Source organism: Condylura cristata, unplaced genomic scaffold, assembly GCF_000260355.1.
Source record: "Condylura cristata isolate star-nosed mole 26May11 unplaced genomic scaffold, ConCri1.0 scaffold00022, whole genome shotgun sequence".
Classification (NCBI taxonomy): Eukaryota; Metazoa; Chordata; class Mammalia; order Eulipotyphla; family Talpidae; genus Condylura; species Condylura cristata.
In genome coordinates this window covers 10,706,543-10,759,444 of record NW_004567123.1, presented here as the reverse complement: position 1 = coordinate 10,759,444, position 52,902 = coordinate 10,706,543, and the positions used below count along the sequence as shown (strand labels likewise).

Sequence of the window (52,902 nt, the reverse complement as noted above, 5' to 3'; positions counted from 1 at the left end):
GCGCCACCAGGAAGGGCCCAGTGAGGGTCTTTTCAAAGGGGAAGTGCAGCTGCTAGGTGGGTGCTCTGGGCACTCTTGCCTGCAGCCTCCTGGGATGGGAATCTGCAGGGTTTGCCCTGTGATCCCGCTCCTCTTGTTGCTAGGACTGAACGACTTCACTTCCAATCAAAGGGTTCTTTAGATAGGGGAAGACTTCAATTAGGACACCCAATATGTCATTTAAAAAATGATTTTGGGGGCTCTCCCTTGTGGCGCAACAGGTTAAAGCACCACACTATGAAGCTATCCTGTGCCACTGCAGCATGAGTTCAATCCGCAGGCAGCGAGCTGACCCACCTGGCACAGCAGACCTCTCCTGACCTGCCCGCTGCTCCCCTCAGCAGTGTGTTTCAGTAGATCTGCCTGTTCTGTCCCCTACTCTGTCTCTGGTGGGTCTTCTCACCTGCCATACCTCTGGCCTGTACCCCAGTTCTGTAAGCATAAATAAATAAACCTTTTTAAAAAATGATTTGGAGACCTCTGGTGCAGGGGTTAAGTCTGGGCCCTATGAGGTGATCACAAGCCACGTGCTGCAAGATCTGGATCCATTTCAGGTCAGGGAGCTAACCCACATGTGGCTCAGCAGACCTCTCCTATCTGTTCTGCTCCCAACTCTGTCTCTGGAGAATCCTCTCACCCTCCCCCGCCCCAACTTCTCCCCATTAACTCTGGCCTACAATTCTCATATGCATAAATAAAAAATAAATATATTGAAAATGATAGTATCACTGCTCTGAGTCTTAGTTTCAAAGTTTAACTTTTAAGAGCCAATGCTGTTTCTCTTACTTCAAGCTCGCTTTTGCACAGAGCAGTTCTCCGTGATCCTTTCAGAGTGCACACTGACACTTTTTGTGATTCAGACTTTCTGTCCCTCACTTAAAACAAACCTATGGGCTACAAATTATCACCCCCATTTTTCACATGAAAAACCGAGACTAGAGAAGTTGAAATGGTTTATGTCCCCTAAAATGATGATACTGACACAAAACACCCCAAATGTGAGCTTGTCTGGAAATAGGGTCTTTGAAGATAGAAATAAAGTAAGATAAGGTCATTAGGTTAAACCCTTATCTAGTATGTCACTTCCTTATAAGAAAAGGAAGATCTCATTTGAAGTCGGGGTTGAGGAGGGATAGGGGCAGATCTGGAGAGATTCAGCTGCCGTCAGGAAGCTAAGGACTGGTGACCACAGCCAGGAGCAGGAGGAGCCAAGGAAGGACCTACCAGAGGCCCAGAGGCACAGGGCCCTGCTGACACCTTGGTTTGAACCTCTGACCTCATAACTAGGAGAGAATAAATTTCTGTTGTTTTAAACCATTTGGTTCATGGAGCTTTGTTAGGGCAGCCCTGGGATGCTAACACAGAGGGAGTTGTCTTTTCCTAATTGTATGGGAAGTGACCCAGGTTAATGGTGGAGGCAGACGCTGGGGGCCCTCCTGATCCCTCTCAGCCCTCATTATTTCCTCATGTGATGTCAGTCTGTTTCTCTCCAGCTTAGTGCCTTTTTGTGGACATCAAGCCCACACATTGGAGGCCTCTGAGGAGGTGTCATCTCCTGGTGCTTCCTTCAGATGGATGGATGGCATGTGGAGATGAAGGCACAGCTTTGGCTCCAAGTGGAACCTCACCACTGTGCCCCATACTGCCCTCCAGACTCAACAGTTGACCTGAGTGGGCTTCCTCCCTTTGCTAGTTTCTGCCATTCCAGATGGCACTTACTCGGGCTACCTGCCAGTAAACACCTAGTTCTTGCTCAGGGAACTTTCCAGGGGAACCTGAAACAGACCAAAAACCAACTCCTTCCTAAGTCAGTCTTCTTTCCACTCTAGAACATTTAGGGGCCAGGGAGTATCATTTCCTTCTTCAGTTTTTCCTCAATTTGAGCATATAATTTGCAACATAAGATCTAAGAATACATTAGTGTGTATTTTCTTAGATTTTCTTATAAATCCTGAAAAAGGTGAGAGAAGTGAATTTGGAGATGCTGTGAATTAAGGGTGGTGTCCTATTGTGATGTCTTGACATACTGGGTGTCCCCTGAGCCTCCTGTGATTCAGTCTCCTATAAGGCTTTGCGTCAAGGTTATTCTTGCCCAGGTTGGTCTTTGACTCAGAGCAAAACTGCTTTGAGGTGAAGCATCATGTTCATGCACTCAGAAAGACTGACAACTCCCCATTTACATGGTACATTTCAGGGAAGTCATGAGGCAGGTGGTGGTAGCATCTCTAAGAAGCTCTCCATTTCCCTTGAGTTTCTGCACTCTTGGTGAATATGTATTTATAGTATTGAATGAATAGCACATGGAAAAGTCCTTTTTATTTTTTTTAAGATTTATTTATTTATGCATACTGAACTGGGATACAAGCCAGAGGTGCAGGGGTGGTGAGAGGATTCACCAAAGACAGAGTGGGGAGCAGAACAGACAGACCAAAGGCATACAGTGCTGAGGGGAGCAGCAGGTGGGTCAGGAGAGGTCTGCTGTGCCGTGTGGGTCACGTCTGGGACTAGGGATCAAACTCCACTGAAGTGGCTGCAGCTAGCTTGCAGTGCTGTGTCCTTACCTGTTGTTCCACCAAAGAGGGCCTGGAAAAGTCCATTCTGATAGTGTCTGAAAATGATGAATTTGTGAGACCCTTTTGTAAATTGTAAAATATACCAGTTTTAACCATTTTATTTTTGTTAATGATTTATTTATGTACACATACTAGAACTGGGGTACAGGCCAGATGTGCAGGAGGTGAGAGAGTTTATCATAGGCAGATGGAGAGGTCTGCTGTGCCATGTGGGTCACCTCTTTGACTGGGGACGGAAGTTGTGCTACAGTGGCTGCACAGAGTTTCAGAGTGTTATGCTTTAACACATTGCACCACCAGGGAGGACCCCAACCATTTTTGGTTTTGAAGCCTTTTTTTTTTTTTGACGTGTCATAATAACATAAATTTCAGGTGTGACTATTAAAAATTGATCTTTAACTATTTGTAAGATACATTGGATTGAATATATTCCCAATATTGTGTGAATAGGACTTTCTGTCATGGCTTATTTTATGTGTCAGCTTGACTGGCCTAAGGGATGTCCAGATAGGTGGCAAAACATTAGGCAGGATGGATCTGTAGTGTTGCTTCTGAAAAAGGTCATCATTTGATTGAGTAGACTGACCAATGAGACTCTCCCTCTCCACTGTAGGAGCCATTGTTCAATCCATTTGGAAACTGAATGGAACAAAAGGAACATAGGTCTCCTGCCTTTGAATGTCAGAATTCGTGACCTTGATGCTCTGGCATGTACGTGAGAGAAGTGGCCCCTGATGCCCAGACCTTTGCTTTCAACCGGGAGTTACTCTATCTGCTCCCCATGTTCGCAGACCTTTGGAGTAAAACTAAAATATCCCATCAGCTTTGCTGATTCCTGTGGGACTTCTTGGCCTTCTTAGCTACACGAACCAATTTTGTAATAACTCTCCTTTTCATATTTCTATATATATATCGTATCGGTTTTATTTCTCTGGAGAACTCTGACTAATGTGCTGTCTATTTCCAGAACTCTTTATCATCCCAAACAAAGTTTCTGTAATCATTAAGCAAGAAATCCTGCTTCCTCCCACTCCCAACCATTGGTAGTCTCTATTCTAATTTCTGCCTCTATGAATTTGCCTATTCTAGGTACCTCACAGAATTATAATCACATGTTTGTCCTTTTGTGTTTTACTTACTTAATATTAAGTTTCAGAATTTACCCATATCATATCAAGAACCAGGATTTCATTCTTTTTAAAGGCAGAATAAATTCCATTGTATGTATATACCACGTTTTGTTTATTCACTTGTCTGTCAACAGATGCTGGAGATGCTCTGCCTTTTTGCTGTTGTGAATAATGCTGTTTTGAAAAATGTGCAATCATCTATTTGAGCTCTATTCTCAACTTTCTTGGGTAAATATCTAAGAGTGGAGTTGTTGGATTACTTAGTAATGCTATGTTCAAACTCTGGGAACCTTTTTAAAAGTAAGAATGAAAAAGAAATATTAACTTATAACTTATCATAGGAGAAATGTTTTGTCATTTTCAGTTTGTGCTGATGTTGTTCTCATTCACAACGTGGTGGCATCGGTATCCTGAGAACATCTTATGCTAAGTTTTCCTCAGAACCTGCATAAATGAGAGACTCTAGAGCAGAAGTTTCCTTAACTTCATGATCAATCTTTCACTTGGGATTTACATCTAATGGCAATTTGTTATTTACTGAAAGTTGGCCAAGTTCTGATTTAACAAATAAAGTGGACTGAAAAATGGCAGGGTAATTTTCAGAGTTTCTGGAAATAAAGCATACTGACTGGGCCTTTGCATCTTCGTCCATGTCCCTGTGATGTCTGGGTCAACATCACCATGAATAGATTCTTCTTTAGTACTAGCTTAGAACCAGTTGGGAAGGGCCCCTGTTTTGAGCTACATGCTTTAGAGAGTCCACATTTGTTATCTTCTGAAGACTAAGGTTATTGAAGTACCCAGGGACCTAAAACTTCTTTCCAAATGGTCACAGCTTGCTTTCAGGATCCACATGGTATGCTTTTTAGGGTGCTTTTCTTGAGCTCTACTCTTCCAAAGATGTGCATACTCTAAGTAGAAGGGTGGCCAAGGTGACTATTTGGAATATGGGTGAATGTAAATAAAACTTGAAGTTGCAGATTATGTGAGACTTTCTCCTAAGATATGTTACAGGCAGGACAGAGCTGGGGTATGGGAAGAAAGGAGAGTCAGCCTTCTTCCGGGTCCAATGTAGGCTTTCCCTGTACCACCAACAGTATTCCTTGATACTCCACAGGAGTATCAAATTTCAAATGATTTTTTCAGACCACTATGATGGTGCCATATTTTCCAAAGCATGTGGACAGAACATGCTGTATTTAGCAGTTTGAGGCTTGATTTTTAACATTTAAGTTTTTAGGCATTTAGTATATGGGCTATTGTTACTACCCTGCCCTGAGTTTCACAGAATTAGTAATGGTCCTGTTCTCCCTTCTCTCACCCAGTTTGCCAAAAACAGCCACATTAATCCAAATACATGAATAAATATGGATTAAATTCATAAGGAAGAAAGCTTTCTTAATAAGAACCCTGTATCAGGTACTGTCAGTGTCGCGTAAATGGAGTTAGCATCAAGGGCCCAGACACTTGATTTCCTCCTTTAAAAAAAAAAAAAAAATATTTATTTATGCATAAAATAATGGGGTACAGGCCAGAAGTGCAGAGGGTAAAAGGATTCTCCAGAGACAGAGTGAGGAGCAGAACAAGTGGACTAACTGAAATGCATTGCTGAGGGGAGCAGCAGGTGAGACAGGAGAGGTCTGCTGGGCCATGTGGGTCAGCTCCCTGGGCAGGGACCAAACTCATACTGCCATGGCTATGGACAGCTTTATAGTGCTGTGCTTTAACCCCTTGTGCCACCAGGGAGGCCCACTTGGCCTTGCTCCTGTGTGTCATCTTCATGATGAGGGATGACTGTCCTTATGCTCGCAAGATGGCTGCCTCAGCTTCCAGTACCACTCTGTTCCATGAAGTACCCTGAGTACAAAGCAAAGGGCTCCATAGAGCTTTCTTTTCCTATTATTTACTGTTCAGAGCGGGAAATTTTACCCAAATGCTCCAGCTGAATATTCTGACCATCTTGGACAGAAATTGTTACATTATCTACTTCTAGGCCAATTACAGGTGAAATGGAAAAGGTTCTTTGATTGGCTTAGGCCAATTAGACTTTGTCCTCTGGGAGTTTGAGCATACTCTGTCTGAAAAAAAAAAGGAAAAAGAAAAAAAAAATCAGGTTTCTCTCAGCTAAAAGAAAGGGAGAACTTGCTTTAGGCTGGGAAGCCATAGCAACAGATAGTACAGTTACTTTCCTTAGAATTGTAAAGGAGGATTAGTAATTAGGAAGTAAAGAAGGAAAGGGGATTTGTCACAGGGTGGAAAAGACCGTCAAAGCTGAGCTTGTAATAAGCACATTGTGAAAAGAGAATGTTTCAATGAAGTTCTGTGGGCCTTCATTATAAAAGGCATATGATTAATGACACTGCATTTCATTAAATTTGTGACTTGTATTTGTTGCATAACACATCACTAATAAATAACATCTGACGGATTAATATTGCTGTTCTCCATCAATATTTTCATGATGTCGTTTCACCAGAATTAACTGTTGCCAGGAGAAAAATCAACCTTAAACCCTTCATTGCTCATGAAGTAAAATGGCTTAATCAGCTCATCCTGGAACAGATAAAAAAGAATCTGGAATCACCATTTAAAATCCTGACGAAGCATTCGACTTCTGACATTCTGAAAAGGAGAAGCAGCTGGGTTCGACTTCTCTTTGTCTTATTCCAGGGATGGGTGTAGATGTATTGTACCAGATGCCAAGCAGGTGCCCCCATATGGAGTCTGCTCAAATGCTTCTCTGACCTCAAGACATTTCTTACCTGACCTGTCTCTTTCCTGCCATTCAAAGTTTACATCCCAGTAGTTTCAGGGTTATATGCTGCAAAGTATAATACACAAATACATAAATATTTATGGGCCATAAATATTTCGCCCTATAGTTCCATATATATATTAAATGGCCTGGAGGCAATAATTGCATCTCAGTAGCTACATTGCTGTTCTGTCCTAGTGAATGTCATTTTGGCTAGGAAAGGGTTAGGGTCCACTGATAGAAATGATCTTTATTTTTGGAAGTGACATGTGGCAGAAGAGCAGAGTGGGAACTGACCTCTATCAAGTCAAATACCGTGGGCTTCTTGGAATTTCACACAGCTTGGTGGCCAATTTCCAAGAACAAGCTTCCCCCCAGAGCAAGGAAATGGAAGCTGCCAGTTTTTTAAGGCCTAGAACTAGGCATTAGCAAGATGTCACTTCTGTTTATCTTGTTAAACAATCAGAGAGCATACATTCAAAGGGCAAGGGACTGGGACATAGATTCTACTTCTTGATGTGAGGAATAGCAAAGAATTTGGAGGTCACATTTTAAAACCATCATGTCATCCTGAATGTCATTTCCACAGAGAGGCTTTGTCTGGCTGTATCCTCTTAAAAAGCCCTGTCTGCTCTCCAGTATCATCATCTAGTTCAGTGTCTGTTTGACTATCTTCATAACGCCATTACCTGTACTTTCTCTGTGAATGCATATATCGAATCACATAATTTTAATTTTACTGCCTGTCCAATATGACATTTCTAGGAGAGCAGGAATGTTAGGGATCCAGTTCACAGCTCTGTCCCAGCATAGCTTGGGCGGGACTCAATGAACACTGTTTGGTCCACAATGTACATCTGTTGAATAGATGAAATTTTTGTTTGAAACTCCTCCAACCTCTCAAAACAGATGTATCTAGTACTCACCCCACACTTGTCCCTCAGCCTTATTTTAAAGTCTGGGATTCCCATTAATAGGGCCACTCCCAGATCTGAGAATCCAGCTTATTATCACAGCCATGCCCGGTAAAGCTGCTATTTTAAACTACCTAGAATTAAGAAAAATGTGGCTGATCTTTATGGAAAGGCACCCAATACTCAGTCACACAGATTCCCAGCTCTGACATGAAAAAATTAGATCAGGAAATAGCTAAGGAAGGCAAGCATCCTGAGGTGCAGAAAAGAAAATGTCTCCGTGTATTTGTTACTTCCCATGGTTATAGAGGTATTGGGAAGCAAACAGCAGTGCAATGGTAATTTTGAGAAAATGGGCTGAGTGACTTATTGCCTGTTGGTTCCGAGCTTGCAAATCTGTTTTCCAAAGTGTAGCTGGGATAAAGCAACAGAATAATGTACAGCTTTTTACCTGCTCCCAAGTCTTTTATCGGGTCCCAGGAGGGGCCAGCTGAATGAGGAGAGGAGGAAGGAAGCACACACACTAGCTTCTGTCTAGGTTGCAGGCAAGGAAGCTGAGGTAGATATTTATTAGTCTTCAATTTGCATCTTAAATTAGTGATGCCTCGCCATTAATGAGGGCAGACCTCACTATGATTGTGCATCTCTATTTCTTTTTGGAGGAAAATAAAGTCAATTAAAATCAGTGCATTTAGGAGGGGAAGCAATTCACACAATCTTTTATTAGCAACACAATGGTGTTGTTTTCCTTTGTTACCAAGACAGCAATTAACAGGTTTCTAATGGCACAAAGGTGGGTGACAAGTAAAACAGGCTATTAGGAAGGGGGCTGCTTTCAGGCTTCTAAGCAGAGTAGGAGACTTGAAGGATTTAAAAATAAAGTAAAATATATGCTCTATGCCAGGGGTCTTCTCACAGGAAATTGTAGACCTGCTCTTAGGCACCAGTCTTACATTGAAATATTTAAAGAATATTGTTTTCCTAGTAAATCTGAAGTATTGAAATAAACTCTCAAGTCATTTCTAGAAAATAAGGAGTGGATGTAGAAGACAGGATTGCTGTCAGATTTCAACTGGGAGTTTTCGTGGTTATTTTTATGTGTTGCATATTTAAATATTTAGAATTAATTCTATTTATGTATTATACAATTGTTTTGTGCTTGGTTTGCAAAAGTAATACTTTTGGGTTCAGGAGAGAATTAAAAGACATGCTCGGTGACATTTTCTTCAAGAAGTTTCTGTGAAACTGAAGAAAGGGGAAAAATCAAAGAAATAAACGTGATCAAGATCAGTGAGAAAAACAGAATAAGACCCCAGGTCTTCCAATAAACAGTAGTTGAGCAGGGAAAATGCCCAGTACAGACACCTAATATATCAAAACAGAACTCTTCATCTTTCCTTTCACCCTAAAATTGTTTTTTTCTTAACTCCCCTAATCCTCTCCAAAAAAATGTCACTGTCTTCTGGTTTACCAGACTGGAATATGCTACTGCAGATTCTATTTCCTTGTCTTTGTTTTTCCTGTCTTCTCCTAAGGTTAGACTTTTAAATGTATCATTTATTTCTGTTTTTATTTCTTACATTCATCCTTTTTTATTGTTGCTCTTAATTTTTTGCATTTCCAGTTTGTAGTTCATTCTTGGTTTAGTTCTGGGTTACTGAATTCATATAGAAATCCAGAATGGAATGTACACCAGTCTGGGAGTAATGGGTTGAAATTCAGGAGAAAGGTCAAGGTTTTCCGGAAATCCAAATTTGAAACCCACTTGTAGAAATTCACAGTGATTTAATGACTGAACTGGATGGAGGTGGTCAGAGGTTCAAGGACCCATTTTTGAAGATAACTGGAGCAGGAAAAAGAGCCAGAGGAGGCTTGTTCTGAAAGGGAGGGAAATAGCACAGTAAATGCTGCAACTGGAAAGCAAGGAAAACCTGCCTTCGAGGTCTTGCAATGATCATGATGAAGTCTTCACGTCAAATACCATTAAGAGGTTCAAGAAGGATAGAAAATGACAGCATCTGATTGAATTTGACCTCAAAGAGAGGACTTTTCAGATTTAGTAGAGTCTTCAGAAACTGACTGGAATAGGCACAAGCATGAAGTATGGGGCAGAAGTTGGAAATTAAACAATGGGAGTTAATGTCTTTAAAGTGAACCCAAAAGCTGCTCAAGTTAGAGTATTTTTTTAAGATTAATTTTTATTTATTTATTTATTTATGCATGCAAAACTGGGGTACAGGCCAGAGGTGCAGGGGTGAGTAGATTCACCAGAGATAGAGTAGGGAGCAGAACAGGCAGATTTACTGAAATATACTGTTGAGGGGAGCAACAGAGAATGGTTCTATGTGCCCTATGGGTAAGCTCCCTGGCCGGGGATCTAATTCAGGCCTTCAAGGTGATAGCTCTGAGACTTAACACGTGTGCCACCAGGGAGACCCCCAGATCATATGTACTTCTGCTGTTGTCTTGGTCTGGGTTTCTCCCCTCCCCTGCCAACACAGAGGAAAGGGCTTGAGTGCATGTAGTTTATTGTGGACAGTGGCCCCAAGGAATAGGAATAGGATCCAGGAAAAGTGAAATAGAGAAGATGAGAAAGCAATAAGAGAATGTATTATAGAGTCCATGAGGCTGAAGCTGTTTATGCTTCAGGGCCTGGAGGTGAAGTAAATGTTAAGCTAGTTCCCCACTGTTTCTAGGGAGAAACAGAGTTTCTCCACAGAGTTTCATCCAGTTTTTCTGAAACTCTTGCATCAGTGCTGTTGTGTCAATGCTGTTGTGTCAGTGCTCTTGGCTGGAATACTGTCCTTACCCTGATAAGCTTAACTCCTCAATACTCCTAGAGCCGCCTATTTCCCCATCTCCTCCCCCCTCAAAATTCAAGGGGTATTTTTCATTGTGCTCAACTGGAAAGGGAGTGCCTCTGCTTCTACAGATCACGCTGTTATTTCTTCTAATCCCATCCCTGTCATTGCATTTAGGTCTTTGGAGAACAAAACCACGATGTCATTCAGGCCACATCTTCTTACTTCTCATCTAAGCCAACCATCCACCCCCCACACGCAAATACACACACATACAAAGTCAATGAGGTTGGACAAATACTCCCCTCTTTCTTTCTCCTAGGCTAATCGGAGATGCTAGTGCCTTGTTCTTCATGAAGTGGTGTCAGGATGGAGCCTGCCAACCTGATAACATGCAATAGACTTCCCTCTCTTTCCATCTTACTCTGGGGATACTTGAATGAGAGATGGCATAGAGGTAAGTAAATGGTCATAAATGAGTATGATTATACTCATGAGTTGATTATATTCAACTCTTAATGTCTTCAAGTGAATGCTTGAATAGGAAAAAGGAGAGAAAACCACAATATTTTCAAATGCCAACTGGCCCCCAATTTTTATTTTCCTCCTTAGCTAGATTCTAATAAATTATGCATTTCCTGAGATAAGGCACTAGATTCTCCGAATAGGTGATCTTCCTACATTGCCTCATATGATGCTGGGCATCTGGTGACCACCGCAATACTTGTGCTGCCCATGTTACTGACTGAACTATTGAGCACTCAGAGGGATAGAGATTTAACAGTCTCAGTTTTAAATATTTACTGTAGTCATCAATCACCTTAATGTCGCATATGTAAGGGTTTGTTAGATAATATCTAGCCACAAAAATGAATAGCAGATTGCCTGTGTGTGAGAAAATTGTCTGCTCTGCCACTGGGCTTAAACACTCTTTTCGTTCAGAACTCAGAGGAGGAAGTAAGAGTCACACATTAGTGTTGTGTTGTGAACTTTCTTAACTTTTCCAGTCCCTCAAAGGGATGTACCTACTTTAATAACTCCAGCTTCTCAGCTCACCCCAATCGACCTACTGTACACTCACTAATGGAAGCCCTTGAACTTGGCTTCTTCACAGGCATACCTTGGGAGGTTCTATTGTATGATCAGTTTAGCTGTTTATGCATTCAGTGCTTTCCCACTGTCTTCATCAAAAACTCCTGATCATTTAATATGTTCTTACAGATTAAGATGCTAGGACACACATGCACACACGCACACGCACACACACACACACCATTCTGGGTGACTTCTTTTTATTCTCCCAAGGTTAAGATTGCTTGGAATATCTCTCTAATTTAAACTGTGTTATCCATCATTTCATACATTTGTGTGAACAATTTTGGTACATTATAACTGGACCAGACTGACTGTTGTTGGTTATTTCTACTTTGTCTTTATTTCTAGAGATCAGTGTCACTGGAATGGACATTGAGTAATGATTTAGTCCACCTCTGTTTCCATTTGGACAGCAAGGAAATCACTCACATAACTGTGCATTTTTAGTAACAAGGAAATTGTTACTAAAAAATATTTCCAAGAAATCTAAACTCTAGATAGACATTGAGAAAGAATTCTATATGAAAAGGGTCTTTCATACCATTTTTTTTTTTCCAACAGACCCTACTAATAGTCTTAGGTAAAGGTTCTATGGGCTGTTATAGGGAACAGGATGGGGAGAAAAGAAGCAGTCTATTTCCTTCTGTATCTGCTGAAGAGATAGAAAACAAATAGGAGCAAAAATTAGTTATTTTATTTTCTAAGGGCACTTCTAGTTCCCAATACATTATCTAGGGGCTTTGTATTAGGTTGTGATAATAAAGTTGTTGACCTAATGTTTTTCTCCATTCTTCTTTTATACATCCCCTGGGGCAAGGAGGTATACCTACCTTTTTTGTGTTTTTACCAAAGGCAGGAGGGTCTTATTCTGGCTTCACTTCTAGGTATCCTACTGGGAGAGAGTTTCTAGTAAAGTGATATTCAGACTCTTTGAGGGGATGGGAATGGAATAGGCAAAAAATACCTTCCCTTTGGAAATCTCTAACATTATCATGTTACATATAACACATAGTATCTTCTAATATAACTTTGGATGTAGTCCCCAGCTAGTACCCTCAATTCTGTATTCATGCTTGGTTTATTTGGGTTTAGCTTTGTCAGGTATTTATTCTGTTTCTCTGTATTACACTTATGAGTGTAATTATCTGGTGTGTGTCTTTCTCCTGACTTATTTTACTTAGCATAATCCCTCAAGTTCTATACTGTTGTCACAAATAGCGGGAGTTCATCTTTTCTGAAAAATAACTGAATAACATGCTATTGTGTGTCTATATACCCTATTTTCATCCACTTTTGATACCTCTTTTTTCAAGTAATTTTTATTTCTCATATCTCTCAATTCTCTGGAAGAATGGAATACCTATATTCAAAGTAGTTCAGTTATAAGATATGTCAATACATAAAGTACTATTTAATTTGGTTTTGTTCCCCATGGTGTTCCTAAGAGAGGCATCAAGACTACAGCAGCAAAAAGGAACCTTTCTCCACTGTGGGTGGGAATGTAGACATCATGCCCTGCTATTTTTATTGTTTCCCTCGGTCTAGGGTGCTCTCACTGGACCCAGTAGACTTGACTTTATGTAGGGAGAAGATCCTTAAATCCTGGTATAGCAGGACTTAAATATCCAACAATAAAGGAGGAGCTTTGGGAGAATGAGGGTCAGCAGCTTGACCTTGGTGATGACATTTCTCATCGAGGGACTCAGCCGTGCACCATTATCAGTTACAGGTCCTCAAGCATAGGAGAATGAATGCTTTGCTCCTGCTGGTTTTCTGTGATGCACTTGGCACCTATTAAAACCCATGTTGCTGCAGACACCAAGTGCTCTTCCCTGACCCCCTTCCATAAGAAATCTACCCAAACAGTGTATGTGGTGAATACATTGAATAATTCAAGTAGGTTTTGGAGGTGGGAGAGGTCTAATTCCGTTCCTTTTTTCTGCACTTGCCCAGTTCTGTTCTTTTCTCCCAATATCAGAATCTTGCTTCCTTATTTCTGTTTTGAAAAGCAGAATCTGGCTGTTTATCACCCAGAAGCCAAACACTAGGCCTGAAAAGGGGTAGAGTTTGAGAGTTTGTCCTTTGTCTAGCAATCCTGTCCAGCCAGTCCCTCCAACACTGGGCTTTCCTTTTTTTCACTGTCCAACACAACTGCTCTTTCAGGTAATTGAAGTAGGCTCTTCCTTTGGACCTAGCACATAGATCACTGCAACAGATTTTCCCCAGCATACCTCTAGCCATGCATCCCTCAGGACAAGGAGTCTGTAGGCCAACGGAGGCATGACCCAGAGCCCCCAAACCCTTTGCATTTGAATGTTTGTGAGTTCCCAATGCTCCTGTGACAAGTTACCGAAAACATAGGGGCTTATAGGACTCACATTTTTATCTTACAGCTGCAGAGGTCTGAAATGCTCTCTCCAGACTAAACCAAGATGTCAGGGCTGTGTTCCTTTCTCAAGGCTCTAGGGGAAGATTTGTTCTCTTGCTTTCCAGCTTGGAGAGAGTACAGCATGGGAACACTCCCTGGCTCTTTATTTAGTTATTTATTTTTAATTTAAAGTTATTTATTTATTGCATCAGTCTTTATTTTATACATTTTTTTTTTTATCTCAGTTGTAATCTCCGTGGACGTCCCACCACCATCACCATAGTCTGGTGCACTCGCCCCACCCCAGTTTTGATCTCTTCCCCTCCTACCCTCTAGAATGTTTCTGGTTCACATTGTCCTCCCCACTCTTCCACATTTAAAAGACCCTTGTGCTTACATTGGACCAATTTGGATAATCCAGACTAATCCCTTTAGCTTAAGGTCAGTTGATTAGCGACCTTCATTTCATCTTCAACCTTAATTCCCTTTTTGTCAAATACCATAACCTATTCACAGGGGTGGGGATTAGGGGCTGTCATCCTTGAAAAGCCTTTCTTCTACCTGCTACACCAGGACTTAAGGATCTTCTCCCTAAGTAGAGCCAAGTCTTTGGTCCAGTGAGAGCACTCTAGGCCCAAGTTGGGAGGAGGGGAGTGGGGGAGAGGGGCAGAGGCAAAGGACAGGTGTTGGGGGTATCTTTACACACATAAGATAGAGTGTAAGCATGCTTGCACCAAAGACTCCAGATAGTGTGGGATGGAAAACATTGACAGGAAATGAGCAAGCCACCAGTCCCAGCTGGGAAGCCACTATCTGTGCTGCTGCTCTGGTCCTCATGTTAGGGACTGGTCTATACCCTAAAAGGAAAAAGGGGATATTGTGTCTTAATTTTCTGGCTAAAGAATGTTAATTGATATTTAAATCCAAATTCTACTAGTTTGTTGATGTTTGAGGGAAATTAGATCTTTCTGATATTTGTGCATTTTATATTTTTTATAAGGTTGACTTTATTAGGACAAAATCAGGAATAAATAAAATGAATAAACAATTCACTTTACTGGACCTTATCTTTATACATACAAGCTTACTATCAAATAGAGTATTAATTTATAATTTTATTGCATACAGGATGACCTACATTCTGGAAAAAAGAGAGAGGTACACTGTGACTATCTAGTTATCCTGAAAATTTGAGTTCTAATGAAAAACAAAACCTGCCAAACTCTGATTGATGCTGCTAGAATATTTCCAATAAACACATGTCCATAGCAAGCCAGTGTGTTTATTCTTTTTAGCTACAAACCCTGGTAACCGACATCAGTGATTTTCCATCTTGCCAGCCTGAAAAGCCATAAAATGAATTTCTCAAAAGTAACAAGTATCCCAGTAGCCAAAGCGTATGAACTAAAGGGATTTGGTACTTAATGACCAGAAGAATAGGGGACACCAGGTTTAAGCTTCTGTATCTTATGTCTCCAAGAAGTAGATGTCTATATTATTCTGAAAGTTACAGGTTTGTTTCTCGGCTCTGTGAGGTTTTTGTTTGTTTGTTTGTTTTAATCCCGGAGACTGTATTGCTTTGTTCTTTGTAACTGTGCAGAATCAGATGAGGGCAGTCGACAAGCTTGAATGTTCACCTTTCTAATCTTTGCTTCATTTCATTAGTTTTTTTTTTTTTTCCTCCTTATTGTTTTTGAGGAGGTCAAACATTCTCAGAGTAAAATCTTAACCTTTGGACTCTCATTCCTAATTTATGAACTGTTGAGGAAGTGCTTGTTCCTTCAGTTTTCTTGGGACACTTAAAATAAAACACTTCTGGCAACTGATATCGTATGACAAATTGAGCTGTAGTCTTGGAGCATTTTCCTGGGAGTGGCCTTGAAGCAGGTCTCAGGCAATATCCAAGAGGCTAGCAGCTGGCTGATTAATTGAAAAAAAAAAAAATCATTAAAGCAGGGGGTCATAAAAAATGATTCATACACACCTTAAACATTTTTATTTTAACTTAAAACATATAAATTGACATTCATTTGCCAATCTGTGATGTAAAACTAAAGTCTTTTCTCTTAATTGGTATTATGTGTTGTCTCTCTTCATAACTCATACTCTTAATGATTCCCCTAAGATTTTCAGCTTCAGATTCTTTACATTCGAGCAGGAATTAAATTGACTTTGTAAAGCAGTCTGATTGAATATCTTCCCCGACTGTCATGTACAATTTCTCCCCAAGCCCTTTACAGTTTTCTTAACCACACCTAATTCAACAGTTGGTATACATTTTTATTGACTTGCTTTTATCAAGCCATTCAGGAGAATTCAACTTAATTTTCCATGCAGTCCTCATTGAGTGTTCATTTTTCATCAGTTGCATACATTGAATTTACATAAGATTATTTTGCTCCCACAAATACTCTAACAATGATAACTTTAATATATGTGGTAATCAGTTCACGGTAAGCATTGGTAAGTTATCCAGTCAGAGTAGACATGCATTAGTTTATTAGAGAGAAGCCTTTGAATGAAAGACATGGATGTTTGAGACACTTTGGCACATGTTTCCTGTACCCCATCTTGGGTTCCTTGGCTCATTCGACAGCCCCCATATCTTTGACCTCTTCCTCCCTCGAGTGCCATGTCTCTCGAGTCATGAGGTACGTCTGGAAGGAAATGTCAGGGAGCTGGCCTCCCAGGAGCTACCCTCAGTGAATGAGATTCCTAAGTGAGAGGAGCCAGTGGATGAACAATTGTTATTTTTTGTGCCCCAGTGAGAGGAATTGGCTCTGTCCCCCAGGTGCTGTCTGTTAATAGCCCCTTCATTGTCTCTCTTTTTCTGGCTTCCCTTCTCAGTTCCTTCCAGGGCCTTTCTATTATCTCTTTCCTAATCAACACTGTGCACCCAAATTCTTGACGTTTGGTCCTCTTTTGAGGGAATCTAAAAACAAGGCAAGTGCCAATCAATATGTGAAGTGAGGAAATTGATCTCGTGAGTGGATTAAATGGAAACTACATAAGAATCTTCTACTGTTTGGGGGGAAATCTAATTTGGTCTCTCCCTCCTTAAACTATTAAGCAATTTCTACCCTTATTCATTGATTTACTTATTGCCCACATGGTGCTTCATTTCAACTAACATGCACCTCCCTTGTTGTAAATTCCAGAAAGATAAAACTTTGGGAATTTATCACAAGCTTCTGGGTGGGACAGGAGTTTAATTGGCATTTTCTTTCTGTTCTCCTAGTTCGTCTGTTTAATTCTCCATTTGCCTCGAACTGTATGCCTGATGGCATCCTGGGATTCTGGCATCATCTGCACCCCAGTTTCTGTTTCCCATGGTGAGTCCTACTTCTCCTTTAATCTATCTGTGTTTTTTTTTTTTTTTTTCCTCTGATAGATCCCCTCTTAGCTGAAATACTGCTTGAACTTACAACAGGGAACTTTGGTCCCACTTCCAGCTCCTCTTTTTCCTGGGCCTTGGCTGCCTCTTCACTACCCCAGGGCCATGGCCTCAGCCCTTCTCCCAACTCTGGTGTTTCTACTGTACGCGTTCATGGCCGCTTTTCTGTAACACTTACCTTCCTACCACTTAAACCCATTTAAATGTTTTTCTTCAAAGATGCACAATATTGAATTAATGCTGTTTCAGAAACGGAACAAAACTATTGTGCTCTCTCTCCTCTGTTCTTAAGAACAAGTGTTTGGATTGTAAAGTGATTGAACCACACTCTATTCTCTCTTATTAATGGAAAATTGGCCATAAATTGCCGAGGCGTGACTAGCTCATTTCCCAACACAGCTGCAAATGCTTTATGCTGGGATCATTTTCTATTTCTCAGAAAGAAAGGAGAGAACTCTATGGAACTGACACCCCTTGGAATAGTCCTGGGTGTCACATACTCCCTATAGAGAAAGACTGTTCTGAAGAGACAACTGATTGAAGGTAGCGCTGCCTTCCGTCAGGCTGTTCCCTTGCAGTGCTTGTCTTTATTTTCTTATGAATATGGTGAATCAACTTCAAACTTTGGGAAGGCAGGCATTAAAGATTTTTTTTGCCCTTTTTAAAAACCAATCTAAAATACATATATACCTAGGAAATGTTTTGTGTTTAATACAGAAAATTCACAGTAACAGCTTATTTTAATTTTGAAAATACATTCAATTTTACCAGTCATCTTCAACCCATAAATTATCTATTTTAATGTTCAAGTAATCTGATAAAATATTTATCATATGCCCACTTTGTAGATGAAGTTAAATCTGTTCCAAAAGATATAGTATTGTGTGTCCACTGTATTGAGAGGAAACTTGAGCTCTGTCTTCTCACATCACATCTGGTATCCCAAGAGGTCACCATTTTTTCTCCTGGGACCAGCTCTGCTTTTGGGAAACTATGTCTTCCCTGATTTCAAGTGAGTATCACAAAGTGACTACTAAATTATGTGCTTTGTTGACATTTCTGTCACGGGATTAGCAATCCCTGCTACAGAGGAGAGGCTAGTCAGTTCTCAGGTGATAAAATTCATAGCTCTCAGTATCAGATCCCCAGTTTCACAAGAAAGCCAGTCCTGTCCATGGACTGAAGTTGATTTTGGAAGGGAAGAAGTTGATTTTGAAAGTGTCAGATTTGCAAGTGGTCAGCATGTGACCAGGCTTCTGTGCCCACACAGATTTCTTGTGGTGTTACTACAGTCACTCCTCTAAGCCTGTGAACGTGACTCTGTCACTTTTACTCAAGACACAGATTTTCCCAGTATGTTAGCTTATGGGAGCCTCACAAAAACCCATGGGTTAGGCACCACAGTTATGACCACATCCATGTTGGCGCCGAATGAATTAAGATTCTGTTCCTTGCTGCAGAAATACAAATTAGTAGGCTACCAAGCTTAGATTAGAATTCCCCTCACTTTTTTATACAATCCCATACTTTTCTTACCATATTGTGTATCTACTGCCCAAGGGCAGAGAAGATTAAAAAGCAAGTTCTAACACTTGGTTAGGTTAATTTTCTATTTCTCTTGAAATTAAAAAAAAAGTTCAGATGTCCCCACTAAGATTAATAACTACTTCTTCTTTCAGTTTACTTTATCCCCCCAAAAATGCTTTATACTTTACTCATTGATTATCTATTACTGAGTATCAGTTTGACCTAAGGACTAATGCATGTTGGAGATTCTAATCATGCGTCAGATTGATACCCTGAAGGAGTCTGTAGCTTTCAAAAAAGTCTGTAATGTTGCATTTCATTTCAGTAGCAGATTGGTGCCCATCATTTATCTGGGGGTGACCCCTTTTCTCTGGCAGCTTTGAGTGCTGCCCCCTTTCCTGAGAGATTTGCCTTCAGCTTTTAAAAATGCACCATCCAGAAGTGTCAGTAGGTTGTGCTCTTCCCTTAAAGCAACCCTCAGCCAGGGACAGAATGATCCTGGTGTCATTCACATGTTAGAACTTCCCGTGAGGTCAAGCTGAAACTAGACCCTGCATGAAACTATGTATTTACTTATCATCTTTCCCTGTCCTGTCCTGCATTTCTCACTTGCTGACAGGCTCCTCCCGAGAACACTCCGTCACTTGCTGAGAATCCACCTCATGCTCTCCTAGGGAGCCCCACTCAAGACATTATGTTCCTGGCATTTTACTCCCTTATTTTCATTCCACATCCACTTCAGGTTTTTCCTTTTAGCTTGCTCTTGCACCCACCTACTCATGTATTTGCTCACTCTGTTGCTAAACTGGTAGAGTAAGAACAGTATGGAGGTTTCTGGACTTCGTGTCAAATCTATCTGCTCCATATACCATGGACTGACTCAACTGGCTAAGTAATAGGTCTGAAGAGTGAGGATGTCCAGCACTTCCCAGAGTAGCATCACAGCAACTGTACAAATTTTAAAGTAGAACAAAAAATTTTGAGGATGAAAAGTTTAGTTTTTTCCTTTACACAATCAAATTATATGGAAGAGCAGCTTTTAGGATCTGTAGAATAAGGTCAAAATTCATGATTTTCATTTGACATGAAGTGAAGGCAGAGCCTGGAGATTTGTCTGTGGCCCTCTCTCTTGCCTATGGGGCATGAGACTCATGGGGTCCTGCGCTAAGCAGTGGCAGTGTGGGGTGGCTCACATCCATGGCCACCATGTGTCGAGTTAGAAGCGCATCCCAGAATCTTTATTCTGTGGAAAAATACAGAGGAAGCTGGAAAGCTGTGTCAAAAGTGGTAGCTTATCTAAAAGGTGAGGGTCACCAAGTGAGAAGTGAGCCAGCCACAGGTTAAGAAGAGAGAAGGCATTAGGGTCCAGGGGAGAGCTCAGTAAGTCCAAAATGGGGTGCTGAATGACATCTTCTTTTATGTATTCCAGAAAGAGTTCGGTTGGCAAATGTGACTGAAGGGGACTGTTATCTATTGAGAGCATATTGTATTATGAGACGAGCACAAGTGACTAACATCCAACACTCCTGTAGAGTATGTACCAGTATTGTCTCCTTTTATAGCTGAGGAAAACAGAATCACTCAGGTGGCTTGTCTGAGTTCACACAGCTAGCAGAGGAAGAGAGTTAGCACTTAGACCCATTTGTCTGATTCGGAATCATTCATTATGTGCCTCCTATGCCGGCACTTTTCCTGCTCTAAAACCTCACTGTCCTCTGACAAAGAGGTGCTTTCTCCACTTAACTGAAATGGAAACCTAAGACTCACTAACGTCACTGATATAACCCAGCTAACTTTAGAGCTATTTTTTTCCCTCCAAATATGATTGTTAAGTTAATATCATAAGGTCTGAACACCTGTTATATAAAGAGTGTAAAAAGTTATTTCCTTTGCAAAGTGCCAAGCTGAGCTTCTTTTTGCAGATTCTCCATTTTCCCCTTTTCTAGGTTTTGAAAGCTGCTTTCTAGTGATTGTGTAGCAGGAACCAGTAATCGTGCCCAGGTCCAAGGCTTGATGGCAATCCTGACTTGGCAATATTTGTCATGGTTTCTTTTGGATATTACTTTTCCCACTCAGAGGACAGACATTCTTATATATGTTCTTCATGGGCTCCTGTTTCTTCATTGATTGATTGCCATCTTTTGATCTTATTCATAGTTAAAGTAAAACTACCACATCCCTTCTGATTCCCAGAAAACCTCCCATGACCAGTGTCCTTGAAGATATTTTCTTCATTACTACTCACAGCAGAAGGTCAAGTAAAGATCACTTACTGGAAAAACCACTCTCCAATCCCACCATATTTCAGTGGGTTTAATACCCTAACTTTCTATGCATGCTGTGTATGCCAATGTACGTCAATATATTATCCACCTATACATACATGTAGTATATTATTTTATACTAGAAAAATTTCCTTGGTAATCTCCATGGGTTCAGTCTTCTTATGTTATAGATTAGGAAGTCACAGCAAAGAATTGTGACTTTGTCAACTGTCACCCAAATACATGGTAGAAAAATAGGACCCAGAGCCCATTATCATCATGAATAGTTCTTCTCACCATGCTGCTGTCACTCAGAAATGCCAGGGTAAATCATAATAGTTACGATGACATATTTTCAGTCATGTAGGTTGGTGTGGAGGATGTGTTAGGGCTGCTTTCCTGGAGGTGATTCTACAATAAGGTTTGAGTGAAGGTGATTCCTTTAAAATGATCTCATGAGAGAAAACAGTGAGGGTATAAAAGGAGCAGGTCAAGGAAGAAGGAACCAAGCAAAGATGTGATTCCAAAAGTTTCCAGCCTAAGGCTGATCGCCTGGAGACCTCAGGAGAGAAAATTGCACTGCTGAGACTACTCCTCTTGTCCCTCACCTCCCTGGGCTTTAGTGATCCTGTGTTAGCCACTAGCTTTGGTTTTCCTCAGGAAATAAACTTCTTATTTTGTGCCTAAGGTCTCTCCCATATCCCAAGAGAAGACCTCTGAAGGAAGCTTCAAGTACCAGATGTTAGAAGTAAAGAATGCACGAGGCTGGGGTTAGGCATTTGGCTGATCACCGCTCAGTGCACACAACAGAGAATAAGTTCATGGAAACAGAAGGGATTCTGGGTCTTCTGGCTCTTGTGCAGCACTTCTCCCCCATGCTCCACTGGTGCCCCCTTCCACCTTCACCTATTAGTAGCACTTCCCATCTCCACCCATCATTCTCTACTCCATCACCCTATTTTATTTTCTTAGGTGTGCTCATTACTTCCTGAATTTATTTGTTTAGAAGTTTAAGATCTCTGCTCATCAGAAACTCCACAAAGCCTATCTTTCTTTTTGCCATTTTATCTTCAGTCGTAGAAGAGAGGCAGAGAGTGGGTATTTAGTGTCTATTTGTTGAATAGTAATGAATGGATAAATAAAAATAAATAACCATGAAGCATCTGTACAGAAATGGGGCACCATTATACAGTTCTGGCAGTGTGTACTATGGAACACAAAATTTGTTGTCAGTCTTGTCTTATCAGTATGCAAGAGGAAATAGATGGCAGATTGAATTAAAGTTCAATCTATAGTCTCCCAAATTATTGTAGATAATATTAGTCTAAATGGGTATATTTTACAGTGGTGAAATGCTTCCAGAAAATTTTTGAAGAAAATTATGGTGCTGAAAAGAACCTTTTAGTTCTTTGATACATTATGTCTCTCAATGGAATATAATAGCTTCGTTTTTTTCCCCCCAGAAGACGTGTGCATTTCATTATATGTCATTATCTGATATATGTTTGGCATAAAAGGCACTTTTCCCTTTTTATTATTTTTTTCATGGGACACATATAGTAGAAAATCTCCGCGAGTTGATGGCATATTCTCCTCTACAATATATCTTGTTGGGATGTATTAGTCCCAGTCCCGTTTGTTTTCTCTCAAGGTATGGGGAATAGATTGATTCATTCCATAGTTTATATTTTACTCTTCAGGTCAGAAATTGACCTAGGCACTCTGATTGAACAAATCTCTCCCTCTGCACCAATATTTTTTCCCCTTTAGCCAAATACCATTTCCCTGTGTAGCAATTTAGTCATTATCCCATGATATAAAAGAAATGTGAAATCTGTCACAAGGAAGATGATGTTGTGACACAGAGAGGGATCCTCTGGGAGACTTAACCAGGATTTTCACAAGATTGAAATGAATGTGACACTATGTTCAGATTCCTAATTAAATTTATTCTTTTTTTATGTATGTGTTCTTTACTATGGAGAGAATGAGAATGAGAAAATGTGTCTCTGGCTACAGATGAAGAATGGGGATCAACTGTAAGAACAGCAGCTTAAATAGATGTATTTTAAGTTCTAATGTCTTCAGTGTAAAGCATCAAGACCCATTTGTGATCAGGCTTGGTCTAATAGATGGCTAATCCCCAGGAGAATCTTAATTACCCTTTAAATGTCCTTCTGTGTCAGGCAAGAGAGCAGCAGGCTTAGATGTTCTCTTCACTGCAGGTTGGCATTTGTAGACACCTGGTAAATATTTGTTAAATTTGATAATAGAAATATATATGCATTGAGAGGAGAGAAGGAGTGAAGGCTAAGGGGAGAGAGGTGGGAGAAGAGAGGAAGATGAGACATGTGAAATATGCTTCAAGACTCAGTGCTATGAGGACAACCCTATATTTAGTACCTAATGAGCAGGTGGGGTAAACAACGTAAACTGAAGAGGCAAAAGTCTAAAGATGCTGAGTAATCAGGAAGAAAGCAAATGCACTGGAATGTGGAGATGTGGAAGATTGCAATAACCTTATCCATTTTCATCCTTCCCTATCTATGTTCATCCCCTTTGTCATACCACGACTTTTTGGTGTTGTGAAGATCTTGATGAGTGGTGTGTGCCACCCCTGGACCTAGGCTCAAGGGTGTGTTTTTCTTTAGCTAATGAAGTCATGGTTCTGAGTTTTGTGCAGCGTGCAGGGAGACCTTGGCCATGTAGTCAATTTTGTTCTAAATTGTATTACAAAATTCATGAGTCGATGTGATATGCGTATAATGACATATTGTGAAAGCGAAAAAGGTAGAAATGTTTTTACTCAGGGTGTTATGGTTCTTTGGAATCTGTATAATAACATTTGAAAACAATATAGACCTTTCTTGACCCTGCAGTTCTTTAATACCACTTATTTTGCAGCCGTTACTTCATTACTTATGATATTTCATCATCAGTTGTGTCATCTTAAATACAGTCTTCCAATAATTCTGTCAGAGGTTGTTGCCATGCTTCATTTACGACAACCACAATTGTAAGTCTGACCCAGAGTATGCAGGGAAATACACATGATTGTTTTCTAGTCAAGTTAAATCTATGATTTGGAATTTTATATACTAAAACAAGAACAACATGTCTTTGCAAACATTTTTCCTTGCGAACTCCTTTGGCTCTTATCACTGTTTTCCTAGAATATGGGCTTCTACTTTCCACTCACCAATATTGGCAGGAAGGGAGTGATGAGCTCCTCAGTGGAGCAAATAGAGCTGCTGCATAAGAGTAAGGGGTGTCTGTGCCCTTGCTTGTGGCACAACAGGTTAAAGTGCAGCACTGCAAACCTAGCCCCAGTCACTTCGGTAGGAGTTCGATCCCCTGCTAGGGAGGTGGCCCACATGGCACATAAGACTTATCCTGTCTCACTTGCTGCTCCCCTCAGCAGTGTACTTCATCGATCTGCCTGTTCTGCTCCTCATTCTGTCTCTGGTGAATTCTGTCACCACCCCTGCATCTCTGGCCTATACCCCAGTTCTGTATGCATAAATGTAAGGAGTGTCTATCTAATGTGAGGTTGGGCTTAGCATTTACTCTTGAAAACATTGTATCTACCGACCAACTTGAGAGCTAGCTTACATGGAGGGGTTAGGAGTCTGAGGACAACAGTAGTATAATTATCCTCAGGACTAGCTGCAAGGAATTCATGGGGTGAAAGTTGGCTCTGCCAAACCCATTGACTTCAAATGCTGTAAATCAACTCAGGCTCCATGATCAGAATGCAAATGGGGTAGCATACACAGTGTCCAAGAGTAGACTGTTGATTGTTGGTCTCCAGGAGCTCTGATCTTATGCTATATCTGATGTGAATGAACTCCAGCCAAATACAGCAAGCTAATGGTCTGGTGACCCAATTTTAGATATTCTCCCTAAAGAATTGTTGTGCCTTGCAGTCAAAGTAACTAACTCTCCAGGACACCCTCCTGGAACCTCTTGGGCCCCATGGCAACTCTCAGAGACAAGAGTCATAGTTATCTGAGGGGCATGTGACTGGGCCCACATAGATCCTGCTTGGGGCCTTCCATCTCTAGCCTAACTGGCACAGCCAGGTCCATCTGTTCCTAGTCACCTGGGAGGGGGTAAGAAAAGTTAAGGTAAATGCTTTGATAGCTCAGGACTGGCAGAAATGTCTGGCACTACTGACCCTAGTTGGTACCAGATAATGAAGAGGTCTTAAAAAAAAAATTGATGATGGTATGTCAAAGCATGGGCACATGATACCCTGGGCGCAATTGACCACAGGGTCAATTGACCAAGTCTATGAACATACATTGTGATTATGTGCCAGTTCTGAGTGTTGACCTCAAGGAATTCAATGTCTCTACTTGTTTTACTACTTTCTGCCATCATTTTTCTTTTTTCTAAAAGGCAGATTTATGAAGTACACTGCTGAGGGGAGCAGTGGGCAAGATAGGAGAAGTCTGCTGTGCCATGTGGATCACCTCCGGGGCGGGGGATCGAACTTGCTCTGCAGCAGCCACAGCTTGGCTTAGCTTCTCAGTGCAGTGCTCCAACCAGCTATGCCACCAGGAAGGGCTTACTTCTGCCATCTTTGTAATAATGTGTTGGTCTAGCCTGTTGTTGAAGGAGACCCATAAAGCAAGCCTGTCAGCTCAGTAGTCCTTGTTGACAACTAGCCATCCTCCAGGCAGGTAAAGATCTGCAGCCATTTGATTTCACATAGGAAGGCACTGAATTTATTCCTATATGCCATTAAGGTTTTGTTTTATTTACAAGAAAGTGTATTGTGACAGAAGACTAGCTGAGGGTTTAGTACCTAAGTAGAGAACCCTGACTAGCTGAGGGTTTAATAGCTAAGTACAAAATCACTTCTTCACAGCATAATTCAGAAGTCCTAGATAGGCTTTTGCATTTTCAAATACAGCTGAAATATATATTTATATGTGGACACATATATTTGATTATTCAGATAAAGAAATGACCAAGAACATGGATATGCTGCTGATTGAAGAACTTTTCTGTTTGAATATCATGGTAATTTATTTTCTCAGTGATGTTTTAGGTATAGTCTCTGAGTAGACAGATTGTTGCTGTATTCAAGGAATGATACCAGAGCAATGCAGAATGGTATGCATCAGAGAGTAAGTTCTGTTACTATCCAGCATGGGAAAAGAATCCTCTCAATAAATAATGGAATCCTTAGGTATCTGTAAGGGCATAAAAAGATCTGAGGTGGATAGGATTTGTGTATACTGGAAAAATAAGAGTTGAGGTGGCAAAATTATATTTGGCATAGAAAGAGTGCCTACTTAAAAAAAATGCAATGGCAATTGCTGCCAAATCTTCTGAATTCTAGAAAAGCTCCTAGTTTAATCTAGAAATGAACATCCAGATTACTGATAGACTTATAAGGTAGATTCTCTGTACCTAAAATAATGGCTCTTTTTTTTTTAAAGGTTGATTTATTTATGTGTATAAGAGCTGGGGTGTAGGCCACAGGTATGAGAATTCACCAGAGATATAGTGGAGAGCAGAACAGGCAGATTGACTGAAATAAACTGCTGAAGGGAGTAGAGGACCAGATTGGAGAGGTCTACTGCACTGTCTGGGTTAGCTCCTTGGCTGGGGATCGAATTCATGCTCAGTGGCTATAGATAGCTTCATAGTGCTGAGACTTAACCCCTTTGACCCCCAAGGAGGCCCAAATAATGATTAATTTATTAAAGATCAAGAGGGATGATGGCAAATCTTAAGTGATTTTAGAGTTGGTTTTAGTCCTTGCTTGTTTCCATCTTTATCATAATTAAATTATTACTTCCACAGCATACATTATTGATTATTTATCTGCGTGTTTGATATGAGTAGTGCTGACCACAAGGGGCTCACATATATGTAAAGGGAACAAAGATGTCTGTGTGATTGTTGTATCATGTGACAACTAGTATGATAGAGCTGAGCACAGTTCTGAGTTGTGGAGAGAAGACATGTTCAGTTGGACCTTACTGATCGAAGAGCTTATGCAAAGACCCACATAAGAAAGGCTGTTGATCCTGGTCTTTAGGGATAATTTGGGGGTCACCAGGTAGAGGGAGTAGCTATTATTTCTCCTGCTGGTTCTAACATAAGGTTTTAAGGCTTAACCCAATCCTCATTAGTTTATTTCATGCTCTTTCTGATGACTTCAGCGTTTTCTTACTCTTACTGTCTGATTAGTTCAGTTAGTCTCAGGGTGGCACTCTGCAACTTTTATTATTGCTGTTATAATACTTGACTCACTGAATTTGATGCTCTTGCTTTGGATCATTAAGTGTTCATCTATTTGAAAGTTTATATGCACTCCTATGTTCATTGCAGCAATATTTACAATAGCCAAGCTACAGAAACAATTTAAGTTTCCAATGATAGATGATTGGATAAAAAAGATGCGCTATACATATACAATGAAACACTATTTGGTTATAAAATATAATGAAATCTTGTCTTTTGCTACATGTATTTAACTGGAGGGTATTTTACCACGTGAAATAAATCAGAAGGAGAAAGACAAATACTGAAGCTGTTAGAATTGGGGTAAGAATTGGGGGCTATAGGCCTCACTGGACTATGGTAGAGGATTGTTGATGCTTTAGTGGTAGATGTGTATGATAACATACATTTGTAAAGGAATGACTCTATATATTTAAAATATACACAGTACTATAAATCAATGTTACCATAGTAAACTTAATTTTAATAAAAATTATTCATCTAATTCTTGGGGTGAGAGATATGAATGTAGGTAACACATTCTGATGTCTTGGCTTAAGGTGAGATGGCTTAAGTTAGAGCTAAAGAAAGTGAGCCCAAGGGACTTTGGACATAAGTTAAAGGAGTAAAATGAAAAGTTAATATAAGTGATGATGCAGGTAAATACTGAACAGAGAAAAGGTCAAAGTAAAGTCCTTAGAAACAGAGAATGAGCCTGGCATTTGTATGCAAAACTTTAAGGAAATGCTCTCAGGAGAAGGGGACTGACAGAAACAAGATGCATAGAGGAGGGTGTCAAGCAAAGTTCTAGTTTCACCAGAACTCCAGCCTCAGTCTCATCCCACGGATAGCTCTGAAGCATAAAAAGTACCACGCACCAGTCACATGACAGGTGTCTGGACTCCTCTTTCAGTCCGTCCTACACACTCTCGTTAAAGCATGCTTATGTAAAGAAAACCTCACAATGCAAATGGATGGGAGACCCCAAAATCATGAAAACATGCTCATATTCACTAGTAACGATAGGGAAAATTAGAATTCCAGTTAAGTTATGGTTTCACAACCATCTTAAGAAAGTCATTTAAGTCCAAGTCCGTCAATATCAAGTGTTATGATGATGTGGGAAACCATTGCGGTGGGAATGTAAACTGGTTAAACTACTTTGGGAAAATACTTAGCAGTTTCAAGTGTATCAGTAATGTTTTGCTACAATCATTCTGTATAACAAACCACTCAGAACTTAATGTCTTAAAACAAGGACCTTCTATTACTGCTGTTGAGTTTGCTTATGCATTGGTGGTCAGTGCTGGGTCAGCTAGATGGGCCTAACATGACTAATCAAGTCATCTGGTTAATTTTGGACTGGGTGAAGGCTGGTCTACAATGGCCGCAGAGATGCCAAGGATGTCCTTGTATCTGCTATATGTGTCTGTTATACCCTCAGTAGGCATATACTGCTGACAATCTCAGAAAAGCAAGGGTGAGCAAGTTTATTGTGCTAGGGAGTAAGCAGAAGCCTTTCAAGTCTTCGTATTTCATTTGTTACCAGGCATTTGGCCAAAACAAGTCACATAACCAAAGCTCAGAATCAGAGTGGGGGTGTTACACTTTTATAGGAAACTATGTGAAAAAAAAAGAGGCCATTAATTGGGGCATTCATTCAATCTATGACTCATCAAGAAGCATGGAAGATTCACATGTCCTATAACCTACCAAATCTACCCATACATCTCTAATTCATTTGTACATAGAGACATAAATTTGTGTATTGATTGTGATGTTATTTGCAATTATGGAAAGAAAAGTAGAAAGTCCTCAAATATCTAAAAAGAGTTAAAATTTTGATAGTATGAAAAGAAGTAAATTAAGAATTTAAGCTACCATAAAATATGAATCTTTAAAATCAGACGTTAAGAAAGCAAGTTGAGGAAAGTATATGAAGAATGGCATTATTATGAAAACTAAAGAAAACACATATAAAAAAGTGTTATATGGTGATATGCAGTAAAATGTCCCCTACCAACTTATGTGGTTAGCTATGGAAAGGTGGGAGACATAAAAGGGGTTAGGAAAAAGGAGGGAAAAGGGAATGAAGGAGGGTTGGAATCAGTTCTGTCTACATTACGACATGAGGATTTATTAGTAGAAACACAGTTCTGATAGAATTTGCTCTATTTTTAAATAATCCCCAATATTAACAATTTTTAAAGAGAAGTGTTCTGTACATATAAAACACCCAAAAAGTTCTACTTGGAAAGTTTGGAGAAAGAACTCTTTCAAGCATCTGAGAAAGAAGTGTGCATGTGTGAGTTAGTAAGTTAACTAATGCAAATAAACTGACTTTTTCTTGGAATGACACCAGAGAAGAGTTGGTAATATAAACAAGTTTCCTAATGAATTGACCTGTTCAGCATTCAAACAAATTGTCAAAATAGACCAGTGTCTATTAATCAAAACCCAGAAAGGCACACTTACAGTGAACATAAGAATATATCCCAGGCCCTCCCAGGTGGCACAACAGGTTAAAGCGCAGTATTATGAAGCCGGCTGCAACTGCTTCAGCAGAGTTCAATCTCCCCACCAGGGAGGTGACCAAATGGCGCGGCAGGCCTCGTGTACTTCGTCGATCTGCCTGTTCTAATCCCCACTCTGTCGCTGGTGAATCCTCTCACCTCCCCTGAACCTCTGGCCTGTACCCCAGTTCTGTATGCATAAATAAATAAACCTTTAAAAAAAAAAAGACTTATTAAACCTTAAAAAAAAAATTATTGCAGTACAGGCCAGAGGTGCAGGGGCGGTGAGAGGATTCACCAGCGAGAGTGGGGAACAGAACCGGCATATGGACGAAGTACACTGCTGAGGGGAGCAGGGGGCTGGTCAGGAGAGGTCTGCAAGGTTCGAACTCATGCTGAAGTGGCTTTAGCTTCTTAGTGCTGTGCTTTAACCCTCTGCAGCACCAGGGAGGGCCCTAAATAAATACATCTTTAAAAATAAAAAAAAGAATGTATCCCTATGGAAGTGTTATCACCCACAACGATGATAGACCACACTGTTCCATACAGTTATGCCCATCCTTCACTCAGTCTGATTCAGTGGCTCCACTTTGTGGGGTGGTTCTGAAATGGCTGGGGCCAGGGGTTAGGGGGTGTAGAAGAAAGAAATGGCACTCTGAGAGTCCAACTGCCCAACTGACCAGTGTTCCTCCAAGGACGGTCTGTGAACCAGGAGCAGTGGCATCACCTGGATCTTGAGAGGCATGTCAATCTGTAGCCTCTGCCTGGGACATGCTGAATCAAGAGACCTGAGTGTGGAGTGCAGCAGTCTAATTAGCCAGTCCTCTAACAGATTCCGATGCACACCTAACTTTGAGAAATGCTGCCATGACCTCTTTTCAGATACTTAACTGTGAACTGTATCTAAGCAATCCCCACCTCCACAGAACAGCAGTATCTTGTGATTACGCTGTTCTCACTGAGAAATGTTTATAGGAGGCTTCCTTGGGGATCAGGGACAGGACATCTAAAGCAGAGGGCCTCCAAAGAACTGCAGTTCTTAATATAATGTCAAAGTTGGGAAGCGATGAAGTGAAAATAGAACTGAAAACGGTATTTATTCACACTTTTTGTTTTCTCCATTTGAACTGTTTATGTCTTATGGACTGCTTTTTAAATTTTTTTTTAAATATGTTTTTTTTGATGTATAACATACACATCACTATTTCAGAGACTTTTTTTTTCTTTTTTTTTTTTTTAAGATTTATTTATGCATATAGAACTGGGGTACAGGCCAGAGGTGCTGGAGTGGTGAGAGGATTCAGAGTGGGGAGCAGAACAGGCAGATCAACGAAGTGCACTGCTGAGGGGAGCAGCGGCCGAGACTGGCGAGGCCTGTTGCACTATGTGTGTCACCTCTGGGGCGAGAACAAACTGGCACTGAAGCGGCTGTGGCTAGCTTGCAGTGCTGAGTCCTAACCTGTTGCGCCACCAGGGAGGGCCCTTCAGAGACATTTTTAACAGAAGGTGAGGAATTGTTTAACTTCAAAACATTTTTAACTTGTCTTAATTAATAAAATGTTTGTGGAATTTAATGGAATATTACATAAGGCTAATTTAACTTTTATTCCAATAGCCACATTTATAAAAGAGCAATTTTTTAATGGAGTTTGACATTCTGCATATTTTGATCACTCTGCAGAACGATCTATGTTACATGAAAACATGGTTTTCATTCTTGTGTCCATTTGTATCTCAGGACTTTAACTTTTTCAGATGTGTGTATTATTTGTTAAAACACTTTTTGGTTCCTTTAGTGATTCTTGATAGTCACCTTTTTGTTTTAAATATTGAGCTATAAGTGTGTGCAGTCATACTCTAGGTCTTAAGGATAAATTAGCAACCAAATCAGATATATCTGTTATCTCATTTTGCTTACAATCTGGGTTGGGGCTGGGGATGCAGGCAAAAATAATGAAACACTTTTATAATAAGTCACAGGGTAACAAATGCTATAAATAAAGTTGAAACAAGATAAGAATATAATAAATTGGGAGGATTTTTAAAAAATGATTTTGTTTTAGTTGCATAGAAGAACTGGTATAGGCCAGAGGTGTGGAAGAGGGGAAGGAGAAAGGATTCACTAGACAGAGTGGGAAGCAGAACAGATGGATTTACTGAAATACACTGCTGAGGGGAGCAGCAGCGAGACAGGAGAGATCTGCTGGCCATATATGGGTCAGCTCCCTGACCGGGATCCAGGTGTAGCAGAGATAGTACTGAGACTTAACCCCTAGGCCACCAGGGAAACCCCTGAGATTTAGGAGTATTTTTAAAATTTTTAAAAAATGATTTATTTATTTATGCATATAGAATTGGGGTACAGGCCAGAGGTGCAGGGGCAGTAAGAGGATTCACCAGAGACATGGTGGGGAGCAGAACAGGCCGACTGATGAAGTACACTACTGAGGGGAGCAATGGGCTGGTCAGGGGAGTTAGGAGTATTTTTAAATAAATAGTCAGGGAGACTCTAATGAGGTGACTCTGAAGGAAGTGAGGACGTGAACATGGGGAAATAGGAAAAAATGGTGAGAATTGAATGTGCAAATGTCCTGTGGCAGGAAGGATGCTGGCATTTAGAGAAATGGAAATTAGACCAGTTTGCAGCAGCTGAGTAAAAGAGGAGAGTAGCTGAAATAGGCTACATGGATCTACATAATTTGCTAATTAGAGAACAATCAGCACTTTTCACGCAAAAGAGATTTTAGAGCATTCTGACAAGTCAGTATCTTTTACTATGCTTTCCATAACTTATTCTATTGATACCAAAATGCCATTGAGGGGACAATTTACACTTCTGTCAGTATCAGTAAACTCTCTATAATGTCGGGAGTGTAATGGAGACTACACAGTTGGCAAGTCAAAAAAGAAAAGAAAATACAAACATGGTTAAATGGTGCCATCTTCTTTTTTAGAAGAGCTCTCTTGCCTCTATCCGATCATGAAGTTGGAATTTAGAAACATGCTTCTGTCTGGACCAAAGCTCAGGTCAGGGCAGGGAGCGGGTTATGAAAGTGTGTTATAGGTCCCTTTATTTTTAGCCTTGGATGATCTTTTGAAATTTGGTGAAATCTCTCTTACTTTATGCATTGAATTCCCAGAGAGCACTTTCCAACACAAGGCAAAGTGTTTAGAAATACTTTGGATAATAATGTCTCACAGAAGGCAAGCAGTTGTGACAACATATTGGTAATGTGTAGCTATTGAAAATCTGAAGAGGGTCATGACTCCTTTCTGTTCAGCCACATTTTTTTCAGTTCCTAGACTTTGTCAAGTCCCCTCCCACCCCTAGACCTTTGCTTATGCTATTTTTCTACATAGACATAATGTGAAGACTGGGAGATGCCCACCCACATCATACACCAGAAACGTTAATTAGGCATATAGGTTCCAGGCCTGAATACTCTCAAAAGCCCCCCAATGGGTTCAAATTTACAGCCAAGCCTGTTTAAGAAGCATCTGTTTCTCAGTCCACCTCCCAGTCTCTCTTCATGCCTCTTTGGTTTCCTTGCTGAATGGTATTTCCTCAGAGACACATTCCCTGACCCGCCCCAAACCAGTCAGATCTTTCTGTACCATGCACACTCCCCAAGACTACTCACAGTAGGCAGTTGTTTTGCTTTTTCTTTGTGACACTATTTGTTTAATATTTATCCTTTTCAAACTCATTTTAAAGGGATCTTTAAAAACCTTATTTACTGTGACACCCAACACTTACAATCTCCGTGCCAAGACTAATGACTGAGTGTGTGCTAAATTCTTATCCTTCTTTTTTTTGTTTGTTTTCTGAATTAGTGGGGTGACCTCTGTAAGCATACCAAAATAGTGTTGATTAGGGTCATTTTAGGCAAATTTATCTTCCCCAAACAGGGCTTTGTAGTTCAAATGAAAGTAATTGATAGGGCACCCTGAAATATGTGATGGAGTGTAAGGCTTTAAATATTGTAAAAGTCTTTTTTCTGCCAGATAATTTTTGTGAAATTGAACCTTGCCTTTTGTGTAGAAAACATATGGTGCTTAAAAAAAATGTGTTGTCTCCTTGTCTTGACTATCAGTTCCATGATGGGAATAACTATGTCTGATTTTGTTTAGTGTTAAATAAACCCCTAGGGCCTCACATCCAGTAAACCTTCAATAACTATTTGTTGAATGGGTGAAATGGAAAGAAGAAAACTGCTGTTCCAGGAGTTTATTTTATTTTTCAGCTGCTTAAAATTCGGTTAAGGAGAAAACACAGTGATTCTCATTTCTGACTGAAAATTAACATCACCTGGGTGGTATTGACACCTACCAATGCTTGAACACCAACCTATATTAACCAAAAAAAAAAAAAAAATCCAGAATCTTGGAGATTGGAGCTTTGATGTATTCACTTTCTGTGGCTTAATAAATGACCCGCTTAATTAGAGATTAGTTTAGCAGCTTAAAACAACACAGATTTATTATCCCACAGTTTCTGTGGGTCAGAAATTTGGCCTGTAGTAACTAGAGTCTCTGCTCACATTGAGAACTGCTGGATTAAATGTATTAAATACTTTAAAGGGCAACAAATTAAGTGACTTTTAAACAATAATTTAAAAAACAAGTACATCATGTAGTCATCAAAAAATATCATCAGGGAACATCAATGATGTTTGTAAACATGGAGTGGCAGAGATTTAGAAACCCCATGTGAGAAAGGGCTGCCAGTGGAATGAAACTGCATCATTTCTGAAGTACGGTGATCTACCTGGGTTCCAACAGAAACAGCTCACCCACATAGTCTGACAGAAGAGACCCTGGTGGAAAGACTAATTAGAGACACTTGGGCAGTACCAAGCATGCAGTCCAGAGATAGAGGCACATGTGGAGATGAGCAGGAGTGGGAGGGGCTGGTGTCCCTGGAGTTCATGGAGGGCACAAGTGTGCAGGAAGCAGTCATGGTGGTGATGTCGTTTTTGGAGATGAGTTTGGAGTATGCAGCTCTTGGGTTCACTCTGGGAAAGATTTCACCAGAGCTCCCCTTTCAGGGGCACACATAGAGTTTCTCTATCACAAAAAGATGTTAGTTTATTCAAGAGTTGATTTATTAGGGAAAGGGATAGAAGAGTGAAAGACACTTGTCAAGACACAAGGGAGCAGGACTAGCTGCTCTAAAAGGGGCAGGTTTGCTGAGAGAGGCCTGCATAGTCGCAGGTGGGAGGCCTTGAAAAGAGCTCAGTGAAGAAAAGCCCCCTCATACGGGTCATGGCCAGGCAGGAGGCTGCCACCCTGTGGAGGGAGAGGCTGGTGGAAAGAAGCACCTGCATAGGAACAAGTGAACCGAGGACTGCTGCTCCTCTGTGGGGCAGTGCTGAGTTTTGTCATCATCTTTCAGTAGAGAGGGACTCATCTTCCTAAGTGGATGGTTTGTTCCTTCATCCCCATGGCTTCATCTTCAGGTCTGTGCTCTTGACACTCCCTACAACCATCTGATAGCTTTTATAGCTGGATTAGTGACTATGTTGATTCCTTTTACCCACATTTCCTTGTATGACACAGGTTCCTGACCTTGTGGCATTCTTTCCAGTCTTTTCTATTTTTTTTTTAAGATTTATTTATTCATACAGATCTGGGGTACAGACCAGAGGTACAGGGGCGATGAGAGGATTCACCAGAGACAGAGTGGGGAGCAGAACAGGTCGACTGACTAAATACACTGCTGAGGGGAGCAGCGGCCGGGTCAGGAGAGGTCTGCTGTGCCATGTGGTCACCTCCAGGGCTGCGATCGAACTCATGTTGAAGTGGCTTTAGCTTCTCAGTGCTGTACTTTAACCCACTGCGCCACTAGGGAGGGCCTCTTTTCTATTCTTATCTTTCATCTGTGGGGTATAGTGGGAGACAGAATAAGGAAGCCACAATGGGAGGGGAAGATCCAGGACACTTTCCTCTCCCACTTTCTGATCTCCTGTTGGTACTTGCTAGTGGACATCCAGGTGGAAACCATCTCATAAGGGGGTCTAGGAAGAGCTGTGCAGAGGACAGAGATCTTCTGGGGTATAAAGCAGGCCAGAGAATAGTAGAAGGAAAATGGAGTAGGCAAAATGAGAATAACTAATATTGTTAGGAGCCCCCCAGGAACCTCTAAACTTGGCACATTCTAAATGGGTTATCATGTGCTACACCAAGACAAAACATACCCTAGTGCACAAGGCCTCAATAGAAATTAACTTTAATACATTTAGTGTGAAATAAAGAAAAGGAATATACTTAAAATAGTTTTCAATTAAATACCCAAAGCTACCCTGCCCTTATGGGTAAATACTCAGACAAACAGTGTTGACCTGAATCAGAGTTACTGAGGCCAAAAAACTTGCCACACGTCAAGGCACTTTCTGGTGTGGACCCATAGGAAATGGGCAGAAGGGGACAAGCAAGTCTGAGACAAAAGGAACAAAATCAAAGTACAAGTCAAGATAAATTTTTTATTGGCAGACTCCCATGTCTCTGTCTTCTTCCATGAACCCCAGCTCCTTGGTACAAGTCCAAAGTTGAGAAACAAGCAGAGCTTCTTCATGTCTCTCTGTTCCATGTGCCTCCTTGATCCCCTTCCTTTCTTATCTCTCTAGCTTTCTAGCTCCACCCTCCCATAGATGGGATAGGGAACCTGGAAAATTGCCTTTCCCTCAAGATCACAACATTTTGAAAGTCTGTCTGTCTGTCTGTCTATCTATCATCTCTGTCTATTCAAATTAAAGAAATGTTTCAAAAATATCACTTAAAAAGTGATATTATAGAGACGACTTTGTGCCCTCTTACCATAATTTGCCACAACACTTTCTTATATTGATGGGCATTGTCAATTACTCTCTTACTTATGGGCTCAAGATTGCCACTCATTTAACTTTTCCAGTTCCATGTAGATTAACTGGGCAATGATGGCAGTTGGATAGGAGACAGAAAAAAGGAAGTGAAAGGTGGACGTTTTGTTTGCAATATCAAAAGTCTACACACTTTTAAAATACTATAAGCACATAGTTATGTTAATGGGATGAGTAATTTTACTGAAAAATTGCAACATTCCTAGAGGATATATTTCACACAAAAATATGCATAATCTATTTGCTATGTTTAAGTAAAATGAAGATGAAATAGTGTTTTTAGTAGACATGGATCTTTAAAATGTTTTTTAATTTCTAATTTATGCAAAGATTTATAGTATAGGCATATTTTAAATCTTTATCTTCCTATGTGTATCTAATTCTTATTTGCTGAAAAAAAAAAAAAAGCTACCTGTGCAGTTGCTGAGGTATTTTTTAAAATTATATACTGCTTCTCCTCCTTGTCTCTCCCTAACATGTATGTTTGTATCTCTCAGGTGTCATAAAAATAACTTTGAACTTATGCTCTATTTTCACCTTACATTGTCTAGTTGCATATTATTGATGTAACTCTAATAGGCAATAAAAACATGCAAATTAAACATATTTAAATTAAAAAATCCTGCTTGACTAAGCCTTAGTCCTATGTCTTTCTTTAAAAAAAAGAAAAAAAAACTTTCTTTCTTTAAAAAAAAAATTCAAAAACCAAGCAAAGCAAAAATAGACACTGAAATGACAAAGACTTATACCAGTTGAAGGGAGCATCAGCAGAATGAAGCTGCTGACAAATTCTAGAAGAGAAAAGGTAGCTGTAATCTTGCCAGTGAGCTCAGTAGAAGCTGATAATTGAGTGTGGAGTTTTTCATGCTGTGGCTGATGATCTGAGCTGATATGGACAGCAGAACTCAGAGAAGGGACAGAAAGTGGGGGGGTGGCTGATTTTTTTGCTGAGTGATTTATAGAACAGCCTCTCCATCCTTCCTTCACCATCCCTTGAATGAAAACATAGAACTCATTCCCAGAATTAAGTCAGGGGTACTCTGGGGTATAATGAGTCTAAAGAGAACCTAAATAGACAGGATTTCTTGACTCTAAAGAGACAGGCATTCTAGGCAGGATTTCGGACTCCAGATCAGGAGTGAGGACCTGTCTTCTTCTGGCATTTAGAAAAAGGACACTGTGTCTCGTGTGTTCTGTTACCAGGAGTGAAAGAGAAGCCTGCTATTTGCACCCTCACACTCAGGTTTCACAGAACATTCCCTCCATTCATACAGAAGTTGATAAAATCAATGACAAAACATTGGTAAGGACAGAGAACACACAAGCCAGCTGTGATGTTACAAACCTGATCCTTCAACAATCAATTACTGGATAACCAAGCATTTCCAAGTATTTGAAGAAAACTGACATTGTAAAAGAAAAAGAGAGTAATAGACTCAAGGGTATAGTTAAATAAGTTAGAGGAAAAGATGGAAACTTAAGCTTATGCTCCTCAGAGGTATATGATAGGCTATTGCACCCATAAGGAAAGTAATATCCTTAAATGGAACCCATCATTTAAAAGAGTAAATATGTTAATAAACTATTTTTAAAAATAGAAGAAAACCTTTAGAATGCTCTTCAGATATATAAAAAAAGAAATAATGCCTAATCTCACACAGAGACTTACAAAGCTTTGTAAAATTCTACAACTCCATAAACCAGCACGACTTAGAAGACAAAACCTACCAGTCATAGACCAAACCAAGAAAAATGCCACATCACATCGATATTTTACACGTAAATCGATGAAAAAAAAATCAACAAATTATGTATATCAGGATATAAAAAGGATTAAGTTCATTCCAGGAATAAAAGTTGTTTAATTACTAAAAATATTTTTATTTTGTTAAAAGAATATAGAATAAAAATTAAACAATCACATTCTAGATGCATAAATAGTTTATAAAATTCACTTTATCATTTATGGTTAAAAAAAAAAGTCCTTACTAAACGAGCAATGAATGGAAACTTTCTTAATCTCAACCTTGTGTGTAATTATTTTTTAAAATTTATCTTATTACTGAGTACTATTGTTGTACATCCTTTTTAATATTTTGACAACATAGGATTTCATCCCTCAGGTGTGGTCACAGTATCTCTCTCACCATAGTCCATCATGTCTTTATTATTATTATCATTACTTTAATAATATAATAGTTTAATTTTACATCATTGTGTGCCTTTTTGCATCTCAATTGTAATCCCTGTGGGCTTCCTATCACCAAATCAGCCGTGTGGTGTGCTTCCCTCCCCCCACTGTTTTTGATCCCATTTCCTACTCTACCCCCGTAAAATGCTCAGGTAAATAGTTGTTCATTATTATTATTATTATTTTCTCCCTTGGTCCTTTATACTCCTGCTATGAGTGAAACCATCCGGTATTTTTTTCTTTTTTTTCTGGCTTATTTCACTAAACATGATGTTTTCCAGCTCCATCCATGCTGCTGCAAAAGGCATGTGTTTGCTGAGTAATATTCCATTGTGTATATGTACCACATCTTTTTAATCCAGTCATCTACTTTTGGGCATTTGGATTGTTTCCATGCCTTTCCAATTGTAAATAAAGCAACAATAAACATGGGGGTGCAGGTATCTTTTTGGATCAGTTTTTTTTTTGTCTTTTGGGTAGATACCTAGGAGTGGGATTGCTGGGTCATATGGAAGCTCCATTTTTAGCAGTTTGAGAAATCTCTAAACAGTTTTCATTGTGGTTGTACTAGCTTGTATCCCACCAGAAGTGCAGGAGAGTTCTTTATTATTTTTTTTTTGTTAAAGATTTACTTATTTCTGCATACAGAACTGGGGTACAGGCCAGAGGTGTAGGGGTGGTGAGAGGATTCACCAGAGTCAAAATGGTGAGCGAAACAGGTAGATTGATGAAGTACACTGTTGAGGGGAGCAGTGGGATAGGACAAGGGAGATCTGTCACATCATGTAGGTTAACTCCCTGGCTGGGGATCATCCAACTTGTCCTATTGAAGCAGCTGAGGCTAGCATCCTGCGGTGCTTTCAAGCTTTGTGCCACAAGGGAGGGCCCCATTGTGTCTTTGCAAAAACCCCAAAACAAAACAGGAGTGAGACAAAAACGTGCGTGATCATAAAATATACTTGGAAGTTTACCCTCTTCCTTATTTTTTAAAAAAGCATGATAAAGTTATGTGTCAGTTCATTTTCAAAAGTTTGGTTAAAAAGTCATTAGTAAAATCATCTGGTGCTAGGGTTTTGATTTTGGGGAAACTTTGATTATTATTTCAATGTCCTTTCCTGTACTCATTCTGTTCAGCTTTTCTATTTCTTTGTGATTCAGCCTTGGATGGTTATATTCTATTTTTTTTAAGATTTATTTATTTATGCATACAGGCCAGAGATGTAGGGGCAGTGAGAGGATTCACCAGAGACAGAGTGAGGAGCAGAACAGGCAGATGGTGAAGTACACTGCTGAGGGGAGCAGTGGATGAGACGAGAGAGGCCTGCTCCTTCATGTGGTCACCTCCAGGCTGGGGATCAAACCCATGTTGCAGTGGCTTGCAGTGCTGTGATTTAACTCGCTGTGCCACCAGGGATGGCCAGGTTGTATACTTCTAAAAATGTCACAATTTTAGGTTGTTCAATTTCAGTTTATTTGCATGAAGATGTTAACATTAGTTTCTTAATGATCCCCTGTATTTATGACATGTCTGCTGTAAATTCTCTTTCATTTCCAATTCTATTTCCCCCTTTTTTCCCTAGGTGAGTCTAGCTAGAGATTATTTTAACTTTTCAAAGAATCCTCTTTTGTTTTCATTGATCTTTCGCAATCTTTTTTGATTCTATTTTGTTTATTTCTACTCTAATCTTTATTATTTCCTCCTCCTGGTAGTTTTTTGCTTCACTTGTACTTTTCAGCACTTTAATATGTAGCATCATAAGTATCAAATGCATACATTAAGTCTGATAAATATATAAGACCTCAACATAGAAAATAAGGTATTATTGCTAGAAAATAAGGAAACCAAAGTATATGATGCTGTATATCATTTTCACAAACAAGAATATCAATTTTCCTTAAATGTGTCTATGTTGCAGTAAAAGAAATTGACAAATTGATTTTAAAGTCTGAAAGGAGATATGAAATGTCAAAAATAATAAAACCTCTAAACATTTCAATTTGGGGACATATAAATCTGTCTAATCATTTTTAAAGTTAATGAATTTGAAGTTAATGAAGCAAACATAGGTGTCCTGGTGCCTGGATTCACTGATAGACCCATGTAACAATAAAACCAAAATAGACCCAAATGATAATAATTACCTGATTGATGACAAAGGCAGCTTTATAACCCAAAGGCAAAAGTTGTTTTTCCCCTTTAATAAGTATCATAGGGTCAAATGCAGGTTGATGTGGAAAATGTGAATCATGACCCCTATTTCTCACCATACACAAAAAATCAATTCCAGGTTATTTTAGATCAGCATGTGAGAAACAAAAATTTTAGAAAACAACAGATTTGAATATCTTCAGGGTCTAAGTATAAGAAACTCAAAGAAAAAAATAACCATGAAGGAAAATATTGATAAAATATGATTTGTTTTAAAACAATCATTAAATGACTATAAAAAAGCAAATTAAAGATTATTGTCATACATATAACCTGATGTCTCCTGTGTAAGTTATGTAAAGAGTAAAAAGTCAATTAAAACATGTAATCAATGTAATGGAAAGATGGCAAATGACTTATCAGTCATATAACAAATGACCAGCACTTACATCAAAAAGCCATTCAAAAATCTGAAAAACAAAATATCATTACATACCAGTCAAAATAGCTATTATGAAATAAACTGGCAGTACCAAGTGACGGTAAAGTTTCAGAGGAAGTAGAACTCATACATTGAAGTAATTGTGATATCGGTACAACTGCTTTGGAAAGTGGTTGGATAATAATAGTTTCTAAAACTTAAAGTAATCATAATCAATGACCTTAGATAAAGCAAAACATAGTAGAAATGTGAATATATAAACAAAATATTGTGAACAACTTGATAGTAGCCAAAGCCTGGGGACAAAACCACAAATGTTTGTAAATATTAGAAAGGATAATTTTTTATATATTCATAAAAATATTGGGCTGTTCGAAAAGTCAAAATGTATTTCTGCAGCAAAATAGAAAAATATGTCATTTTTTTTCTAACAACCAAAAAAAGGCTAATTAGAAATTGAAATAAATAGATCACTTCTATAGACTATGACATAGATAAATCTTACACACCTAATTTTGAGACACAGAAGCTAGTCATAAAAGAATGCATCATATTTAGTTTATATTTATGTAAATTTCAAAACCAGGCAAAACTATTAAGGTACTAGAAATCCAGGATAATTATGCCTTATGGGAAAAAGGAGAAAATAATTGAGAATGGGGAAAAGTGGGGCTGCTGAAGCACAGATCGTGTTTTATTTCTTGACTAGTGTAGTGATTATACTTATGTGATCACTGTAAGATAATTCACTAAGCTATAATTTGTCCACTTTTCGGTATGCATATTACACCTAATTTAAAAATTTTAAATAAACACAACTGCATTGCATACTAAAATTTCTCACATCAGCAACCTTGTACCCTAAGAGATGGTATAATTATACCTTCAGATTTCTAAGGAGGAAAAAATAGGACTTAGAATTCTAGGAAATAAAAAGATACATTCATTCATGTAAGGACTCATTAAATTCACCTCTTTATACCATTTTAAAAAGAATCTAGAAGAAATTCAGAGGCCTTAGGTAACAATAGAACTAACCCAGGAGAACAATAAAAAGAAATAAGAAGACAGCTGTGCTTATGGCCTGGAAGCATTTTATATCATCCAACAAGTAGTGTGATAAGAAAAGTGGATGCTTTAAGGAATGTGATAAAATAAAAATTCTTTCTGACAATTAGAAAAAAAAGATGCAATAAAAATTTCCAGGAGGTTGATAAAGTGTATAAGAAAATCTCATTACAAATTTGAAGCAACCTGAAACATCATTGTATTGAACAAGTGGTGAAAAATAATAAAATCCATTTAATCTCGATGTTTGAAATATTCTTCAAGTGACTTAGGCTCAGAGACATTGGGTAGCCTATTTGTGAGTTCAGTACTTATTCCTGCATAATCATCATATTTTGAATATTATTTATACAATCGTGATTTTTAGAACCAAATTATGAATGCAAAGCTTAATTATAGTAAAGGTCAGAATATAAATGTTTACATAACTTAACCTAGTCAAAGCAATTTGGAGTTTGGCAGGTTCTGATACCTGGTGAAGGTGAGTTGAGGGCTGGGAAATCCAAGTGGAAAGACATCTACACACTTTTTTTAAGACTTAATTTTTTTTTTATTTAGGCATACAAGAGCTGTGATAAAGATCAAAGTTGCAGAGTCGAGAAGTTGGAGAGAGACTAGAGACAGAATGGGAAGCACACTAGGCAGATCTGAAAAACACTGCTAAGGGGAGCAACGGGAGAGGTAACTAACGCGGGTTAGTTCTCTGGCCAGGGATGAACTTGTGTTGCAGTGCAATTAACTTAAGTACTGAGGCTTAGCTCTTTCTCCACCAGGGAGGTCTGGATGTCCATACACTTAATTCATTTTTTGATAGATGGTGAGGAATCAAAGAGCTGAAACTTAAAACTGATGAGTTTTAAACAGAAATCTTAGCATATGGTTTAATTTTTTTTAAGCTGTAATCATCCACACAAAAGAGGAGATAAAATAGATGCGAGAGACATAGAGAAAATGAGTTAAATATTTCTTATACCAAGAAAGTCTGAACAGACACTACTCAGTTTTGTTATATCGAGACATAAAGACACAAACACTTGATAATATTTACTATTATTTCCAAAGACCTAAAAGTGGCAAAAATTGTCTAGGAGGAGAATGTGGAAGGGTGAAGGATTAAAACAATGACAAAGTCTTTTCATTTTGAATCTCTTTCTTTCTGTTTTTCTCTCCATATGCTTGTATTTTAAAATAATAACCAACAAGATTTCTCAATTAAGACAAAAATAATTACTAATATAATTGTTTAGAAGAAGCAGTAAACTTTAAATTGTAGTCCATATACTGAATGCATGAATGGAAGTCTCATGTTGCATTAGGTAAGCTCCTTGAGATATAACTAGAAAAGCAAATTTAGTATTTATTTTTATTAATATATATAATATTTGGTTAACAAATACATCTTTGCAGTGATAACAAGTTTCTCCCTACACAAAATTTATTTGATTTGTTTAAATTAATTGTTCACTATTTCATGCTTGCTAAAAATTTCCCAGCTAAAAATACCTACAGCTATTTACATCCACACAATTCTGCACAGTGAATACATTGCAATGATTTTTACATCACATCTGCTTTGAGATACCAATAGTACCCAAAAGGGACTGGATAATTGCACTGGGATTAAAGATTATGTCTTGTCAACTGTAAAATTCATGTGGAAGCAAGGATTTGCCTAGCAATAATCTAGAAAGTCAATGACTATTTCTAAGAACTTTCATATTTTCAGAGATAGTAAGATTTCTTTAGGATATAATCCAAAAAATCCCTTTTGAAGTTCAGGTTGAGGCATTATCTGTGTTTTTTAAAGGATGATCAAATTAAATAAATCTCTAAAAGCAAAATTTAGGTTCACTGTATTTCAAACATCTAGATTAGTTGACTGAGTCTTTTCAAAACCATTTCAAAGATTAAAAAATTACATGAAGGTGCTAAGATCATTCTATGTGAAAGTTTGTCTTTTTAATAATTGGAACAGGGACAAGTGGACATCAACGTGCACAAGATAGAGTTTGTATCCCTTCATACCATATACAGAAAAGTTAATTCAAAATGGATTATACACCTAAATGTAATAGCTATGAGTATTAAATTCTTAGAAGATAATATAGTAGAAAATCTTTGTGATCCTGGCTTAGGCAAAATCTTCTCAGCTATGAGATACCCACCAAAAAGAGATAAGTTAGGCTTCATCAAAAATTTTGTGCTTTAGAGGATACAACTAGAAAGTGAAAAAGGCAGCCTACAAAATGGGCGGTGGGTGGGTGGGTGGGATGCAAACCAGGAATCTAATAAAGTTGCAGTATTCCGAATATATAAATTATTCTTACACCTCAACAAGAGAGCCCAATTAAAAATGGACAAAGGATTGCAATAGACATTTCTCAAATTATGACACAAACGGTCAATAAACATATGAAAAGATGCCCAACATCATTAGCCAACTGGGAAATGTCCATCAAAATCACAATGAGATAACACTTTCTTCACTGGGATGCTTATAATCAAAGAGGCAGATAATGATGTATATTGGTAAGGATGTGGAGAAACTGGAAACCTTGTCAATTGATGCTAGAAATTTAAAATGATACAGTTGATTTGAAGAACAATCTGGCAGCTTTCAACTGCTTAAACAAAGAAGAAAAGAATATTGCTAGTATTCAGAGTTTCAGGTTTCCACTAGGAGTCTTGAAAAGTATCCTCCACAGATAAGATGGGGTAGGTATTATAATTTCTAAAGCACATAATTCACATTCAGAGTGAATTGGGTTGATTTAAATTTATGCCAGTTATGAAACTATCAAGATAACCTAAAGTCAGAACATTTTCATCACCCCTTTAAAAGAAACTTCATACCTGCTTATAGTCATTCCTGACCACCTTCTCTCACTAGCTCCTGGACTACAACTAATTTGTGCTTTTCTACTTGTAGGTATATCACCAAGAGAAATGAAAACATGTCCACACAAAAACTTTAATCGAATACATGTTCAGAGTAGCTTTTATAATGATGCCAGTTAGAAACAACCTACCTGGCCATTAACTAATGAATGAATGAATAAAATGTATCATACCCATTTAAAGTAATATTACTTGGCCATTGAAAAATTGAGCACTGACACATGATTTCACATGGAGGAACTTCATGGAAATTAAGCTAAAGGAAAGAAAGCCAGTCCAAGAAAGCCACATATTGTAATATTTCATTTATATGCAACATCCAGAAAAAGCACAAATTAGTTGTAGTCCAGGAGCTAGTGAGAGAAGGTGATCAGGAATGACTATAAACAAGTATGAAGTTTCTTTTGAAGGGGTGATGAAAATGTTCTGACTGTAGGTTATCTTGATAGTTTCATAACTGACATATATTTAAATCAACTCAATTCACTCTGAATGTGAATTATGTGCTTTAGAAATTATAATACCTACCCCATCTTATCTGTGGAGGATACTTTTCAAGACTCTTAGTGGAAACCTGAGACTCTGAATACTAGCAATATTTTTTTGTTCTATATGTTTACCTATGATAAAGTCTAATTTATATATAAGGTATGATAAGGGATTTATAGTAATACGTAATGCATGTTGTAACGATTGGCTGCAATAGAAGTTATGTAAGTGTGATCTCTCTCTCTCTCTCTCTCTCTCTCTCTCTCTCCAATATCTTATTGTATGTGGTATTTTTGGACTCTGACTAAACCTTAGGTAAGTGCAACAGTAGAAAGCAAAACCTCAGAAAAGGGTATTTCAGATTTTTTTTTACTTCCTGTAGATAAATTACCTAAACCTTAAAATTCCTTACCAAATGAGGGCCCTCCCTGGTGGCACAGTGAGTTGAAGCACAACACTCCAAAAGCTAGCTGCTGCTGCTGCAGCACAAGTTTCCCAGGCCGGGGGGTGACCCACATGGCACAGCAGACCGCTCCTGACCCACCCACTGCTCCCCTCAGCAGTATACTTTGTCAATCTGCCTATTCCACTCCCCACTCTGTCTCTGGTGAATCCTTTCACTGCCCCGAACTTCTGGCCAGTACCCCAGGTCTGCATGCATAAATAAATGAATCTTTAAAAAAATTCATTACCAAATGAAAGTGGGTTAGAAAGATTTCAATATTTAAGACACATTAAGATACATAATTTGGAGTCTGCTTTTTTAGATTGCTAGAGATGAAACTCAAATCTGTTAATTTAATATACATTTCCTGAATACTAAGAGAAGAAAGTATTTGGCAATTTTTCCTTGGTCAAAAACATTGTTATGCTATTCTAAGTATGTCTTATTAAATATTCAATATCTCTGTAGTTCAAGCTCTTATTTAAGGAAAGTATTAAGATGAATTTTGCAGATTAAAAAAATCAGATATATGTGAAAAAATGGAGAATTTTTTGAAGTTCTTTTTTCTCTGAACATATTCATGTGAAAAACACATGCTAATATTTCTTCTTTGTATTTTCATTTAGATTGCCAAAGAAACAGGAAAGGTGTGATATTTTAATCATGTGTTGTTATAATATTCTACGGACATATTTTTTTCTCCTTTAAGTTCTGCATGAAGTCGATTTTCAAGCAGACGCTATGAGAACAAATGAGAGAAACTTTTATCTTGTTTTTCATGAGAAACTTATCAAATGAATTGATAAATATTTCATAAAAATAGATTACAGGGAGGGGATAGGGGCTGAGGACAGAAAATAGAAATCCAAATACTGGTTATTTTTAGAGTTAAATAGGCCGACTTAAACATATGATCAGTTGTCAGTTTAGATCCAAATTGTTTTTATGTTTTTAGATTAACTCCCAATTTATGTTTGCTAATTTACCCCCTCTAATATTGTGAACTTCTCAACTGGAAGTAAGAAATAACTAGTTTCTCACCCAAATTATCACCAAATGACAGAGTACTTAATAATAGTAATAATGTCCACTTGAATCCTGAATTAGGTAAAATGCTCTTATTTGGTCTTCAAAACATTGCAAGCACAGGGACATATTATTTTTTCACTAAGTGCGAGGAAATAGAGCCTCACACATATCCAAGTATTTGATAGATCATTTATGTAAAATTGAATGTGTAGTGAGAACTCACTTGATCCACGTGATCCATGAGTCTCTTACTTCACAACTGTATGGTAAACCTATTCTATTGACTAACAAATACAATGCTTGACTGATGTTTCCACATTCATACTCGTAAATTCACTCAGAACCCTGGACACTGGTATATGAGCAGTTAAAGGTAAGGTTCTTGGGGGTAACTCAATGTTTTCAGTGATTCTAAACACATCCAGTCAGGTACATTACTGCCCACTGACACCCTGTTCATGACCCTGGAGATTGCTTCATGAACACACTGAATATTTTTTTTTATATATCCATTCTCCTGGGTTCTATTCCATCCATACTCTCTGCCCTATGGCCAGTTTCATTTTTTGAAGAAAAATTGCTTTGTTACAAATGAAAACCTATCTGTTCTGCTAACTACCCTATAAACAACCTGCAGAACTGAGAAAACCAAGTCCATTTCATTTTATTTTTAATATTTTTTAATTTATGCATACAAGAACTGGGGTACAGGCTAGAGGTGCTGGGGGTGAGAGGATCCACCAGAGATAGAGTAGGGAGCAGAACAATTGAATCTACTGAAACACACTGCTAAGGGGAGCAGTGGGAGAGCCAGGAGAGGTCTACTATGTCATGTGGGCCACCTCCCTGGCCTGGGATCGAACTCATGCTGCAGTGGTCTGGGACAGCCTTAACCCTCTTTTAAAAAATCTTAAAAGCTTGTCATCTGCAGGACCCACCAGAAATCAGCTGATAGCTCAGACAGAGAAGGACCAGCCTTGAACCTCATTCATTCAACGATGGGTAGTGAAGTTCTCAACAGTAAGTTGAGTCTGGCAGTACAGGTAATGGGAAGAGAGTACTAGAAACATTATATGGTAGAGAATGGAAAGACAATGGACCACAGGCACAATATTCTAATTTTTGGAGGTCTGTAGTAATTGAGGTGTTGCTTTATCTAAGTTACCAGATCAAGACTTACAAAAAAACAGACTGTACTACACCAAAGCAAATAATAAAAACAAAAAACAAAAAACCTTCATTTGACTGATAGTACTTGGACAAGAATATAATAAAATCAATGCAATAAGTACAATATATGTGAATCAGGAAGGAAATTAATTTTTAGACCAAAATGTATCCATTTCCTAAGTTTCCACAACAAAATCAAACAGCTGGTTTCCTTAAGACAACAAAAGGTATTATCCCACACTTAACGGAACTAGAGGTGCCAAATCAAGGCATTGTCAGAGTTGGTTCCTTTTTGAAGATTCTGAGGAAGCTCTCTTCCTAACTTAGACTTTATTGGCCATCTCTTGCTGCATAATAACTCCCAAACTTTGTGTCTTAAAATAATAAACATTTATTATCCTCGTACTTCCTATGGAATCAAGCATTTGGCAGCAGATTAGCTCAATGGCTCAGCTTCAGGGTCTGTCCTGAAGTTATCGTCCAGATACTGGCCGGGGTTGCTGTCATCTGAAGACTTGGCTGAGGTGAAGGAGCTACTTCCAAGTTGTTGGCAGGATGCCTCAGTTCCTCAACGACTGTTGGATGGATACTTCATTTTTTTTATCATGTGGGCCTCTTCTCACAACATGAAAAACAAGCTGTTCCTAGTGCCAATGCTGAAAGAGAGGAGAATAGAGGAGAGACAAGAGAAAGACTGCAATAAAAGACAGCCCTCCCTGGTGGCGCAATGGGTGGAGCACAGCACTGAGAAGCTGACCGCAGCTTCTCAGGTACTAGTTCGATTCCCAGGGCAGGGAGGTGACCTACATGGCACAGCAGACCTTTCCTGACCTGTCTGCTGCTCCCTTCAGCAGTGTACTTCATCAATCTATCTGTTCTGCTCCCCACTCTGACTCTTGTGAGTCCTCTCACCACTTCTGCGCCTCTGGCTTGTACCCCAGTTCCATATGCATAAATAAATGAATCTAAAAAAAAAGCAAGGAAGAAAGGAGAGAGAGAACTAGGGGAGATAAAGGGCACTGTGGTGGAAACCATAGAGCTTTTTATGAACTGATCTCCCACATCAAACTCTTCCCTTCTGCTTTACACACTCCATTTGTCAGAGATGGTTACATATTGCAGCTCACATTCAAGTGAAGTCTTAAGCCTATAAAGTGTATCAGAGAGCTTATGGACATTTTTAAATCCACATAATTTTTTTTAATCAATAATAGCATATTGAAAGGTAAGCTAAAAAAAAGTAGTCTAGCTTCAAGCATTTTATTTTAAAATATGATTGCATCAATATTGCATTGATTTTAATTTTTACCATTAAAAACAGATAAGACAGAGAGGGGAAGAAAATGAAGAGGTAAGAAGGGGAGCAATAGCATACATTTTGGATTATTTTTCCTGCCCATTTCTATCTATTCTATCACAGCTTAAAAAATTAAAGGCAAAGAAATAAAGAGAGAATGGATAACAGCAAATTCCTCATGGTGTATTTAAGCATTAATGCCATGTTTCTATCAAAACCTTCCTCTACAACACCATTGTTACTTGTCCCACACTTTGAGTATCACAAAACTAAAGAAAGAAAGATGCCAATGAAATTCTTCACTCCACCTTACTTCCTGAAAGGTAAGGAAAAGGATAGAAGAATAGGAAAGTCCTAGAAGATGAGAAGAGAAATAAGATGGGGAAAGGAGAAGTGTTGGAAAGAAACTAGTTAGTGTCTCCTTCAAATTCACCATATCTGATAGTTCCCTTTGTGTCTAGTGAAATAAGGGATCATTAATTAAATTTGAAAAGAATCATTATAAACCAATTATCCAGGAATTTGATTAATATTTGTTGAATGAATTAATGAATTTCCAAAAATACATTACACATAAAGGCTGTCAGTTCCAATATTATTGATTTTTCCACAGAGGTAGTCGGTGAAAGTAGTTCTCAAAAGTCCTAAGAAATATCTTCTTTTTATTTCTGTTGTGTGTACATGTTTATCTCTGTTTCCATGGCATTAAATATTGCTTCTGATACATAATTTCTGAGAAAGTGGCTGCACTCTGGAACAGGCAACCATGACTCTTGCTCTAGGATGAGTCCAGGTGGGTGTGGCTTGTCCAGCTTGTACTCTTGTTGGCATTTAATGCTGTCTCTTCTCTCAGACACCTTAGCTAATCTAATTTACCTATTGTAAAACCCCAGAAATGTGTTTTTTTTAAAAAAAATACTCGTCCTCCCTCTGACTAATATTTCACAACCCCTATGTGGTTGTACCATTGAAAATGTGTTAACCGTTTTCCCACACCACACTTCACTACACCATATTGTTTTTGTCTGGTTTTTAATCAGTGAGGCTGTATATTTAGCATTGACTGACAGAAACAAACTTGAGTGGGCTAAGCAAAAGGGATTTTATTTTTCTCATGTAAAATGTTGTCAGTAAGTAACTTTTATCTGTTGGCTCTTTCCTTTCCATTCAGTCATTTTAGGAATTGACTGTTAAATCAGAGTTTCAAGATGGCTGCTTCATTACTGACATTGCTTTCACAGAATGGCAGAAATAGAATATTTGAGGCCAATTATGAAAGTCATCAGAGTCTTTCCACCATTAAGTAGATTTCTCAGAAGATTCAACCTATGACTCTCAATGAGCTCTTTTATCCAAATCTTTGTCATCTGTTCACGCCTCAGTGTAAGGAAGACTGAGAAGTATTTTTTGTTGTTGTTATTTGTTTTTAATTTGGACACATTGTTGCCATGGCAAATGTTTACAAAAATGACAGCAATTAGCTACCTTCTTTTCCCCACCTTCATTACAATATGACTTTGAAATGGAGTGTTTTTCCATGCCTTAAGTTTGGGCTTGCCTTATTACTTGTTTTGGCCAGTAGAATGAAAGTGAATGGGGTGCTGTGCCAGTTATTAACCTAGGTCTCAAAGAGACACACATACTTTATCTTGTGTTCTCTCTTAACTCTGCTGAAGACAAGCCCACAGCCAGTAGCTAGCGAGCCTCCAGTCACAGAGTACCTAAAGACTGTACATGACCTACACATATATGAGTGAACAGTCCATCCCAAAAGAACCAACAGCTGAACCAAGTGTGTATTTCCAACTTATGGACCCATGAGTGGCGATTGTTTTGAGTTATGTTATAGAACGTATAGAACCATGAGTGGTGATTACTCTCACAACCTTAAGAAACTAAGTATTTAGATGGAGTAAAATGCATCAAAGCTACCTGACTCAGTCTCCTAAATAAAATTAGAGCTCTATGCTCTCTTGTATTCTGGGGTCTTAAAGAAACGGATCTTCTCTCTCTCTCTCTCTCTTTTTTTTAAGATTTATTATACATACAGAACTGGGATATAGTCAGAGGTGCAGGGGTGGTGAAAGGCCTTACCAAAGACAGAGCAAAGTACAGAACAGGCAGGTCAATGAAGTATACGGCTGAGCGGAGCAGCGGGTGACACAGGAGAGGTCTGCTGCGCTATGTGGATCATCTCTGGGGCTGAGTATTGAATTCCCACTGAAGTGACTACGGCTAGCTTGCAGTGCTGCAACAATACACATCCTAACCCATTGCACCACCAGGGAGAGCCAGAAACAGAGCTTTTCAATCGATTTTTTTCAAGAATTCCATAAATATGCAATGTGTTTAATTACTATTTTAAATAAAATTGAGAGATTCACTATATTAAAATTGTCGTGTACTGTTGATAGTGGAGAGCAAAGCATGAAAGGGCTTTGGTTTCTTTTTCAGAGGAACAGTGACACCCAGCATGGTGGTTTGAGCCATCACCAATTTGGGTTTGTATCTTGAGATGTATATTGTTTTATTTATGCCCAGGTGACACTGATGGCTAGATGGGAGGGTAAAGAAATGTTTGTTCTGAAGACATGTTAAGAGCATAAAAATTCCATTAGGGCCATCTTTACTAGATCTGTGGGCTACCATCATATTATCTGTTTTTCAGTAGCATGGCAACTGTCCATGGCATTTCTGCAATCAGTACTGAAAAGAAAGGATGTAGTAATGATTACTATATCCGATTTGGCATGTTATTAATTGAAATAAGGATTAATCATACTTAGTGTAGTTTGGAAAGAAATATTTCAAAGTATGAGTCAGTAACCTCTCTGTCTAATGATTTGAAACACAACAGGAACATGGTAAAAATAAGCCATTCTATTTTTTATGCAAAATAAGAACGAACAGCTTAAATATCAGGTTTTAAAATTAGTATATTTTGGTGCCTACATTGATATGAAATTATATTTCAAGCTGTAGCTTTACATAACTTCATTGCCAGGACCAATTATGATATTTCTTTGATAAATAAGTCAATGTGTCTCTTACAAATGAAGACATTTAAAAATATAACTATCAATAGAGGACCTATAATCACTAAATACTTTAAATGAAATATATGTTTATATGTATATGTATGTAGTACTTATAATCTCATTAGTATTAATTGTCATTTTATTTATATATTTTTTTAAAGATTTATTTATTTGTACATACAGAACTGGGGTACA

General features: G+C 38.8%; 1 long non-coding RNA gene across 1 annotated transcript; it reads left to right on the top strand.

Moving 5' to 3' along the window:
• Positions 1–10,538: 10,538 nt before the first annotated feature.
• On the top strand, positions 10,539–42,943 carry LOC105853964. The gene is made up of 3 exons (XR_001145706.1): positions 10,539–10,669; positions 16,914–17,007; positions 42,900–42,943. It is a non-coding gene; the product is annotated as an uncharacterized LOC105853964 (long non-coding RNA).
• Positions 42,944–52,902: the final 9,959 nt, after the last annotated feature.